Raw genomic sequence first — 72,089 nt, 5'->3', positions numbered from 1 at the left:
AATTAGTTCAATATCCAATCCTACTATTGGTAGCATTGACATCTCATACCATGCTATGATTTCTTTGGTTCTGAATTTAGAATAAACTTTTACTAAAAAATCTAGGTGGCGAATGAATACTGGTATAATTTTTCATGAGCATAACAAGCCTAAACTTTTAACTGCCATTCAAGAATATTTTATACTCAATCCTGAAAGTTCTACCTCTATGATTAATAGATGGGATGCTTTCTTGGAATTTTATTTTCCGCCTCCATAAAATTTACAATCAATTTAAATTGTGAATTTGTCCTAAACAATATTAAAAACAAAACGGCTAATTGGGCATCATTACATCTTTCTTGGTGGGGCAGAATGGACACTATCAAAATGACTATTGCTCCCAAAATCTTTTACACCCTAGCCATGCTACCTACACAATGTCCACAGAATTTTTATAAAGATGTTGTTAAACTTTTGTCAAAGATTTTATGGAACGACAAATCTCCTCGTATTTGTTATAAAAAGTTGAAAGTGCCTAAACGTAATGCTGGTATTGGTATCCCTGACTTTTTTCTGTATGATAAAGCTTTTATTTTACAACAAAGTTCTTTATGGTTTAATCAATCATTTTTAAATAATCCTCCTGCATGGTTACGTATTGAGAAATCAATAGTTAGTCCATTTCCACTGCCTACCTTGATGACTATGTGTAATATTGCTACATTTTTTCAAAAATCAGTTATAATTAAATCTACTAAAATGTTATTTAATGATCTTGATTTAATTTTTCTCTTTCCCATGAATAATACCAATGAATTATCGCTATGGTATAGTTGTGTTATTAAATTTAAAAGAAATATTAGTTTCTGGCCTTCATGGATTAAAGCTCAAAGATGTTTACTCCAAAAATACTTTTATTGCTTTTGATCAACTCCAAGCAAGATTTGGTTTACTCAAATCTGTCACTATTAAGTATCAATATTTATGCAATTCAATCTTAGATTCCTTCCCCAATGCTATTCCCTCTAATGTTACTGCTGACTTATCAATTTACATCCAGTTCCTCAATCATCTCATGGGGTTTCCATGTTATATTAAAACATTATCAGATACTTTAATAATTTAGAGATGATTTCAAATTTTTGGAACAATGAACTTTCGATTTCTCTACATATTGACACGTCGAAGGATATTTGGCTTGGTAGTATATCTGGCTGGCTACATGTTTCAATTTACCAAACCAATTCTTATATCTTATATAATTGTTTATGGACTCCATCACGTTTACACAAGGCTAAACCTCTACCCTCTGCAGATGGTTGGCATTGTAAATCACATCCAGGTACACTACAACATATACTTTTCGAATGTCCTTTGGTTTTTAGATTTTGATCTGAAATTTGGGATGTCATTAAAAAGATTTTTAACATTCATATAGATGTTTCTCATTCATTAATAATATGTAAATCTGCGATTTTATCACAAAATCTACATGATTTAGAAAGCAAACTTTTCAATTTCCTAATCTCCGCAGCGTTAACATCTATCACTTATTGCTGGAAAGACGTTTCTATATTATCTGTTCATACTTGATGATCATGGGTTATTTTTACTTGAAAAGGTGCACAATTTTCTATGAATGGGAAATAATCAGAATTCTTTTGCTTATCAATCTTTTTGGATACTTGTTGATGTATATGTATCTTCTTAATGTTGTAGTTATGACTTTAATTCTCAGTTTAAACCATATAGTTTATTCTTATTACAAAATGTAGTAGCTCTGTATATATATATATATATATATATATATATATATATATATATATATATATATTACGCTATACGTGTTATGTATGTTCCCTCCCTTCCCTGCCTTCCCCTCCCATTCTATATTTCTCTTTAATATGTATTGTTGTAATACCAATGGAAGTTTTATGATGACTATTGTAATTTTATGCATTGTCACCTTGGTATTATTTGCTTAATAATACTATTTTGTGTATTGTCTCTAAACAATGTTGTCTTCTAACAAAATTCAATAAAACATTTTGAACACGAAAGGGAGAACCAAAGTGGGCTTAGAAGGGACATCATTACAAATTTAACTGACAGACTGCTGCAGCTCTTGAAAGTTCATGGTCCACTCAGAATACCACAATTTATTCTCACATGGATGAGGAAGATGCTTGTGAATGTATTTAAATGGGACGTGTTCTAGTTTTCTGGAGCACTAACTATAACTAATGTGACAAAATTAAACACCTCATGTTATTCTTTTACTCCAGTCTCCTCCACAGGAAATGGTTTCAACCCTGCAGGTCTATTCCAGCAACGTGGCTTTATGGTATGTCTCATATTTGTCTTTATTATTATGTTAGCGCTTTCGTTTTTCATTTGTCTCTGTGTGCAGATGAACACTGCTGCTGTTGGAAGTAGATATTTTACTGACCACGTCTTGTGTTTTTTCTCCCATGGGTGAGGATGAAATTTGTGAATTTATAGGAAGTGCACTTATTTTATGTTCTGGAGCTCCAATCATAATTTAAGTGAGAAGGTCATAAGGAACAAACATTTTCTCTAAAAGATGGATAATAAAACACCACCAGAGGATCAGCATTTTTCAGAGGATGAAATCACCTTATAACTCACACGATTCCTACAATGAATATGGCACCTCTTACAAAGGATTTATTTTGTGATTAAAATAGGTTATCACCCTTTACCTATTCTCCCTATTTGTAAACCTCAAAACTAGGCATTCACTACAATGCATTTCAAAAAGACAAACTGACAGAACCGTATCACCAAAGCAGCAGCCCAACAGGTATAATTTTTGTAAACTTCCACCTAAATAGCTCCATAAAAAGCACACGATCTAGCACACAATTTTGTAAGTTTCCCTCTGAATTTGAAGTGTCGTATTACAATTGCAATAATATTCAGGGAGATGATAGTCCTGTGCAGTGATTGGCCAGGAGAGTACTTCCTGTCAGTCGGTACTACCTGGGAGTGGACTCCCCTTTGGGGTGTTCAATAGATGCACTTTTGAAAGAAGCCCAAAATCCGCACACAACTGCTGTCCAGTACTAAATAGGAAATGGAATCAGGTTTATCATGAAATACCCATTCTATCACCAAAATATGCATAATCATTAGCAGAGAGTAGTAAGAGCTAGTGGCTTGGGATGTAAGACACTTGCTAAACAGTGTTAATTACTTTCATTGATCAAACACTGAAGAGGGGTAGATCTGACAGAAACTCAATTACCAGCGTTTTAACAGTACTTGACCTTTACCTTTCCCCTTTAACTTGTTTAACATTTACTATCCTGCTGTGACTTCAACTGCACCTTTCCTTTGTGCTCTTTCACTGAGCTATACCTCAGAAAAATTACTAGTAAGGTAGGAATAATTAAATTGTTTAATTAATATATCCCAACAAAATTAGTAACTTAATAATATAAATACATATACATATACATATATACATATATATATACATATATATTAGATTTTGTTTAAAGGCTAAGGTCTAAATAAACAAAGTTCTTCTCTCTCAATACACAATACCTTGGTTGTATTACACGTATGCTTAGATTTAATAAGGAGCTAATAAAAATTATGTAATGGTCCAGCGTAATGTCAGACAAACCATATTTTACAGTTTAATTACATTCATATTTAATTTCAATAATTGAATAACGCATAAAGTTAGGTTATGGAATAAGGTTCATATTAAAATCATTTAATAAACTTGTATCTAATAAATACATTTAATCAAATATAAAGACAGGGTCAGGATTAGAGTTAGAAAAAGGTTTTTAATTATCCAGCTGTAGTTAATTTAATGCATAGCTTACATAGCAATAATTTAATTTTATACGTTGATGTGGTATAATTTAATTAGAATTGGCTTAACTAATGGGCTAGAAGGAGTACTTCAATGAGGTTTATTACATGTATGAATTTAATAAATTAATTATAGAAATTAAGAAATATGTATTCACGTTATTGCATTCCTTGCAAGAAAAGCGCATGCGCAGATCACCCTGAGAGGCGAAAAAGAGGAGGACGGCAACTCGGGGGGGGGGGGGTGGAGTTGGGGGCTGGTGAACTCCTCTCCGCTGCTGAGTTTGCGGAGATTTGCCTACTCCCCGTTCTCCGCGGAACGTGCAGTAGGCTAATCTCCTCACACTCCGTGGGCAGAACGGAGCTCTCTGCCCGCGCCTACTCTGCATTCTGTAGTAGGTAGACTCTCTTCTGACCTATCTTTGCAGACGCTAAATTAACGTTTTGTAGTTCCTTAACTGAGTCTGCTGTATATAAGTTAAATTGTATTGGAATAAGCATGCATCCTTGCTTCAGACCCCAATTTGTATGGAAATTCGGGGATACGGTGTCCCCTGACAGTTTCACTCATACCCAGGTTCTGCTGTAAATTGAGATTAACGCGTTTAAGAGATTGTCCAGGATATTCCATCTTCTAGATTTAGTTAAGTAACTGGAGCAGTCAATGTTGACTGTAGTAAATCAAAGAGTTGCACATACTAACACAATGCTGCAGTGAGACTGCCTTCTAGCTGGTGGATGGGCACCCAGGAGATTCATAACTATAAACTCAGAGGAGCATTGTCACAGTATCAACCCGCACATCACTGCGCCTTCTTCCCCGATTGGCTGCCTGTGGAGATCGTAGAGTTCTAATTAAAAACTAGAGTGTTCACCTGGCTCACAGGAGGTGCCTACACTGGGAGACTTGTTGCTGCTGGAGAGGACAGTCAGGGTGAGACTGGCACAGGTAATGGGCCCGGGTGCCAATATAAAAGTGGCCCCCGTCAGTGAACAGGGCCAGACTGGGAACAGAAACGGGCCCTAAAAACTGCTCGGCCGGCCTACCCTGGTGTGAGGGTAGGGGGGGGGGGGTGCAACAGAGCAGTTTGTGAGGGCCGGTTTTGGACGATTTTGTTCTGGGGGCCGACAATGCCAATCTCCGGTAACAAAAACGGTCCCCGGGGGCCCAAAACTGGCCCCCACCCTAGCGGCCCACCGGGGAAGCACCCGGTGCCCGCTACTGCCAGTACTGCTCTGTTAGTGAATTAGAAAGCTAAGGAAGTGACCCGTGTTTGCAAATGCGGGCTGTTTGAACTTGCAGGGGCATGCTGTAACGTGTTTTGCAAGGTTTGAGTGCATGGATTTGAGCTTGCTGCAGGCAATGTTTGTTTTAATATCAGGTAACTCAACAGTAAAATAAAAACTGCCTGGCAGACCACAAAACAGGACACAAACAGCCGAAAAACAGCCACACACTTACTTGTAATACCAGCCCGTCGAGCGCTGCCTGATTGTCCAGCAGTCCAGTCCTGAAGACAGTTTCATAATCACTCTCTTCACTGTGCAATAGGCTGATAACGTATGTGAACATGGGTCTTATCTCTGCTGCTACCAGTTCCTAAACATTTTTGCACTTTATATTAAAAATGATCCCAGTCTGTGACATTGTATAGTCAATGTTAGTTCCACTGATTTAAAATAGTTGCCTCATTGTTCTGATTAATTTACAATATTACAAGCTCAAACCTGACAGCTTTTCGGTTTGTTTGCAGGTTACATTCCATGCTTTCAAGGTGTGAATGAGTGATATTCTACTGCTGCTAAATATGTGACACTTCGAGTGACACTTCCTCATGAGTAAATCACAGCAACAACTACATTGTGTGTGCCTTTGAGCTTCCTGCTATTGTATCCACAACAAACAAACCAGCGATGCTGCTGTTAACAATGCTTGTTAGCAATATCAGAAGAGTGAGTAGTTAAAAAAAATTGATTTGAATTCAAATCTACAAAGCTTTAATTCTGTAACCATTAGACTGTAAATTAAGGATTGCTAAGGCCTTTGGAATGGTAGTGGTCTTCAGAGGACGTCGATAAGTCCTATTCTCCCATTCGCGTTGTCCTTTCCAGCTTCCTGCTCTTTTATCCACTTTCATTCTTTCTTTGTCTACATCTTTCTGAAATTGTCCATATGCATATCTCACATGTCACCTCCTCCCTTTTCATCACTGTCTTTATGCTGTCTTTCTCTGTGTTCTTCCTTGTGTTGCCCCTCCCCCACCCATAACCTTGCTCTTGTTACACACAGCCAACTCTCTCCTTTCCTGTAAGCAAATTTTCTTTTCTTTCTGACCTGTCAATATTTCAGCTGCATTTTACCTCCTTCATGCACTTTCACATCCAATGGTTATTACAAATAGCCCTTTTGTGATAACCGCTATGTGCGCTCTGCAGAGAGGCCATGGATTGGAGGAACAGTTAGTCTTAAAATCATCATGACCCACTAACAGGCAGAGAGGGAATCTCACACTGCCTGGATCTCACATCCAAGCTCCATGATTAACACCCACTCACACCCTGAACTCACTCAGGACACTAGAGGCAACTTTGTTCACAGAATGCAGTGCAAGGTGCTCAGAATGTAGGGACTGAGTCTCTCTACAATATCAGTATCTGTCGGCCCAAATCCGGCTAGCTCAGAGTTCCTCACCTGAACGCCTAACCTTCCCAGAATAACAGGGGATTTTGGCAAACCTAGAACATGACCCTCTAGACCCCAAGGGAACTCTGGAAACAGATTATCACCTGTTGTTTCTCACTTATGCATTTCCATAGTAAACAAAAGAAAGACGCAAAGAAAGTTTGAAAAGTATTTATTGAAACAACAGATGTGCTGCCAAAATGAGTTAGATACAACTAAGCAACATAATCAGCATTACTAGCAGGCTGTATGCAATAAACACACTAAAGGAGGGGGAGCACGAGAAGCAAAAAAGATTGTCCTTCTTCCCTAAACTCATATATCCAACATAAAGAACGAGCTGGTTACCATGTAATACAACCGACAGCTAATGTATATTCAGTAGTCTCTCCGAAAAAACATATTAGGTTATTAGAAGAACCCCACCCACTAACCTAGGGGCCGAATAGGATGGCGGTGAATCCGCATCCTCCGGGCTGGCGGAAGCCACCGCTGGCCTGAAGGATGCGGATTCACTGCCTTGGTTTGTGAAAACACCACCCGCCACATTACGATGGCGGTGGGATCAGCGGCGGAAGGCAAGTCTGTCCGCTGCTGATCCGTGGTGATCCGTGGTGGTTGTACGCAGATATGGTAGCGGTGTCTGCAAGACACCGCCAGCCATATCACGATGCAGGCGGAAACATGCTTTTCCACGGCGGCTTTTCTGCCGTGAAAAAGCATGTGGTCTTTTGGTTTTGGGTGCCCGATGCGAGCCCCCAGGGTTTTGGGGGTGGGGGGGGGGGCACATGGGGTGGCCCTATGGCTTTAAGCAGCACCCGCCGCTATGTAAAATATATGGGATGAGACCGCCAGGGTGGCGGTCACATCCTAATTGCAATGGAGGGACCGCTGCTGCCCCTGCGGTCGGTCCCTCCACCTCAGGGTGGCGGACGGATGCAGGTCCATCCGCCATCTTAATCGGCACCTTGGTTGGTGGCTTGCTTCATTATCGGGTTTCCACCCAGGGTGGCGAGTGCATCCTAGGTGTGGTACAATGCCTGATTACAGCGGAGCAGGATTTTTTCTGTGACAAAGTGAATTTGTGGGTGAGATTTTTAAAACTGCCTCCAGGATCCCCTTCCTATTCAGGATTAGTTTAATGAAGGGTTCCTGGGATGGGATTAAAAACAGTGGTGGGTGTGAAAAGAGAAATTAGTGGTCTCACACATCCAAGTGTATGGTCTACATGTTTCAGCCAAAAATGTGTGCTGGCTAAGTCACAGTGGCTTTCTTCAGGAGTAGTGATGTAGGGCCAGAAACGACCCTTTCAAAATTGATTGCATACTCACTAAGGCATGCATGTGTGGGGTGGTTTCATAACTATTTACACCCAATCTTTAATAGTATCTGAAAAGAAAAACTGTATAGAGACAAACATGGTACATATCGACATAGTACATTTTTAACCACTGAAGATCAGTAGATGCAGAGCTAGTGCAGCTGGCACGCATAGTGCACCATGCTCCTCATGCAACTGGATAAATACTTCCAGTTAATTGCACTAGATGTGTTCAAACCGCATGCAGTTACTCTTGAAACAGTCCAAAATTTATGTGCGAAAAGACCTCAGTCATATCATTTCAGCGAGTGCATCAAATTCACACCACTCAAGTACAATGAACAGTGATCTTACAAGGCACATAGCATTCATAGTGACCACAAGCAATATTTGTGCACTGAACTTCTGCAGAACATCCTCACAACACAATATATCTGTCTAGCTCTACTCCCACTATGTTAGCGTGGGGATTGGCAGCAGACCCCATACCAGCTGTATGTAGTTAGGTGGTCTGCATCATAGTGCCACAGCTGTGCTACCATGCTATGTCTACAACGTCAGGAGCTGTCGCTCACCGAGCAGAAAACACTACACCATGTTGTTATGTATCATAGACGACCTTGAACGAAATGTGCAGACAGAATCCAAAGAGGGGTCACTGAACATCAAAACAACATGTGCAGCGCATTTCTAAAATAATGCCACAATAATAAAAGTGTTATGTGTGGCTGAGCAAAGTAGAAGCAGCATAAAACATTTAGGGCCAGATGTAGGAGGGCAAATACCGGTCGGTAACAGCCGATTTCGGCCGTTACCGACCGGTATTTGGAGTTTGGGATGTAGGGGCATGTTAAAATACAGATTCGGTAATTTTACCGAGTCTGTATTTTGACATGTAGGTAGCACTGTAATCAGTGCTACAGCGGTTTAAGAATTCGATATTTACCAATAATGAAAACCGTTTAAAAAGCATTTTATTTGCTTTTTAAACAGTGCCATGTTGCAGACATACATGCCCTAAGGGCATGTATGTCTGCAACATGTGCACCCATGCACAATTGAGGGGTGCAACAGGGTGTCAAAGTGACACCCTGCCACCCTTCAATGTTTTCCCCAATTACTGAATCGATATTTACCGATTCGGTAATTGACATTCATTCCTATGGGCCTCCAGGCCCATAGGAATGAATGGCAATTACCTAATCGGTAAATACCGATTTGGTAATTACCGATTCATACGGATTCGGTAATTAAATCGGTAAAATTCCCTACATAACGATTGCCAGTTCTTAAATACCGAATCGGTATGATTCGGTATTTAAGAATCAATAATCTGAGATTACCTACATCTGGCCCTTCATATGTAAAACAAAGGGAGAACCAAAGTGGAGACGCATAAGATCGCTGTTCAAGAAGGCTGCCGGTTAGCAAGCTCAGCCGCATTTTCGCCCGTTTTGGCGATTAAACGACGAATTACAGTCAGAGGTCGCTGTAAATTGAGGTTGCTGCATTACTATAGTGCTTACCTGCATTGTGGGCAATTTTCGGGATCTTCGGCGCGCCGAAAGAGGTATTTTCACCTCCCTGGTTCCTGCTCCCACCGCTGCCTCAAGGTACTGCCTGATGTTTTAGTCAGGGGGGCTGAGTAATCTTCAAGAAAGGGCCTGGCTTGGGCCTAGCCACTCCCCCAGTATAGTTTAGCTGCTGCACCAGCCAATTCTTGTCTCCACAGCTTTTGCTTATACATTAAATATTTTTCTTCTATATTATTATTCTGCCTCATTTTGCTTCAAAATGGAAAATAAGAGTACTGTTAATAATAGAATAAGGCAGCACGTTTCTCCGCCTCCTTCATAATCTAAAGTAGTGGAGTCTTCTGGGCCCTCACTATCTTTAATATTGGAGGAAATTCAAGCACTTCATGTCAATAAGGACACCCTTGCATCTGAAATTAAAAATGTACGCAAAGAAATGGCTAGCCTATCAATGAAAATATCCGATAATTCCATCAAAATACAGGATAATAAGGCCAAAATGGACGCTTTCACTCCACTTGTGGAAAAAATTTCACCTATCTGCACAGCACTATTGGACTTGGAAAATCGCAATAGATAATATAGGGCCATATGTAGGTAAAAGGCATTTACCGAATCGTAAATACCGAATTTTACCGATTCGGTATTTACAATTCGGTAAATGCCATGTAGTTAATTATTCTGTAAATATTACCGAATCGGTAATATGCGGTAATTACCGAATCGGTATTTACCGATTCGGTAATTGCCATTGATTCCTATGGGCCTTGAGGCCCATAGGAATCAATGGCAATTACCGAATCGGTAAATACCGATTCAGTAATTTTACCGATTTGTCAAGGGGGACAGGGTGTCACTTTGACACCCTGTTGCACCCCTGATTTTGGCTTGTGTGCAATGTGACACACATACATGCCCTTAGGGCATGTATGTGTGCCACATGGCACAGGTGTACATGCACAGATGTGCATGTACACAGAAATTCGTTATTTACCATGCCATTGTATTTCATGGTAAATAACGAATTTCTAAGGGCCTGTGGCACTGTTTCCAGTGCCACCTACATCCCAAATTACCGATTCTGTACAATTACCGAATCGGTACTTTACCGATTCGGTAAAATTACCGATTCGGTAAATATACAGAATCGGTAATTTTCAGGCCCCCTACATCTGGAATTACGAATACCAGTCGGTAACGGCCGAAATCGGCCGTTACCGACCGGTATTTGGCCTCCTATATATGGCCCATAATCTCCACATATTTAATTTGCCTGAAGATGTTGAGGGAAATAACTGTAGATTATATTTGGAGAATTTATTGCCTAACCTTTTACAAATTAAATTTTCTGAAAAGTTTGAAATCGATAAGGCTCATAGGATTTCCTCACATAGGTACCCTCTGCACACAAAGACACGACAAATGATTTTTAAAGTCCTTCGACATCACCATTTGGTATTAATCCGAAAAGCAGCTAGGGAAATACCTTCACTGATGGTAAATGGAAACAAAATCTTTATTCATCAAGACTTTTACAAAGAAACTGTCTCAATTCGGAATGAATTCCCTGCTCTTCGTCCTCAACTACAATGTCTAGGCTATAAATATGGTCTCTTTGATCCATCAACAATGCGCATTTGGAAGGATAATTTCTCGAAATCTTTTCAACGCCCTGAAGATTTGAGAAATTTTTTAGATCACCAGTCACAGCACTCTATGGATACCAATGACTCTGCTAAGTGATTATTATCTGTTATGTTTCTGCTGACACAATACTGAAATTTCTTTATAAAAGGGCTCCAGCGGTTCTGGTCATGCTTGTTATGCGTGTGCGCGTTTTCACATTTCACATTTTTGTAATCTGTTTGTCGTTTTTTTTCCATGTTTTTTCATTTTACCTTTCCTTCTTCTTTATTTGGTGCTACCTTTTTCTCATTCTCTTGGTCTTCTTTTATTTTCCTCTTCTCCATCTTTGTTCTCTATTCTTTTATTATGGCTAACACACAGCAAATTAATGTTGTCTCACTAAATGTTAATGGTTACGCCATCCAGTTAAACGTACAAAAATTCTAGATTATCTCAATAGTTGTAAAGCAGATGTTTGTTTTATACAAGGAACTCATATAGATGATAACATTTTAGATTATATGAAGAAAAAATAGGTAGATGCTATTGTCTCTTCTGCTAATGGTAAAAAAATGGTGTAGCTATTTTATTTGCGAAAAAATTTCTGATAAGGGTGGTAGATTTATACTTGTTAAAATTAAAGTTCATGACTAATTTTAATATCTACAGCGTTCGATACAGTGTTTTGGACTAATCTTACAACGGAGGTTCTAAAGATTGGTAATGTCCCTTTAATTGTTGGAGGTGATTTAATGTTATTTCTGACCCTTACTAGATAGATTATCCCTTACTAAGTTTCATCCTTCTAAAGTTTATTTTGCCTTCAAATCATTTCTGCAAACTACTAAGTTGGTTAATTTTTGGAGATTCCTACAGAAAAATGTTTCACTTTTTTCTAAAACCCTCATAATTCCCATTCTAGAATTGATTATTTACTGGTTTCCAGACATTTAATTAGTTCAATATCCAATCCTACTATTGGTAGCATTGACATCTCATACCATGCTATGATTTCTTTGGTTCTGAATTTAGAATCAACTTTTACTAAAAAGTCTAGGTGGCGAATGAATACTGGTACAATTTTAAATGAGTATAACAAGCCTAAACTTTTAACTGCCATTCAAGAATATTTTATACTCAATCCTGAAAGTTCTACCTCTTTGATTAATAGATGGGATGCTTTCTTGGAATTTTATTTTCCGCCTCCATAAAATTTACAATCAATTTAAATTGTGAATTCGTCCTAAACTATATTAAAAACAAAACGGCTAAATGGGCATCATTACATCTTTCTTGGTGGGGCAGAATGGACACTATCAAAATGACTATTGCTCCCAAAATCTTTTACACCCTAGCCATGCTACCTACACAATGTCCACAGAATTTTTATAAAGATGTTGTTAAACTTTTGTCAAAGATTTTATGGAACGACAAATATCCTCGTATTTGTTATAAAAAGTTGAAAGTGCCTAAACGTAATGCTGGTATTGGTATCCCTGACTTTTTTCTGTATGATAAAGCTTTTATTTTACAACAAAGTTCTTTATGGATTAATCAATCATTTTTAAATAATCCTCCTGCATGGTTACGTATTGAGAAATCAATAGTTAGTCCATTTCCACTGCCTACCTTGATGGCTATGTGTAATATTGCTACATTTTTTCAAAAATCAGTTATAATTAAATCTACTAAAATGTTATTTAATGATCTTGATTTAATTTTTCTCTTTCCCATGAATAATACCAATGAATTATTGCTATGGTATAGTTGTGTTATTAAATTTAAAAGAAATATTAGTTTCTGGTCTTCATGGTTTAAAGCTGGTATTTTTTACCTCAAAGATGTTTACTCCAAAAATACTTTTATTGCTTTTGATCAACTCCAAGCAAGATTTGGTTTACTCAAATCTGTCACTATTAAGTATCAATATTTATGCAATTCAATCTTAGATTCCTTCCCCAATGCTATTCCCTCTAATGTTACTGCTGACTTATCAATTTACATCCAGTTTCTCAATCATCTCATGGGGTTTCCATGTTATATTAAAAAATTATCAGATACTTTAATAATTTAGAGATGATTTCAAATTTTTGGAACAATGAACTTTCGATTTCTCTACCTATTGACACGTCGAAGGATATTTGGCTTGGTAGTATATCTGGCTGGCTACCTGTTTCAATTTACCAAACCAATTCTTATATCTTATATAATTGTTTATGGACTCCATCACGTTTACACAAGGCTAAACCTCTACCCTCTGCAGATGGTTGGCATTGTAAATCACATCCAGGTACACTACAACATATACTTTTCGAATGTCCTTTGGTTTTTAGATTTTTTTCTGAAATTTGGGATGTCATTAAAAAGATTTTTAACATTCATATAGATGTTTCTTATTCATTAATAATATGTAAATCTGCGATTTTATCACAAAATCTACTTGATTTAGAAAGCAAACTTTTCAATTTCCTAATCTCCGCAGCGTTAACATCTATCACTTATTGCTGGAAAGACGTTTCTATATTATCTGTTCATACTTGGTGATCATGGGTTATTTTTACTTGAAAAGGTGCACAATTTTCTATGAATGGGATTAATCACAATTCTTTTGCTTATCAATCTTTTTGGATACTTGTTGATGTATATGTATCTTCTTAATGTTGTAGTTGTGACTTTAATTCTCAGTTTAAACCATATTGTTTATTCTTATTAGAAAATGTAGTAGCTCTGTATATATATATATATATATATATATATATATATATATATATATATATATATATTACGCTATTCGTGTTATATATGTCCCCTCCCTTCCCTGCCTTACCCTCCCATTCTATATTTCTCTTTAGTATGTATTGTTGTAATACCTATTGAAGTTTTATGATGACTATTGTAATTTTATGCATTGTCACCTTGGTATTATTTGCTAAATAATGTTATTTTATGTATTGTCTCTAAACAATGTTGTCTTCTAACAAAATTCAATAAAACATTTTAAACACGAAAGGGAGAACCAAAGTGGGCTTAGAAGGGACATCATTACAAATTTAACTGACAGACTGCTGCAGCTCTTGAAAGTTCATGGTCCACTCAGAATACCACAATTTATTCTCACATGGATGAGGAAGATGCTTGTGAATGTATTTAAATGGGACGTGTTCTAGTTTTCTGGAGCACTAACTATAACTAATGTGACAAAATTAAACACCTCATGTTATTCTTTTACTCCAGTCTCCTCCACAGGAAATGGTTTCAACCCTGCAGGTCTATTCCAGCAACGTGGCTTTATGGTATGTCTCATATTTGTCTTTATTATTATGTTAGCGCTTTCGTTTTTCATTTGTCTCTGTGTGCAGATGAACACTGCTGCTGTTGGAAGTAGATATTTTACTGACCACGTCTTGTGTTTTTTCTCCCATGGGTGAGGATGAAATTTGTGAATTTATAGGAAGTGCACTTATTTTATGTTCTGGAGCTCCAATCATAATTTAAGTGAGAAGGTCATAAGGAACAAACATTTTCTCTAAAAGATGGATAATAAAACACCACCAGAGGATCAGCATTTTTCAGAGGATGAAATCACCTTATAACTCACACGATTCCTACAATGAATATGGCACCTCTTACAAAGGATTTATTTTGTGATTAAAATAGGTTATCACCCTTTACCTATTCTCCCTATTTGTAAACCTCAAAACTAGGCATTCACTACAATGCATTTCAAAAAGACAAACTGACAGAACCGTATCACCAAAGCAGCAGCCCAACAGGTATAATTTTTGTAAACTTCCACCTAAATAGCTCCATAAAAAGCACACGATCTAGCACACAATTTTGTACGTTTCCCTCTGAATTTGAAGTGTCGTATTACAATTGCAATAATATTCAGGGAGATGATAGTCCTGTGCAGTGATTGGCCGGGAGAGTACTTCCTGTCAGTCGGTACTACCTGGGAGTGGACTCCCCTTTGGGGTGTTCAATAGATGCACTTTTGAAAGAAGCCCAAAATCCGCACACAACTGCTGTCCAGTACTAAATAGGAAATGGAATCAGGTTTATCATGAAATACCCATTCTATCACCAAAATATGCATAATCATTAGCAGAGAGTAGTAAGAGCTAGTGGCTTGGGATGTAAGACACTTGCTAAACAGTGTTAATTACTTTCATTGATCAAACACTGAAGAGGGGTAGATCTGACAGAAACTCAATTACCAGACGTTTTAACAGTACTTGACCTTTACCTTTCCCCTTTAACTTGTTTAACATTTACTATCCTGCGGTGACTTCAACTGCACCTTTTCTTTGTGCTCTTTCACTGAGCTATACCTCAGAAAAATTACTAGTAAGGTAGGAATAATTAAATTGTTTAATTAATATATCCCAACAAAATTAGTAACTTAATAATATAAATACATATACATGTACATATATACATATATATATATACATATATATTCAAATTTGTTTAAAGGCTAAGGTCTAAATAAACAAAGTTCTTCTCTCTAAATACACAATACCTTGGTTGTATTACACGTATGCTTAGATTTAATTAGGAGCTAATAAAAATTATGTAATGGTCCAGCGTAATGTCAGACAAACCATATTTTACAGTTTAATTACATTCATATTTAATTTCAATAATTGAACAACGCATAAAGTTAGGTTATGGAATAAGGTTCATATTAAAATAATGTAATAAACTTGCATCTAATAAATGCATTTAATCAAATATAAAGACAGGGTCAGCATTAGAGTTAGAAAAAGGTTTTTAATTATCCAGCTGTAGTTAATTTAATGCATAGTTTACATAGCAATAATTTAATTAGAATTGGCTTAACTAATGGGCTAGAAGGAGTACTTCAATAAGGTTTATTACATGTATGAATTTAATAAATTAATTAAATAAATTAAGAAATATGTATTCACGTTAAAGTTACCATTACAATATTGCATTAAAAATAAATTAGATTAATGTAAATTATTTTAAGGTTGAGGGTATTTTTAATCATATTTTAAATTAATGAAAATCCTAATGCAACTTTTCTTAGCATTATAGTAGGAATTAGTAATAATAAAACTTAACCTAATTAAATTTAAATGAAAAAATATTATTACACCCATGAAATCTGCAAGATTTTTAAGCTCACAGTTTCAAAATTTCACACACTTTTCATGAACAGGAGATTGGATTCAGCACCAAATATCTTGACACTTTCTGCTCAAACCAGACCCCTTGTCGGCATCACTCATTACTTTTAAACATGAGGTACTCCCTCACTTTGTGCTTTCAGGAAAGATAGAGGAAATTAATTTTGAATTTTGTTTTTAAAAAAAAAAACAATTTGGTACATCCTGGTTGTGAAAAACTAGAGCAAACTACGGATGTGCCAGGAAATACCATATCATTTTCGGTGCATAATTCATGGAACCTGTTGTGAAAACTACTCTTAAATCAATAAACACATAAATGTGTTTATCAACAAAAAAAATGACTCACATTATGCGAGCTATCCCTGAGCGGTTGTATGAGTGATATTTGTATCTAAGGCTTTTCAGTTGTCATAATGAGTTCTGGTGATGAGTGGTGGTTGTTCTTAAGGATTCCCTTCAAGGAAACACATGAAAGAAGAGAGTGATTGACCAAAACCTATGTGGGGTAGCAGAATGAAAAATCGAGTTTAGCGATGCGTGTTTGTGTCACCAATGACATCATCAGCATGCAACGCATTGGAAATATAACACTGTGTTACATTGAACCATTCAGACACACACACTGTGCAGAGTTGTGTGAATCTTAGTATCACATCCATTTGTATTCCCATTTGCAGGATACAAGTTCCAGATGTACAAAAAAGCAGACTGAATGGTCTATTTACGTGTGACGCAGAGTCAATAAACATACCCCTGTTGTATCTTTCTTTGCTTGCTAGACCTTGATCAAATGGAACAAAGTGCACAACCTCTGAAACTCTGCCCTTCCTCTTGTTTCATAAGTCTAGTCTGTCGTCTAAGAGCATGGGGTGTGCAATGAGATCTTTCTTCTACTTAATTGCATGCTGTCATTGCAGTGCTTCATGCCTATTGTTGCTATAGACAGGTAGTTCTCCTTGTAGGTTTGTGGCGTGTCCCCAAACTGACGTGGTATTCACACCCACTGGCAGTGGCCCTGCAACTGTACAACTATGGCCAGATGCATCCCATCATGACTGGTGATGGGAGACCAACCTTTGGGCACCTTGAGGCACAACACTAGGCTACCAGAGAGGGTCACTAGTTATCTAGTTGACTAGCCAAGTAGTATGACTGTGCTTCCAATGTTTTTAGTTTTTTTCAGAGTTAAGTGCATCTGAGTTTCTAAATTTACAAACACCAGGTAAATTAGTAATTAGAAAGGAAATTGGTAACCCTGGGTCTGATCCCCAAGTGATTCAACATTCCCCTACAGGATTTACTTTGGAGATTCTGAGTGATTTCAGGAGGAAGCAGGGCGCGTCTGTGGTGTTTCTGCGGGTCGTTGCAGTGAGGCTAGTGACTATTACCCGCCAATGGGGACTTTGGGGGCTCTGTTAACGAGGCCCTAATCTGCAGACTATCTTTCAGTAGTTGTCACCTGTCCATGCCTTTCTAAGGCTGATTACCAGTTTTTCTGAAAGGAGCCCCCCAGAACCAGCTGTAGGCATGTTACGTTTTATCCCTCCAGGGCTGAGGCAGTGACCTCAACACTAAGGACTGGTTTGCAGGATCCAGTGCAGTATGCACAAAGACACCCCCATATGTTTCATACATAAATCTATGCAGTTGCTCTATGAACTACTGTGGTTGGTAGAAACCATCATGTGTTTCTGTTATAATTCTTCCTCTCATTCATTAGTTATATTGTGTTATTTGTTTTTATTACCCTGCACCTGGTTGAACCCAATACCTCCCATATTTCCTAGCACTGTGTTGTAGTTACGTTATAAGCCATTTTTCTTTGTCCCCTGTTCCCCTGCCTCTTTAGAATCTTGTTGTGAGCGTTCTGAGTTGTTTTACAAATAAACGTTCTTTACGGGTCAGTTATTCCCAAGTCAGCTGTGAAGTGTCTGCTATACTGCTGTCTCTATCAAAATAAAGATAACGTTGCTTACCTGCTCGGAGCGTCTTGGAGACTTCATTTCTTTTACGACACATTTTTGCGACGATATTCAGGTGCTGACCAGGAGGGAGCCATATTTATGAGTTCGAGCTCCCCACCATTATAGAGTCGACCGGAGTCCAACAGCGGACACAAATAACGTCCTGACGCAGTCACGCACGGTGGCCATCTTAATGCAAATCAGAAGCATTTCCAGTCGGCACATACGGAACGAGTCACTTCTCATCGAGTATTCCTGCTGCCATACTTTTTTATCACCAGCTGTTCTCCAATTTTGACACGCACAACAAGGATGGTGGATGAGGATGATGAAGTCCTAGACCAATGACATCAACTACTTAGGGAGTAAGGGAACTTTGTGTCCTACCCTCCCCACCCAAGACGTACACGGTCTGGCTCCTACAGGGGTAGGGCAAACTCCTTACCAGACAGTGAGAACAACTTCACTGAGGAGGCTCTCGTTTCACTAAGGATGACCAAGGGACTAGACCTAGAGACTAGGCTCCTGGCTCTAGAGAAAGAGAGAGCAGAGATGGCCTAGGGCCCATCAATAGTGGCAGCAATTTAAAAAGTTTAGAAAAAGAAGGAACCTGTGAACCTAAAATCCCCATAGGAGTTATCGCTAAATTTGAGGTTGGTGATGACATCACTAAGAGGTTAACAGTCTTTGAGAGTGCTTGTGAAGCCAGAAAATCTCCCTGGGGGCACTCCTTTGGAAACTGTTATCTGGTAAACGCAGAGACAGACTCCTGACCCTTTGTGGGGCAGAAGCAGAGTCCTAGGGCCCTTATTTATGAGGCCTTGCGTCAGTTTTGCGCCGCCGATGCGTCACTTTTTGTGACGCACCAGCGGCGTACAAAATGCGCCTTGTTGCGCCATATTTAAAAAGTGACGCATCTAGGTAGATGCGTCACTTTTTAAACCCCTGCGCCACATTATACCTGTGTCAGGTATAATGTATGCAGAGGGGGCGTTCCCCCGCAAAAAGCCTCGTAAAAGCGACGCCGTGAAATCTAAGAGATTTCACTGCGTCACTTTTAGGATGCTGTTGCGTCAAAATCTTGCGCCTGCCTCACAGCAGGCGTAAGACTGATGCAGGCCCTTTCACATGGGGCTTTCCCCATGTGAAAGGACGCATTGCTTGAGTTGCGTCACTTTTGTGACACACTCCAGCAATGTGTCACTTTTACGCTTACAGATGCGTCAGAAATACTGACGTATTTGTAAGTCCTTGCGACATGATGCGCCATACATTAAATATGACACATCATTGGTGTCGCAAGGAGTGCGCAGGGAAAAGTGACGCATCGCTGTTTTCACGCAGCGATGCGTCACTTTTCATAAATGAGGCCCTAGGAACTCAAGAGGGGAACCCTGATTGAGGGATTTGGACTCACTACTAAGAAGTACAGAATTAAATTCAGGGGGGCTCAGAAAACCCAAAGTCAGTACTGGATGAAGACACTAGGTAGGTGGTTGACTGGAAGTAAAGAGCAGGATTATGAAAGACTTTACAATTTGTTTATGAAGAAACACATTTTAAGTAATTGCACAAACGAAACCTTGCATCAGCATCTGGTAGACCTAGGTCCAATTTCTCCCCAAGAACTGGGAAAAAAGGCTGACAACTGACAAGGTTAACCAAGACAACCACTGGGGGTCACCAAAAGTAAGAGATCACAAAGCTTCCTCAGGGTGAGAGAGGGCGAAAACCCCAAAGATAAAGTGCAATAGTCTTTGAAAGGCCCCCAAAATCCTGGTCAGGGGCTGGGCCCAAGAACTCTTCCCAGCCCACTAGTTGGTACAAGGAGAAAAATGTTGATCCTGCAAAGGCCTGGTGTTTCCACTGTAACAAGAAGGGACACCGAAGTGGAAATTCTGCCTGTCCCAACAAAGAAGCTCCTAGTCACCCACTGGTTTCTAATGATATGGCATATCTCCAGATGGGATCAATAGTTTGCCAAGAGCAAATCAGGGTTCACACTGCAGCTGTTTTAGTCTCCGAAGGGTAGGGAGGGTTAGCCACTTTGGCTGCCTGTCCCCCTAATTTAAAAGAAATATCTGCAGTGCCCCTCAGTGAATGGGACAGATGTACGACCAATTTTAGCATGAGCAAACGGGTTTGCGACCCGTTTGCACATGCTAAAATTGGTATGGCCATAAAATGACACAATGTTGCAAGTTGCAAATGAATTGCGACTCGCAAAAAAGTGTTTAGAGACTTGATATAAGGAAGAGGGGGTCCCTTCCAAATAGCGACTCTCTAACCCATGTATGAATGTTTTGTGACCGCACTCACAACTTACCACCCTCTTCTGGAGGGTGGTATGCAGTCACAATTTGGAAGGGGTCGCCAGGGAACCCCTTCACACTTGTGACTGTCTCTAAAAAAATTATTTATGGGCAGGCAGTGGTCCCAGGGACCACTACCTACCCTTCAAAAATGAAATGAAAACGTTTCATTTTTCTTTTTTTTTTAAACGTTTCATTTTTCTTTTTTTAAATGCATCCTGTTTTCTTTTACTGAAAAGGGGCTGCATTTTAAAAAAATGCTTTATTTAAAAGCAGTCCAAGACATGGTGGTGTGCTGAGCCCACCAGGCCACCATACCTGGGAGCGCCTGTCATTTCCAACGGGGTCGCAAATTGTGAGCGGCTCATTAATATTAATGAGCCTAGCAATTTGCGACCCCATTGGTAATTGCTACATGGCAAATTGCACCTTGAAAATTGCGGCTCGCAAAAGCGCGAAATTTGCGATCCGCAATTTTGTTGGTCGAACTTCTGGCCCTAAGATAGAAGTCCTGAGGGATACAGGTGCCAGTGTCACTATGGTGAGAGAAACACTGGTTTCCCCAGAGCAATACCTTACTGGAAAAACCTATCCAGTTACCTATGCCGACAGTGTCACCACTGACCATGCCATGGCTATGGTGATATTGGACGGGGGGGGGGTGCTGGCCTAAAACAGGTAATGGTCTCTCCAAAGCGCACAGCCCCCTGCCTGCTTGGAAATGATCTGGAGACCTCAGCATGGGCTGATATAGAAAGACAGGTTCAGCCATGCTGCAAATCCCTGAGATAGAGTGTGTGAAAACAAGAGCACAGTGCCTAGCACAGGGTGAAAAAGGAGGATTGGAGCCTGAAATGATGGCCCAACCTCCCAAGAGGGAAGGTAGGAAGACCAGTAAAACAGCTTCCACACAGCCAAAAGATCAGGACCCCTCTCCCCAGAATTAATGCAAACCCATGGACACGGGTAGCACAACTCTGCCATCCCCACGCCTTCCAGAAGTGATGCAAACCCACAGACACAGGTGGCTTGGTCCTGCCACCCCCACACCTTCCAGAAGTGATTCAAACCCATGGACACAGGTGGCTTGGTCCTGCCACCCACACACCTTCTAGAAGTGATGCAAATCCAGACACGGGTGACACAGCCCTGCCACCCCCACACCTTCTAGAAGTGATGCAAACCCACAGACACAGATGGCTTGGTCCTGCCACCCCCACACCTTCTAGAAGAGATGAAAACCCACGGACATGGGTGGCACAGCCCTGCCACCCCCACACCTTCTAGAAGTGATGCAAATCCAGACACGGGTGACACAGCCCTGCCACCCCCATGCCTTCCAGAAGTGATGCAAACCCACAGACACAGGTGGCTTGGTCCTGCCACCCCCACACCTTCCAGAAGTGATGCAAACCCACGGACACAGGTGGCACAGCCCTTCCACCCCCACACCTTCTAGAAGTGATTCAAACCCATGGACACAGGTGGCTTGGTCCTGCCACCCCCACACCTTCCAGAAGTGATTCAAACCCATGGACACAGATGGCTTGGTCCTGCCACCCCCACACCTTCCAGAAATGATGCAAACCCACAGACACAGGTGGCTTGGTCCTGCCACCCCCACACCTTCCAGAAGTGATTCAAACCCATGGACACAGGTGGCTTGGTCCTGCCACCCCCACACCTTCTAGAAGTGATGCAAATCCAGACACAGGTGACACAGCCCTGCCACCCCCACACCTTCCAGAAGTGATGCAAACCCACAGACACAGGTGGCTTGGTCCTGCCACCCCCACACCTTCTAGAAGTGATGCAAACCCACAGACACAGATGGCTTGGTCCTGCCACCCCCACACCTTCCAGAAGTGATGCAAACCCACAGACACAGGTGGCTTGGTCCTGCCACCCCCACACCTTCCAGAAGTGATTCAAACCAATGGACACAGGTGGCTTGGTCCTGCCACCCCCACACCTTCTAGAAGTGATGCAAATCCAGACACGGGTGACACAGCCCTGCCACCCCCACACCTTCTAGAAGTGATGCAAACCCACAGACACAGATGGCTTGGTCCTGCCACCCCCACACCTTCCAGAAGTGATTCAAACCCATGGACACAGGTGGCTTGGTCCTGCCACCCCCACACCTTCCAGAAGTGATGCAAACCCACAGACACAGATGGCTTGGTCCTGCCACCCCCATGCCTTCCAGAAGTGATGCAAACCCACAGACACAGGTGGCTTGGTCCTGCCACCCCCACACCTTCTAGAAGTGATGCAAACCCACGGACATGGGTGGCACAGCCCTGCCACCCCCACACCTTCTAGAAGTGATGCAAACCCACAGACACAGATGGCTTGGTCCTGCCACCCCCACACCTTCCAGAAGTGATTCAAACCCATGGACACAGGTGGCTTGGTCCTGCCACCCCCACACCTTCTAGAAGAGATAAAAACCCACGGACATGGGTGGCACAGCCCTGCCACCCCCACACCTTCTAGAAGTGATGCAAATCCAGACACGGGTGACACAGCCCTGCCACCCCCATGCCTTCCAGAAGTGATGCAAACCCACAGACACAGGTGGCTTGGTCTTGCCACCCCCACACCTTCCAGAAGTGATGCAAACCCACAGACACAGATGGCTTGGTCCTGCCACCCCCATGCCTTCCAGAAGTGATGCAAACCCACAGACACAGGTGGCTTGGTCCTGCCACCCCCACACCTTCTAGAAGTGATGCAAACCCACAGACACAGATGGCTTGGTCCTGCCACCCCCACACCTTCCAGAAGTGATGCAAACCCACAGACACAGGTGGCTTGGTCCTGCCACCCCCACACCTTCCAGAAGTGATTCAAACCCATGAACACAGGTGGCTTGGTCCTGCCACCCCCACACCTTCTAGAAGAGATGAAAACCCACGGACATGGGTGGCACAGCCCTGCCACCCCCACACCTTCTAGAAGTGATGCAAACCCACAGACACAGATGGCTTGGTCCTGCCACCCCCACACCTTCCAGAAGTGATTCAAACCCATGGACACAGGTGGCTTGGTCCTGCCACCCCCACACCTTCTAGAAGAGATAAAAACCCACAGACATGGGTGGCACAGCCCTGCCACCCCCACACCTTCTAGAAGTGATGCAAATCCAGACACGGGTGACACAGCCCTGCCACCCCCATGCCTTCCAGAAGTGATGCAAACCCACAGACACAGGTGGCTTGGTCCTGCCACCCCCACACCTTCCAGAGGGGATGCAAACCCACGGACAAGGGTGGCACAGTCCTGCTACCCCCACGCCTTCCAGAAGTGATGCAAACCGACATAGGAAGCACAGTCCTGCCACCCCCATGCTTACCTGAAGTGATGCAAACCCACAGACACAGGTGGCACAGCCCTGCCAACCCCACACCTTCTAGAAGTGATGCAAACCCAAACACGAGTGGCACAGCCTAGCCCAGAATCTTCAAACCCACAAAGGCGATGATGGGTACGGTGACCAACTGGCATGGGTGCAAATTCAGGACGGTGAGTGTAAAAATTTAGGACAAAGGGTCAAAATTCAGGACAAAAATTCAGGACAGGGGATCAAAATTCAGGACAAAACTTTGGGACAAAAGCACGTTTTACAGGCAGATCAGAGGAGGTCGTGCAATAGTATGTAAGTAATCCCATCTATATCCAAACATATTCATCCATTTGCAAACCTATCTCTCATGTATCCTTACATCCATCATTTCACTCATCCACCCCTCCATCCACACTTTCACTCATCCATCCACCCTTTCACTCTATCCATCCGTACACTCATCCATTCACTCTTCCACCCATACATCCACTCATCCATCCAGCCATTTAGCCTTTCACCCATCCAGCCATCCTTTCATTTACTCATCCATCCATCCAGTCACTCATCCATCCACCCAGTCACTCATCCTTCCTTCCACCCATCCACCTTTTCAGTCATCCATCCATCCTCCCTTTCTCTCTCCATCGACCCTTTCACTTAGCAATCCTTCCTTCCATCCATCCACCCATCCTTCTACTTATCCACTCATGAAGCCATCCATTGATCTTAACACTTATCCATCCACCCATTTAATCGCCAATCATCCACCCTTTCACTCATTATCCTTCTATTCATCCTTTCATTTATCCATTTCCCCTTTCACTAATCTATCCAGCCATCCAGCCATCCCTTCACTTACTCACCCACCTTTTCATATTAATTATGAGCTGAGCCTCTGTCTGTAGAGTTGCCGACAGAAGAGGCCCATCAAGGATTGCTTCCTGCTGTAGTTCCTGAAGCAAGGGGTGGGTGATGGGGGAGGGTTCACTTTTCCCCTTCACATAGGCAGTCTGAAAAAGTGGAAGTCATGAGTCATGCATGATTCACAGTGCCAGGCCATGAGGTGACTGTGACATTGTGTTGTTTCCAGGGCTTTAAGCAGGATGAAAAAAAGGGGGTACTCTCTAAAGGGGGCGTTCGATGTAATTAAGGGCGTGGCTTAAAACACCTAAGATAAAAATCTGTGCTAGTATAGTGTTCCGCCCGACTGGTATTATGTTATTTCTGTCCTTGCATCCAGATATATAATACAGCAAGTATCATTACACCAACACCAAGCCAGGACTATTGGCTTTGGCAATGATAGTTAGTTGCATAAAATGAAAATGCTGCAACCATGGCTTTGTTGAATATAATATTGAAAGAGCACTTTTCTAAAATAATGAGACTGAAAGAACTCCGGCCCCTTTTTTTTATCAACTTCTTTCACCAGCTTCTTTGAACAAACTGGTTTCTCGCCTGGCAGTACTGCCGTGTTTGCACATTTCTTCTGTCTGGCTGTGGCAGGAAGAGGCCACCCCGTGCTTTACCAGCCCAGACGGATCCATTGTCATTCTGTATGTGGCAATCAGCCCCACTCAGAATGACAATAGGGGTGGGGCTGCTGTTGTGCTCCAGGAGGAGTGTGAGGTGCCCCATCAGGGGGGTGAGGCCTCTCACACGGAGCAGCGCTGCTCCATGTGATGGCCAAAATTACAGACAAAAGGTGTCCGTAAAAGGAATCCTGATGGACAACGGACGTCAGGTCCTAATTAGTGACGGTCCGTGAAATTTACGGATGGTTGGTCACCCTACCAATGGTGGGGGCGTGATTGCAATCACCTCATCACTGGCCGTACCCTGCTCCTCGTGGGAGCCGTCCATCCGGGCCCTCGGGTGACGTCCCCACCAGAATGAGGCCCCCCTGGTTCACCGTCCTATCCTCTGGCCCTTTTAGTAGTGAGCCCTGGTGTTGACCCTATTATCCTCTAGGGCCGAAACGCGGTTGACATTTTTGACTCTTGCCCGCAAATGTTTATTTAAACTTTGTCTAAAACTAGAACTTTCCTCGCCTGAACATTCCCAGGAACCTTTATGTGTCAATCTGCGTCCGTATCACACTTGTCATCGTGTGCAAAGACATGTGCAGCACACACTTTGTCGTGTGCTGTCACACTCGTTTGTGGTCGCTGAGTCGATGCTTGATGCTGCAACACTTGCCAGCCAGGACGGTGTTTGGTTCGATAGAACTTTGGAAGCCACTGAAACGTGTCCGCCTGATTGAATCTCTTTCTAAATCTTAGAAAGGAGCCCAGGTACTAATGTGCATGCGCCGGGCCTCGCCTCGAGTGGCACGGTGGACGAAAAAATGATGGACTGGAATGTGACCCGCACCGATCTGAGAGCGGCTGAGCTCGAAGCAAGCCGCCACCCTCCGGCTTGATGGCTGTTTCTGATGGAAGTTTACTAGCCCTGAGGCTGCCTGCCACCCGCGGTTTCCCTTGTTGCCTCTTCTGTGACCCCCCCATCTCCCCCCCCCCCCCACACACACACACACACTGAAGACAATGTAATCTGCCAAAGTTCCCAAACTGGTTTTGTCATGAATTCAAGCGAAACCTCGCCTCCCCGGGGGTGGCTGGGGGCAGGCGTGCAGGCCAGGCCTCCCTGGGAGGGAGGGGGCACTTCAGGTGCGTCGTGGGGGGTGCCTGGGGGGGGGGGGGGCAGTTCCTGTGTGCCCAGAGCCGGTCTAATCCTGTCTGGTAGGTGTTTGTGTTTGGGAGACAGACAGGCTCTCTTATCAGTCCAAGCTCATCAGCGGCCGGGCCAGTAGCCAACAAGGGCTGGCGAGCGAGGCTCAGTAGCGGCTTCTTGGCACTCACGAGGCTTCTTTGGGGACGCGCTGGGCCCGGACTCTTGCCTCTGACGGACCCTGGGCTCCGACTGGACCTGGACTCGGACCCTGCGCTCGGACAGACAGTTCTACGGGGTCTGTGGCTGGTATCGACCTCACTACGATGAAACTCTCCCTGGCCCTGGCGGTGCTGCTGTTGGCTTGTATATCCCTCAGCTGGGCGCACCGAGGTAAGCCCCCCCCCCCCCCCCCCCCCCACACACACACATACACTGCAATGAAGAGGCAGAGTTTTTTATTTTTATTTTAAAAGTTTTATACAGCGCTAACTTGACCCGAAGGTATCAGAGCGCTTTACATACACCCTGTTTAAAAAAAAAAACTGACGGAAATTGCATTACATAGTAGATAGGCAGTAAGGAAGCAAACCGGGGATAAAGAAAACGCAGCATGAAAAATAAGGTGGTTAACACAGTTAATAGCGCTGCACGTCCCCTGTGCGGAGTCACAGCGCTGTGCAGGATCGCATGGCAGCGCTGTGATGGAGGGAAGCGCTTGTTTTGGGTGGGGTATGTAATGTGAGTTGTGCGGAACACTTATCTGGGTGAACGATGGTTCATCTGATCAAAGTGGAATATAGGACCCCGAAGACCCGACTCTGTGACCCCCAAAAATCTTTTATTTGTCAGTTTTCTCCAACTGCCCGGACCACCATCGGGTCGCAGCCCGGCGTGCCCACCCATGGGTGGGTGTGAGCCCGGGCCCTTTGCAGGAAGGGGGGAATTGTGGTCGATGGGCAGTTCTCCCCCCACCCTCATGCCACTGGCAGCCGCAGCGGGCGGGCAGCAGCAAGAGCTTAGCTCGCTATGCTATCTTTCCGAGATCTTGCGTTGCGGAGATGTGTCGGGGTGGCTGAGGTTGGTTGCGCGGTGTGGGGTTGTTTTGTGATATGTTCTGAGTCCTGTGGTTGATGCTGCCTGGTGTGGTTGTTTAGTGGTGTGTGCTTACGTGTGGCCGGTTCTTGTGAGCTGTGAAGCTGTTCCGGGCCTTGGTTGGTGCGTGGCAGGGTCTGTTGTGGTAACGCGTCACGTGGGACTGTGTGGCAACAGGCCCCCTAACACAAGTGAGGGAACCGTGCCCCCTCAGTTTCACAGTAAAACGCAAATACAACGTGGGTGAAGTGTGCGCCTCTGAGCCCCGGTGCCACTGCACCCGTGGCACCCCGGGGACCCGTGGTGAGGCACTGAGACTTGGAGGTGCTGCGTTCACGGCCATGCTGTGGTGCGTGGGGGGCACGTGTAGTGTGCGCGGGTGCGCTGTGGTGTTTGAAGGGGGTGAAGAGGAGTGGGATGGAGTCGGCAGATGTGTGCGGGTTGAACTGTGTTTTGGAGTCCGGTGTAGCTTCGATGAGTTATGTCGACGTACGGCCGTTGTTTGTTGTGCTCACAACTTCTTAGGGTTCTGTGTGATGCGCGGTGAGGCTGTGCTGAGTAGCACACGTGTGTTGTGGTGATGCGTTTCATGAGCTTGGTGTAGTGGGAAGGTGTGTGAGGTGCGTGGGTGGGTCGTGCAGTGCTGGTTGGGGGTGGGCTGAGGTCGAGGTTGGTGCTGATGTGGGAGGGGGGGGGAGTTGTCTCCCGTGGCGGGGCACTGTGGTGTGGGTTCGTGGTGGCTGCACGTCCTGGCAGCAGGTTGTGTTGTGTATCTTGTGCTCACAGTTGCGTCTTTGTTCCCCAGGGCCCAAGAACGAGAAGCGCCCGGACAAGAGACCCCCCGCGGACTGGAGGCGGCGCCCCGGGCATGGTGAGCAGAGGGTAGGGGGCACCAAACCCCCACACCCGCAGCAGGCGCAGCAACACCGGCAGCAGGCGCAGCAACACCCCTGACTCGGAGCACACACCAATCTCCCACAACCGCAGGAGGCACCCACCGCCCCACAGCAGGCGGCGCAGCATCCCCCCCTCCCCATCCCACACCTGCAGCAGGCACCAACCCCCACAGCAGGCACAGCAACCCCCCCCCCCCCCCCACACCCGCAGCAGGCACCAACCCCCAACACCCACAGCAGGCACAGCACCCCTCCACACCCACAGCAGGCACCAACCCCCACAGCAGGCACAGCACCCCCCCACACCCACAGCAGGCACCAACCCCCACAGCAGGCACAGCACCCCCCCACACCCGCAGCAGGCACAGCACCCCTCCACACCCACAGCAGGCACCAACACCCACAGCAGGCACAGCACCCCCCCCACACACACACACACCCGCAGCAGGCGCCAACACCAGGCACAGCGCCCCTCCACACCCGCAGCAGGCGCCAACACCAGGCACAGCGCCCCTCCACACCCGCAGCAGGCAATAACCCACAGCAGGCACAGCACCCCTCCACACCTGCAGCAGGAATCCATGACCACAATTATAGCGCTTCTGTTGAGGAGAGCCTTGAAATAAATATAGCGCTTCTGTTGAGAAGAGATGAGAGTGCCCTCACTCCTCGAAGGCTCGCAGTCCTTCCAGGTAGGCGCTGTCCATACCCCTGGGGTCTCCCGACCCGTCACTGCCAGGGGCGGGCAGGCCGAGGGCCTCATATTGTGCTTCATATTCTGAGCCGGCTCCTCCATCGGGTCTGATTCTGAGCCCTGCTTCTCTGTCCTTCAGGTGCCCTTGAAGACGCAAGATCCAGGACCGTGGATGGCCCCGTGGGCCCGAGGGGGGCAGGGACCTGCTCCTGCGACGTCTTACTGCGTGAGTAAAATCTACACATTCATATGTGCCCAAACTGCGCACCCCAAAACAGCGCACCCCGAGAACGGCTGTAAAACGAGTCCAGGGAACTCCTGGAGAGCTGCCCCTGCACCCTGGAAGCACCTGAACGCCGGAAGTGGGCACTGACGTCACCCCTGTAACGAACTAGTTTAAGGCGTGAACATTATCCCCTGCCAGTCTTCCCTGTCCCAGTCCTCACATCATGAGGGGGCCCACCTATGGGGGCAATTTATTTTTACTAGGGGTGGACGCAATTTGCGTAATCGCGTTACTCAAATCTCCGTGAAACAGTAAAAAAAATCTCCCCAAACACGTAGAAATTCCGTGAACATGCGGAATTGCTTACTCGCGATGCTTTTTTACTGTTTGCAATCACTGTTTGCGTGCTGTGGGGGGAATATCTTGTGAACGCGCATTTCGAGAAAGCGAACAAGCAAAACATTTTGCAAAGTCGCAGAATTTTGGGAAATTTCGCGTTCTCCACGGAACGCGAAATTACCCAAATTCCACAAGCTGAAAGGAATTTGCCGCCCAGGCCTAATTTTCACTCAGCCCTTCATCGAAACATGTTAAATCAGTATCTCCAGTTACTACTCAACACACCTTCCTTGCGTTGGTGATCACTTCCCCTCGCTTACCTCCGTCTTCCTGTCACTTAGAGGCGTTTCAGAGTAAGGTTAGGATATTTTCACCTTGTGGGTGTAGCATTCCGCTAGAACAAGCGCCAAGTCGAGTGCTTCTGGACGCTTTTTCTCCTACTGGTCCATGTGCTGAGGTGTTATGGGGAGTCTTGGGGCAAACGTACTGCATCGTTAGACTCTCTGGGGCAGATTTAAGTTTCCTGGCGTATCCCTGCAAATCAGCAGGGATGTGCCAGGAAAGATGCGTGACGCAAGTTTACCCTTGCGCCACCACAGATGCGCCGCATTTACAATGCGGTGCATCACGGCGTGTCGCATCTGCCGGCGTAAGGTTGGCGCAGTGCTGGAGTTGTGTCGCGGGCACAACGCGACTCCAGCACTGTTCCAACCCTGCCTATGTCCAAAATGGTGTGTCAAGCCTTACGCCTGCTTCAAGCAGGCGCAAGATTTTGACGCAGAGGGGTCGGAAAACTGACTGAGCGGAATCTTGTCGATTTCACTCAGCCACTTTTGCGAGACGTTCCTGCGCCGGAACACCCACATGAAACCTGACGCAGGTTTCATGTGGCGCAGGGCTTTACAAGGTGACGCATCTCCCTAGATGCCTCACGTAAATACCCCGCAGCATGGCGCTGGCTTTATCCCGCCATGGTGTCACAAAAGTGGTGCAACGGTGGCTCAAGTGGCGTATGGGGCATGTAAATCTGCCCCCCTCTCTCTCTGCCTCACACACACACTCACCCACATACATGTGAGTAAAAGGATTAGCTGGCACCAGGGCTACGTATGTTAATCTCAGTCTCACGAGACAGGACAGGTTACTATGGAAACCTCAAGAAACAGAACCTCTGCTCTTGTGTGCTGCTTGAGAGGACAAAGAGAGAAGTTGGCTGCCAGATCTCTTTGATGTCGGCGTGCCACAAACGGAGGGTACATAGTCATGATTCCACCTCGTGCCTCTTTCATCTACCACCCGTGGCTCCTGCCCCTTTATCTCATGAATCCCAAGGACGTTTACTCTTGACTCCACCTCGTGCCTCTTTCATCCACTGCCAGGCGCTCCCTTCCCCTTTATCTCATGAATTGCAAGGATGTCTACACTTGGGTCCACCTCGTGCCTCTTTCATCCTAGACTCTCCGTGATCCTTTATCGCATGAATCCAAAGGATGTCCACTCTTGAGTCTATCTTGTGCCCCTTTTATCCACCACCAGATACTCCTGCCCATTTATCTCATGAATCAAAAGAATGTCTACTCTTCAGTCCACCTCATACCTCTTTCAGCCACCACCAGACACTACAGACCGTTTATCTCATGAATCCCAAGGATGTCTACTCTTCAGTCCACCTCATGCCTCTTTCAGCCACCACCAGACACTACAGACCGTTTATCTCATGAATCCCAAGGATGTCTGCTCTCGAGTCCACCTCGTGCCTCCTTCATCCACCACCAGTCACTCCTGCCCCTTTATCTAATGAGACACAAGGATGTCTACTCTTAAATTCACCTCAGGCCTCTTTCACCCAACACAAGCGCTCCCTGTCTTTTCATCTCATTAATCCCAAGGATGTCTACTCTTGACTCCACCTTGTGCCTCTTTCTTCCACCACCAGACTCTCCTGCCCCTTCATCTCATGACTCCCAAGGATGTCTACTCTTGAGTTCACCTTCCGTCCATTTTATCCACAAACCAGACACTCCTGACCCTTTATCTCATGAATCCCAAGGATTCCTACTCTTGATTCCAACTCTTGCCTCTTTCATCCACCACCAGGTGCTCCCTGCCTCCGTATCTCATGAGTACCAGGGATGTCTACTCTTGAGTCCATCTCATGCCTCTTTCATCCACCACCAGATACTCTTGCTCCTTTATCTCATGAATCCCAAGGATTCCTACTCTTGAGTCCATCTCATGCCTCTTTCATCCACCACCAGATACTCTTGCTCCTTTATCTCATGAATCCAAATGCCATCTAGTCTAGAGTCCACCTTGTGACTCTTTCATTCAATACCAGGCACTATTGCCTCTTCCTCTCATGAATCACAAGGATATCTACTCTTGATTCCACCTCGTGCCTCTTTCATCCTAGACACTCCCTGATTCTTTATCTCATGAATCCCAAGGATGTCCGCTCTCGATTCTACCTCATGCCTCATTCATCCACCACCTGGCAGTCCTGCTCTTCTAACTCATACATCCCAAGGACGTCTGCACTTGAGTCCACCTTGTGACTCTTTTATCAACCACCAGGCACTTCTGCCCAGTTATTTCAAGAATCCCAAGGATGTTTACTCTCAAGTCCCCCTCATACTCTTTCAACCTCCGACACTCCCTGCCACTTGATCTCATGAATTCCAACAATGTCTACTCTTCAGTCCACCTCATGCCTCTTTCATCCATCCCCAGACACTGCTGCCGCCCATTTCTTTCATGAATCTCAAGTATGTATACCCGTGATTCCACCTCACTCCTCCTTCACTCCCCCAGACACTCCTTCCCCTTTATCTCATGAATCCGAAGGCTGTCTCCTTTTGATTCCACCTCGTGCCTCTTTCATCCACCACCAGAAACTCTTGCCCCTTTATCTCATGAATCCCAAGGACGTCTACCCTTGACTCCACCTCGTGCCTCTTTCATCCACCACCAGGCAGTCCCACTCCTTTATCTCATCAATCCCAAGGACTTCTCCTCTTGAGTCTACCTCGTGCCTCTTTTATCCACCACCAGCCGTTCCTTGCCACTTTATCTCATGAATTCCAAAAATGTCTACACTTGCCTCAACCTCGTGCCGCTTTCATCCATCCCCAGACACTGCTTCCCCTTTATCTCACAAATCTGAAGGCTGTCTACTATTGAGGCCACCTCATGCCTCTTTCATCCACTAACAGGTGCTCTCTGCCCATTTATCTCATGAATCCCAAGGACGTCTCCTCTTGAGTCCACCTAGTGCCTCTTTTATCCACCACCAGCCGTTCCCTGCCACTTTATCTCATGAATTCCAAAAATGTCTACACTTGCCTCCACCTCGTGCCACTTTCATCCATCCCCAGACACTTCTTCCCCTTTATCTCATGAATATGAAGGCTGTCTACTATCGAGGCCACCTCATGCCTCTTTCATCCACTACCAGGTGCTCTCTGCCCTTTTATCTCCTGAATTCCAAGGACGTCTCCTCTTGAGACCACCTTGTCCCTCTTTCATCCACCACCAGGCGCTCCCTGCCCCTTTATCTCATGAATCCCAAGGACCTCTCCTCTTGAGACCACCTCGTGCCTCTTTCATCCACCACCAGGCGCTCCCTGCCCCTTTATCTCATTCATCCCAAGGCTCTCTACTCTTGAGTCCAGCTGGTGACCCTTTCTATGTCTACATCTTATCCCAAGCACTGGAAACATTTCCAGCATAGATGTACCGTCAAGAGATCGCTGAAGATTTTAGGTTATATACACCATGTGCAGGACCCCTCTTCCTCCTTGGGATCCCTCCCCACTATAGAAAGGGTTGAATTGTTCCCTGTTGAACCCTTAGAAACACCAACCTTCCAGTGGGAGCAGAGGTAGCTTTTCATGTGGACAGAACATTGGACAGAAGTAGGAGAGGGAGGAGCCGTAGGAACCATGGACCCTTCCTGAAGGTGTTTGTAAGTGCTATAAACTGTCTTGAAGTAAATAATAGAAATTCTTACATATGACTCGTTACATTCTGAATATTGCAAACTAAGCAGTACCTACAAAAAACTGAAAGATTTGTGAAATCCTCCTGAAGAATGAAATGGGACGAGGAGGACGAGTGACTATTATGTACCAAAAATCTTCGCTATCCGAAGCCTCAGTCTTCTCTGTTCCAGTCCCACATTCCCTCAGTCCCCCCCGGCAACATTATCTACCTACCGCATCTTGTTGGGCTTTGTACTACCTGGAGGTGTAGAGAGAGGAGGTGTTCTAAACTACAAGGAGGAGCTTTGTAGAGTAAAACCAGAAGAAATACTGCCTTGAACTGTTGATGATATATGCTCGAGTAAAAATAAACTGTCTGTGGCACCTCATGGTGAAAAGACTGGGGGGGGGGGGGCAGGGCTCAGGGTAATGAAGATTTGGGGTAAGTATTCAATCAATCAATCAATCAATTACTTGTAAAGCTCGCTACTTACCCGTGAGGGTCTCAAGGCGCTGAGCGGAGGGGGTGTTGCTACTGCTGGAAGAGCCAGGTTTTGAGGAGTCTTCTCAAGGCGAGTAGGTCTTTAGTTTTCCGTATGAGGGTAGGAAGGGTGTTCCAGGTCTTGGTGGCGAGGTAGGAGCAGGATCTGCTACCGGAGGTTGTTCGTTGGATGTGGGGGACAGCAGCGAGGGCGAGGCTGGCGGAGCGGAGCTGGCGGGTGGGGGTGTAGTAGCTGAGTCTGCGGTACAGGTAGGCTGGTCCGGTTTTGTGGAGTGTTTTGTGTGCGTGGGTGAGGAGCTTGAAGGTGATCCTCTTGTCGACGGGGAGACAGTGTAGGTCTCTCAGGTGGGGGGTGATGTGGTTGCGGCGGGGGACGTTGACGATCAGCCCGGAGGAGGCGTTTTGAATGCGTAGTAGTTCTCCTAGGTGTTTTTAGCTGGGATTCCTGCATAGAGATGGGCCAGAAGTTCTTGGTCCTTGGGGTTCTTGAGGAGGGCCTTGATTTTGGCATGCTTCCAGCTTTCCGGGAATGTCGCTGTTTCGAAGGAGATGTTGATGACCTTCCGTAGTTGGGGTGCTATGGCTGCGTCTGCGTTGTTGAATATGTGGTGTGGGCACAGGTCTGATGGGGAGCATGAGTGGATGGAGTTCATGATCTTGCGTGTCTCGGTATTGGACCAGGACGTCAGGCGGTTGGCGCTGGTGGTGTTCATAGGGGAGGTGGAGTCTTGCGTAGTCGAGGCGGTCGCGGTGTTGAAGCTGTAATGGATGTCAGCGATCTTGCGGTGGAAGAAGATGGCTAGTGAGTCACACAGTTCTTGTGAGGGCGGGATGTCGTTGGTGTTGGCGCTGGGGTTGGAGAGTTCCTTTACGATGCTGAAGAGCTCCTTCCTGTTGTGTGCATTGTTATCCAGGCTGTTTTTGGAAGAGGATCTCTTGGCTAATCTGATGAGGTGGTGATGTCTGGGGGTGGCGTCCTTGTGGGCTGCGTGGTTGTCCGCAGTGCGTTCGTGGAGCCATATCTTCTCTAGATTCCGGCAGGCGCGTTTGGAGGTCTGGAGCTCGTCAGTGAACCAGGTGGCTCTTTTGCTGGCATGACTGTTGGAGGGTTTCTTGAGCGGGGCGATGGTGTTGGCGCAGTCGTTGATCCACTGTCTGAGGTTGCGGGCTGCGGCGTCTGGGTTGGTGGGGTCGATAGGTGGGTTCTGGGCGAGAGTGGTGTTCAGTTGGTCTTTGGTGACTTTGCTCCAGCAGCGGCGAGGTAGCTTCATTGTGTATCTTCTGAGGATGGTAGGGACTGTGCGCTTGAACAGACGTATGTTCTGTTCACTCGTTGGTGGGGTGGGGTTAACCAGATGGGTTCGAAGGTAGGTTGAATTATTATGATTATTATTGTTGTTTTTCTCATTTCCCAAGCACCACTTTCAACACACCTGACAATAGTATCCACATGGCGTACTAGGGACGGATGTCTGGAAGTGAAACCATCCCATGGCATTGGTAGACACTGCGCTCTGCGCACTTTGCAGGGTGTCTGCAGCTTTGCACCGTTCCGCAGCTAGACTGTCCACAGTACCTGGTGGCAGCTGCAAACTACTCCCGCTATCTCAAAAGATCACTCGAGGCTCTAGGTGGACTGGTTGCACTCTGTCACTGTCCACCCTGTCCTGTGACCTTAGCCCTCCTGGCATGGCCATCCCCTCTCATACTTCACATATCCCACCTGAGCATGGTTTCCTACCTGTCTCGCAACACGGTGGTCTGAACATCCTGACCTCTCACCTGAGCTCCCCTTACCTGGCCAACCCCTCACGTACCTTGCGTGTCCCACCTATAAAAGGTTTCCTAGCCAGTTTAAATCATGGTGGTCCACACATGGCCGACTTTAGCGCTGGTGGCGCCTGGTGCCAGAATCGTTTTGGTGCTGCCCCCACACCCCAAGACTGCCTCCTCGGATTCTCTCACTACCACCAGGCATATGTGCCATTCATAAGTTATTGCCAAACACAGCACCTCCCCATGAGGTCGGTGCCCCCTCCATAGATCAGCGCCCAGTGCAGCCGCACCTGTTGCACTGCCCTAAAACCGGTCCTGGGTCCATACATCCTGTCCTCTGACCTGATCCCTCCTGGCCAGGCTCTCACGTACCTTGCATGTACCCCCTGAACAAATGTCCCTACCAGCTCATACCTTGGTGGTCCACACAACCCGACCCCTGATCTGAGCTCTCCTTGGCTGGCCAGCCCCTCTCATACCCCACATACCCCTGCGCATGTTTTCCTGGCCAGCTCGTACCATGGAGCTCGACACATTTTGACCTTGTGCTTCCACACATACCTCCTGTGACTCTCCCGGGCACCTACTAGTGTGTGTGAGAGGATACAACCCCCTACCTTCCAGTCCTCCTCTGCGTCTTGCATTATGCTATCAGGGAACAGTGATGGATGCATGGGGAGCTCAGACAGGGGTTTTCAACTGTGCCTTTCATATTTGCCCCATTGTGCAGGTGCAATAAAAAATGCGCTCAGCCCTAGACTTCCAACTTTGCTTGCAAGAAAATACTTTTGTAAATGCTTTTGAAGATTCATTTTCTCTTTAAAAGTGCTATTTATTCCTTCGTTTTGTGTCATTGACTTCATAGGATTTCCATCTGGTGTTAGGGGGTCGTGATATTGGCAGAATTTGCCATAATTTATTTAAGCGAATTGTAAAAATACGTATTTATATCAGTCTGTCTTTATTGAAAGCTACCGCCTAGCCTTAAATACCTTCTTAGCCATAGGCACATATATGGTGTTTACTAAAGTTCAGCCAACAACTCCTCAGATGGACTTTGGAGAGCCCTACTACACTTTTTAACATATATGTCTCCAAATTCGCACCCTTGATCAGAAGTTTTGATCTAATTCCGACCTCGTACGCTGAGGATACTCAATTGGTCATGTCAACCATAGACCAGGACGTTGATCATTCGTGGATGAGCAAGCATTGTTTGAAGCTTAACTCGAGCACAACCGAGGTGGTGCTCTTAGGAAAGGTGGCCCCCCTTTGGTCACCAGCCTGGTGGGCGAGCACTTTGGGCCCCTTTCCTACTTTGGTAGTGAAAGCTAAAAACCTGGGGGTCATAATAGATGAGAAGCTGAATTTTAAATCCCAAGTTTCTAAGGTAGTGTCCTCTGCATTTTTAACCATTAGAACAGTGCGTAAAATTCTACCATTTATTCCGAAAAACACAAGAAAGACTGTTCTAACTTCCCTAGTTTTGTCCAAGTTGGAATACTGTAATGCATTGTATATGAATTTACAGTCCAATCAACTTAGAAGACTGCTGTCGGCACAGAAAGCTGCTGCCGGATTGGTGCAAGGTGCCCCTAAACATCAGTCCATTTGGGGCCGGGACACAAAAGCTGTTCTGGCTGCCAGTCGCTCAACGCGTAAACTTCAAGGCACTGCATAGCACACGAGGCACTGCACAGAGTAGGTCCACGATCTCTTTGGCATACCTTTAATCGGTACTCCTCCAGTAGACAACTGCGATCGGCTAATGCCTTCCTGATGCCCACTTCTAGAGTCAGGATAACAAACTGGGAGGGGGAAGGGGTTTCAGTCCTAGCACCATTAGGCTTTGGAACTCTCCTCCGCTTGTTCTCAGGGAGAAAGATACCTTCTCTGACAGCGTTCAGGAAAAATCTTAAAGCCTGCCTTTTCGAAATCTGAGTTCCCTGGACAGTATGCTGTCCATAAGCGCCTGGACACCTAAGGGTAGTTGTGCGCTATAGAAGTTGTGATAAAATAACATAACACTAAAGCACTCGCCCACCAGGGGCCGCTTGTTAAACTCTTTACCCCCACGTCTCTCCCGGATCACCAAGGACCACCTTCCCAGGACCCCTCCTCTTCTTAACACACCTAGGCCTTTAGGATCAGATATCGGTATCTTTGTGAGCCTGGCTGTGGTTTGCTTTACCGCTCTGCAGTCTGGTGGCCTCCACCGTCTGTGGTGTGATGTAAGTTGGTTAAGACCTTCTGGATTGAGGGTCCTTGTAAGGACAGTGTGGAGGTTGGGGTACGGTGGTCCCCGCTATCCTCTCCACCACGGCTCAAATGAGAGCAGAGTAGGAGAACGAACCAGGAGGCTGCCATGGTCCCTCTGTCACCCCCACATCTTCCTCTGGCTCTTCCTGGGCAGGTCTAGGGTTGGCATCAAGGCATCATTCCTCGTGTGGGGGCACCCTAGCCTGCCGGCAGGGGTTCACGGCAACGGAACCGGAACCCTGGCCCCCCGTGGGAGCCATGCTGATTATGGGTCCTGGATCTGTGCCCACCAATGACAGCTCACATCACTGAAGATTAACTATTCCAGGACTGCTGGCGCTCTCCTGTTAAAGTCCACAATGCTGCATTGAACCCTGCAGAGCAGATTTAAACCCCTGTGAGCTCACTCTGCCCTTGGCTTGGGCCAGAATGCACTAGGCACAGTATTCAGCACTGATATGCGTGATGAGGCGAGCTGGGGGTTTGTCAATGTTTAACTGTGTCATTTGGTGACAGTAGTGACTTGTGGCTGCCTCCCACAAGGAATCCCTCACCCTTCCCATGGCACAAGCTGCCTCTCTTGAAGGATGAAGGTAGGATGTGCACCCTGCGCCCCGAGGGCCTCTTTTCTTTTCAGTGGAGCAGGTTTCATCTGCTGCTAAGGTCTTGGCAGAGGTTGCCACCCTCCTAAGACCCTCCAGTGGGGGATGAGGCCTCTCTGGTCAGAGTCCTGGCAGCTTCGGTTGCCTCTGTGGGATTGCCAGTGGGGAGTGTGTGGCCAGCCGGTGTTTCAGGTGTTGGGAACACAAGCACACTGTCAGTTGTTCGCACCTTCACAGGCTGTGCTACTTGTCTGGTGTTTCAAGCAATGGCGGCTCCTCCACTATGGCAGAGGAGCATGGCCTCACTACTTTTAAGAAGTGTAAAGTAAAAACATAACATGATAAAAACTTTGAGTTATTATCATTTCATGCTCATGTAGCTTTGCGGGCGGGCAGGCTGCGCTGGTCTTGGAGCAGGGCAGGGGAGAATGGTTTGCCCACTCCTAAGAGCGTAGTGACTGTTTGATTGGCTCTCTCGGGCCGCCCAAACTAGTCATGCGCACTTCTCTGTTCTCCATGCACACTGCATTACAACCTGCATGAAGAACAAGCCCAGGCCCCCATTCACTTGCTGAGCGTCGAACTAGGACGCTCAAAACCTATCACAACTCTTCAACGCAGTGTTGTGATTGGTCAGGGGAGCCTGGGTGCTTACCAATCACAACGCTGCATTGCAGTGCTGTGATTGGTCAGTGGGTCCTGGCTGTGCTTCCTGTTCCTTGAGTCTGACGAGGAGAGCAGAGATGCGAGACCCGGAGAGGTACGTTAAAAAAAATATATGTATATATAGCGCACCCCCTGCATGACCCCCTGCGCCTGCCCCACCACCTGTGAGCCAAGCCGGCTGCCACTGCCCGTGATGTGTTCACACCTTCACAGGCTACTTGTCTGGAGTTTCAAGTGATGGAAACACGCACCCTGTCAGTTGTTCAAGCTTTAACAAGCTGTTCTACATTCCTGGCACTTCATAAATTAGTTCCTTCTGTTAAATCTTTACCTCTGTCACACAGACCTACCTTTCTGGAATTTCAAATAGAGGAAGTGCCGCCTGTCAGTTCCTACCACCTTGACAGCTTCACGACCAACCAACATTTCAGTCACTGAAGCACATTTTTGCCGCTCAAAGACCGCGAGACTTTGAGATCTCGCTGGAGTTCCAAGTGAGGGAAGCATCTCTCTGAGGAGACTCTTTGAGTCCTGATGGGAGTCTCTGCCAGTAAACAACCCCTAGGGAGGAAGGCCGCACCAGCCAGCGGGTTCAGAGCTGAGCTACCCCTCAGAGACTGGTGGAGAGAGTACAGGCAGCCTGTCTGACGGTTGTGCTCAGTGAGGCTTCACTGCCAGGATATTGTTGCCAGTGAGTGGGGTCTGTTCCACCCCCTCCATGAAATGAAATTTACTTCTGCCATTGACAGCTGCAAACCTTTGACCATTTTCAGCCTGCAAAATGGACAGAGAAGAATTACCCCAACCATTTACAAAATTGACAAAACTGACCAACCCAAGCACTCAAACTGTATTAAAGCAATTTAGAACTTCGAACACAAAGTTAATTGTAGTGGAAAAAAGATGTATTCAACACATGCAGTAACATGATGTTCATCTGTACAATCCATGTCTTAATAGGGGCTTGCTTCTGAAAAACAGCCGACACGTGTTTTGTCACCAAAGGGACTTTTGCAAGGCTTGTCTGATACAGGGTGCTCTATAATCATTAAAGATCTATTTCTGAAAAGTTCTTGGGAATATCCCAAATGTACACAAAAGTGTGTTCCTTCTCAGTCTAGATAATAGAACACAAAGATGGGGTAGGAATGTGTCATTCGGTGTTGCTGGAATCGCAAAACATAACATAACGTGTATTTGTAAAGCACACGTTCACCACTACGGGTATCTTGGTGCTGAATAACAGATGTTTGTTGTTACTCAACTCAATTATACTCTTTTTATCGACCTCCGATGGATGAAAGGCTGAGTAGATTGCCTAGGATTTAAACCTGTGACCATGAGGGCGAACACCACCCCCTACAGTAGACACATTAGTCCACTGAGCCACCAGACCCAGAGGAACGTATTCCAAAAAGGAGTGATGAACCATATACAGTAGTAGTGATTCCAGGTCCGATGTTTCTAATTTAATAATGTAAGCTACTTCCTCACGTACAATGACTGGTGGGTGGAGTGCATGATAAGCTCCCGTCAGGTACTCTCTTTTCCTGCATCTACGGAAGTAACTTACATTAATACATTTAGCCGATTCTGGCTACACTCAATAACACATTCCTACCGCATCTTTGCTGTTCTATTTTTATCTGTTACTTGTTGGAAATATATCTTTAATGATTGGAGAGCGCCCTGTGCTCGGCAAGCCTTGAAAAAGTCAAGTTGGTGACTAAACACGTGTTGGCTATTTTTCTAAAGCTAGCACCTATTAAGAAATTGATTGTACAGATGAACAACGTGTTACCTTGTGTGTTGAATACATCTTTTTTCACTGCAATTACCTTTGTGTTCGAACTTCTAAATTGCTTTAATACAGTTTGAGTGCTTGCGTCGACCTGTTTTGTATACCCCTGCAAGATCAGTGTTTGTAATGTAATGTAAATTGATACTTGTATAGCGCACTACTCACCCACAAGGGTCTCAAGGCGCTTGTACGAATACCGCTGTGGAACCCATCCTGGCTTTCCCAGTGAGGCGTCCACCCCTGAGCACCCCCAAGGTGGAGGCCAGCATCCTTAGCGTTGTGGGGGCCGTTGTGGAGATTAAGCAAGCTATTGCCCAGAGTTGCAGAGTGAGACTCCATGATTGGAATAGGCACCGAGGCGAGAATTATCAGGTCCGTGGAATTTTTGAGCCCAAGACCCGCCGAGGTGGGGAATTGAACCCTGGTCCCCGGCTAGACCTCTGCATCAGGGTCTGCCGCTCTAACCATTGAGCCACACTTCTCCACAGCCAGCCATAAATCCCGCCCTTTTCGATTGTAGAAGCACTTTCACGAGGAAAAAAGTTTGTTTATAAATAAATCTAACCCTTCCTATTCATTTGTATACAGTTTTTGTACGTTTCCACAATTAATATTCCTAATTTGATATTTTATATTGTCATACCTGCATTTTTGGTCGGACATTACATATTTTTGGTGTATTTCCATGAATATTGTTCTTGTCTATTTTTAATGAACTAGTACACATATAATTTAATTTTAACTCAAATAAATCTGTCATAACAAACAATTAAAATGTGAATAAAGGAACAATAGCAGAACAACATTGTTCTTATTTTTAAAGTTCAGATAACAAAAAAGTCATCAAAACATGTCATTAGAAATGTAATATAAGAATAATAGCAAAACATTTGGAGCTATTCAGTAAGGTAACCTACACTGTAAAGTTACTCAAAAGTGTAGACTTACTCATCTCTACTCCCTGAAAGAGTGCTAATTACTAATGCCACAAAAAAAAAAAGTTGACCATCCCAAGTGGCCAACCACTGGTACTGCAATACCCTCCCATACAGAATAATGGAGGTTGGGACTGAAACTAAAACCACCAGAGGAATTCATGTAAATTAATTTAAAATAGTTAAAAGTCTCAATTATATACTTTAATGTTGAAAAATGTATAACACTAAAACATTTATTATGTATTTATAACATATTTTAACAAACCTTTTACTTTAAACATTCATATAACATTAAATTGTATTAAAATATAATTAAATTACTTTTAACTCATTCCGTACATTACTTTTAATAACTTTTAGTGCATTACATAAATATTTTTTTTACTTCATTTGGGAATTTATTTTTTTAATAGTGCTGCAGTATTTTTGGCTACATACCAGTTTTAATTGCGCCGCCAGCCAACTAACCCCTTTTGTTGTGCAGGTTTTTCATTCTGGTCAGCCGCCCTTGCAGGAGATCGATTCCCGCCGGGTCGCGCTGTTTGGCCGCCATATTGGGTGAGGACGCTGAGGAGGCGAGCGGTGCAGCGCTCGGCCACTCACGACCTCAGCCCATAAAAGCCATTGGGTTTGCCTCCACCACTGGTTGGAAACCACGAGACGGCCAGTGGGACTTAGCCACTCGCCTGGACGCATTTTACTCGCGCTGCTCGCGCTGCCTTTCCGCGCTACTCGCGCATGTTTAATTCTTTATTTTAAACAAAATACCAGTTTTAATTGCGCCGCCAGCCAACTAACCCCTTTTGTTGTGCAGGTTTTTCATTCTGGTCAGCCGCCCTTGCAGGAGATCGATTCCCGCCGGGTCGCGCTGTTTGGCCGCCATATTGGGTGAGGACACTGAGGAGGCGAGCGGTGCAGCGCTCGGCCACTCACGACCTCAGCCCATAAAATGGTGCAGCCCTACAGGGAGCGCAGCGGACGGGCGCAGCGGGCACGCCGTCAGCGCGCCGAAGTCGCGCCTAAGTCCAGCCCGTCTGCGCCCGTCCGCGGCCGGACGGGCCCAGGGGCCAGCAGTCCTGTTACTCCCTTATCTTACTCAACCTCTGCCCTTAGGCGCTTACACACCTCGGCCTGTCCTCTCTCACCTGACATCTGGCCCGCATTACCTTACTTGGCATTGCAGGTATTTCAACTCCTAATCTTGCGCCGACACCATCAGTTATCGCTCCGGTTCCCCCGGAGTCGTCCATCCGGGTCTTATATTTAAACACCCGCTCAATGGTTAAGCACCAAGTTGATATTCTGCACCTTCTCATGTCTGAAAGCCCCGACGTCTTATTACTATCAGAGACTTGGCTTACCGACGACTCTCTCCCAGACATCCTGGCCACGCTACCCCCTGACTACTTTTTGCTGAACAACAACCGAGCAGGGGGCCGTACCGGGGGAGGGGTGGCGGCTGTAATACGTAAGGACCTCAAGATCATTGCTTCTGCGCCCATGACCTTACTGGATGTAGACACCCTGGTCCTTAGCCTAGGGACCGAGGTTGGTGCAGTTACTCTTGTGCTACTATACCGCCCTCCCCACTCCATGCCGTCTTTCCCCTCATCCTTTATCGATCAGCTAACCAACATTGCTACCTGCTCCCCCCGTATCATCATCATCGGGGACTTCAACTACTGGTTCCAACATGAGGACGCTGGCCCACATGCTTCCGAACTGTTCGAGGGTCTCTCAAGCCTTAACTGTACCCAACTAGTTAGGTCTGCCACCCATAAGGGTGGCCACATCCTCAACCACGTTTGGATCCACGGAGTCACGTCCTCCTGCCCATTAATAACACCTTGTGTGTGGTCGGACCATTGCCTGATCGATACCACCTTTTCAGTGGCCGGCCACATCAAGGTCCCCTTACGGGAGGGGGATATGGCTCGCAAGTGGAAGGCTGTCGATCCCTCTAAACTTCTGGCTCATCTGTCCCAAACCTATCCCCTGTTACCCAACGACACTGGTATCGACGAGCTCCACGGTTGCGTGGCAGACTGGCTTACCACAGCCAGTGACATCTTTGCTCCCTTCACTAAGTTCCCTCAATCCCGGCACAATAACTCCCACAAATGGTTTACCCCCCACCTAAAAGTTCTCCATTTAGAACTCCGCCAGTTCGAGCGCAAGTGGAGGAGAGACTACAGCCCTGCAAGCAGAGACGCATACGTGGCTGCCCGCAATGGGTATAAACTCGCTATTCTGGCTGCCAAAAAAACCTATGCCTCTGGAAAAATTCTATCTGCCCCCTGCCAGACTAAGGAAATTTTTAAAGTTCTCAATGAATTTACTTCCGACCCCAGGACGCTCCCTACTCAGGTCCCTACACAGGAAGCATGCAACGTATCGATCAAGAACACCATTCCTACTACATTTCCTGGCGCTGGACCTGTTTCCCCCCCCCACAATACTTCTTCTCTCACACAATTCCCTCTTCTTGACTCCACCTCCCTGGCTACCCTTGCCACCCGCATTAAGTCGGGATCCCCAGATGATTGCTGCCCCCCTTCCATTCTTAGGGACATCTGCCACACTCTACCTGACTGTATTCTCCCCGTGCTAAATTCTTCTCTTTCTTCTGGGACGGTGCCGGCCCCCTTCAAGGAGGCCGTGTTGGTGCCTCTTTTGAAGAAACCGGGGGCTGACCCCGCCGTTCCGGCAAATTACCGCCCCATCTCTCTCTTACCTTTCTTCTCAAAAATCCTGGAAGCCCATGTCACCACCTGTCTCTCACAGTTTATCGAGAGCTCCAACTTCCTCGAGGGCAACCAAGCTGGCTTTAGACCCGGCCATTCAACGGAGACAGTGATCCTGGCCGTGCTGGATGCCCTGAGAGACGGTGTTGACAAAGGTACTCCCCAGGCCCTGGTATTATTAGATCTGTCAGCCGCCTTCAACACGGTGGATCATAACATCCTTCTCCTCCGTGTCGAGCAGGCTGGCATCCAGGGCCCGGCTCTGGCCTGGGTCAGATCCTTCCTGACGGGCAGGTCCCAGACCCTTAGCCTGGGTACCTTCAGGGCTCCTAGAGAGCAGTCGCTCTGTGGGGTCCCCCAGGGTTCTTCTCTGTCCCCTCTTCTTTTCAACCTTTATCTTCGCCCCCTTCTACTTTCTCTGAGGCTGTGGGACGTCACCGTGTTTAACTACGCGGACGACCTGCAGCTCATCTTCTCTCTTAATTCCCCCTCTGCTATTCCTAACTTTCAGTCAGCCATGTCCCACATTCTCCAGTGGATGGGCCACAACCAGTTAAAGCTGAACCCCGGCAAGACGGAGCTCCTCCTTCCTGGTAGGAGCCCCACCTTCTGGGGGCCACACTTCTGGCCGGCGGAACTGGGCCCGTCTCCCACTCCCGTGGCTTCAGTGAAGAGCTTAGGGGTCACTATTGACTCCGCTCTATCCCTAGGGCCGCAGGTGGGGACCGTGGTCTCATCCTGCATTTACCAACTGCGCAGGATCAGGAAAGTGGCATATCTCCTGCAGGTCATCATGGCCCTCGTCCTCTCCCGCCTAGATTTCCCCAACTCGATCTACCATGGTCTGCCCAAAACATCGATGGGCAGACTACAGGTGGTCCAAAATCAGGCGGCGAGATTGGCCTTAGGGATTCCGAAGTGGCAATCTGCCAGGCCCCTTCTCGTCAAACTCCACTGGCTCCCTGTCGCCTCTAGGGCAGCCTTCAAGATCGGCTGCCTTATCTTCAAATCCCTGGCTGGCCCCTGTCCCATCTTTGTAAAATCTCTTATCCGACCCTACTGCCCGTCCCGCAACTTGAGATCTTCCTATCTTCATCTCTTGATTGTCCCCTCCTACAAGTTCTGCAGATCTGGAGGCCGGAGATTTGCTTACCTGGCCCCCAAGTTCTGGAATTCTCTCCCTCTTTCTCTTAAAATTTCTAACTCTCTGATCCTTTTTCGTAAATCTCTAAAAACTTGGCTTTTCCCTCAATCTGGTTAGTCTCTCTGTCCCCTCTATTCCCAACCAGCGCCAGGAAACCCATGGTGTCAGTGCGCTATATAAGCACCCCTTACGATACGATACGATACATTTCAAATAAATATAAAAACCTTTTTACAATAATATTTAACATAAAATATTTTTACAAACTTTTTCCAAGTATAATAAAATTGTAACTTTTTCCTATACCCCGATCGAGCAGTCTCCCTACAGTGTACGAAAAAGTTAAATATTGATTTAACTTGAAAACAATAAATAAACATATTTTTATGTTTAATTTGACATGACAAGGTCAACCGCTAAAACAGGGGTGGCACAGTTACCGCAAGGCCATATAACGCTTAAAATATAAAGAACTGGGGCACAAAAGCAAGCTGCAGAGAGAGGGGCCAAAAAAGCTAAGGATGCTGCCTACATGGAGAACCCCGTAGCTGAGTCCATACAGTGCCTACAGGAATTGGCCCCAATAAGTAAAGAAGCCAACCCACAGATAAATAAGGAAGGGGGGGGGGGTAGGGGGTGATTCACCTTCTTTTTGGAAAATCCTGGAAAATCCTATCCAAAAAACGATTAAACCGATTCATGATAGACTGGACATGATTGAATCAATATTGGGGTGTATGGAACTCTTGCTTGCATCAACACAAACAAAGGGTCACCAGGGCAGCGACCGACATGACAAGGCTACAAAAGTACCAGGACAAAATTCTGATTACAATAGTACTAATAACAAATCTAATGTTTTAGCGAGTCCCAATGCTTCCTTAGTAGGCTGTCAAGTACCCATAGCAAATAGGCAAGGGACAGCTGAGGGGAGGGCCCCTCGACTAGCTCAGCAGAGGAAGGGGGAACTATACGAAGAAGTCTGGATGTTGGTGGGGGGCCCAGTAACCACGTAGCTCAACCCTCTGTGGTACAATCCCAGCTTGTGTCTAATCCAACCACAAATCACCCGGTAATCACACAGCAAACAATAGATCTACCCCCAGACTCATCACCCTACGTGGTAATTATGGTAGGGGTACCACCGCTTGAGCAGGGGAAGCGGGAATCATATAGAGAGCTAAAAAACAAAGGCATATATTGGCTCAATAAAAGTCGCCCTTTGCCACCCTATATGAGTGCTGAGATATTGTTTGTTAGGCGGGTAAACTGGGTGGGAAGGCGGACAAAGACAGGAGAAGGGGATTGCATTATCATTAATTTTAAGGACCCACGATGTGTAGAATATATTTGTAGTTGGGTACAAAAAGAACATATGGGTCGGATTCAATCACTGCCTTTAAGGTATTTTTATGCTCCAGCACAGACTAGACAGTGGGGTTATTTAATTAACCCAAAAAAGAACAATGGACAGAACCTCCTTGCTCCACAGAATATAAGGTTAGAGAACAGATTTGAAGTATTCTCCGGGTTGTCCGACTGTGACTGACAACAAATCCAGAAAGGTGTAGAATGGGAAGGCAGCTCCTCATCAATCCCAATCCCTATAGTAAAACCATGCCATAGACCCCTGCCGATCAAAGAACCATTAATAATAAACCAGTGGAATACCCTGGATTTGTTGTCGTGGAATTTGGCAGGTTTATTAACCAAATTCGAACACAGGGAATGGCTGGAGTATATAAATAAATTTAATGTAATTTGTGTCCAAGAGACATGGGCAGTGGACCCAATTAACTTTAACCTGGAAGGCAACAAACTGTTTAGTGTCCCAGTAGTTAGATCCAATGCAGGAAGAGAGAGAGGAGGGCTTGTGGTGTGGGTCCGCCTGACTATAAAAGGTATATAAAAGGCATATGGAAGGACTTGCAGCAGAAGTCCGATTGTCTGTTGGCGGTACAGCTGAAAACTAAGGAACTTAACTTAATTATCATTAACTTTTATAATGTGGGTGGGGGTAGAGGAGAGGAATTGGAAACATTTACTAGCCACCCAGATGGAGCAAATGACAGATACTCTAGCATCACGATTTTTGATTGCAGGGGATTTTAATTGCCACCTATGCCCCAACCTAATACCTTTCACAGAGGACTGGTCTTCTTGTAACATGGAAGAGGGTGCCCACTTTGAGCTTACCACAGAAGGGGTCAAACTAAACACAATGATGCTAAATCTGGAGCTGACACACTCAATGGATTTAATACATCTAAACCTGGAAAGTGGAATCAACCCGACATTTAAAGGAAGAGAGTGTGGTTCCTACATAGATTTTGTATTGGTGTCCCCTTCACTAAAGCTAAGATTACTAGAATTCAATATCGAGTGTAGTGGTTTTAGTGATCACAATCCCGTCACACTGGTAATGGTATTAGCTAAAGGGGAGAAGGAGACGGTAACTGATCAGGTTAGGCGTTTAAAGTGGGCCAAACTGGATGGGGCAATTTTCTATAAACCACTAGTGACCAAGGGCACAGAATATTTGAACTCATATTTTAATTTGGACGTTAATGGGACCCCGGTAGTCGAGGCGTTTGAGAATTTAGCACGGCTAATTGATAGCCTTCTATATACAAAGGGGAAGGGTAAAGTAGTGTCTAACCATAAATGGTTTGATAGAGGATGCTCCTAAGCACAGAATAAGCTCAGAGCAGCGATTAAACTCAAACCTAGGGTTGGACTTATAATTATGCGCTGCAGAACATGCTATAAACAAGAAGGTAAGCGTAGGAAAAATGCTCTCCAAATGGAGACCTGGGAAGATCTGAGGGAGGTATCTGAAAAAAGGGACCTTTCAATGTTTTGGTCCATAATAAATAGACCCTGCTTTCAAGAAGGAGACAGCCCCTGTGTAGCATCGAATGTGTTGCCTGAGCAGTGGGTGGACCACTTTTCTGGGCTATACAATCGAGGCACCTATGAGGATGCGGAACAGGATATGGATAGGGTGACAAACATAGAAATGAATACTTTCTCCCTTCAGGAGATTGAGTGGGGAATTAAAGGCCTCACCCGTAATAAGGCACCAGGGCCAGACGGGATCCCGCCGGACCTATACTTAAGTAATATGGAACTGTGGGCCCTGATATTGACGAGAGTTATTAATGTCGCCATAGCATCAGGACTTCCTCGCTCTTGGTCAACGGCCATAATTGTTCCTATTTTTAAAAAAGGAAATAGGGACAACCCACAATGTTATAGGCCCATCTCTCTGAAAGATGTAACTGTAAAGGTAATGGGAAGGGCCATCTTGAATCGCCTCATGTGTTGGGAAGAAGAGAACTGTATCCTGACAGAAGTACAATATGGCTTTAGGGCAGGCAGATCTACCACTGACCAGTGTTTACATTTATATTTATTGGTCACAAAATATACAGTGGCAAGCAATGAAAAAGTGTACCTAGCCTTCATGGATCTGGCGGCAGCCTTCGATTGTGTAAATCGCTTGAAACTGTGGGCCATACTTTTGGGCTTAGTTTAGGTGTTGATGTTGGTCTCATTCACATCTTGATAACCCTCCACCATAACACAATGGCTAAAGTGAGGTATAATCAAGAAGAGGGCTTGACCGAATCCTTTAAATGTACCAGCAGGGTAAGACAAGGCTGCCTCTTAGCACCCTTTCAGTTTTCAATATATATAAATTGGCTTGATTTTTTTTTAACCAGCTTACAAGTGGACTCCCCAAGGATAGGAGACAGATCAGTGCCGGTCCTACTCTATGCAGATGACGCGGTCCTGTTGGCACGTACGCCATTGGGTCTGCAGCGTCTAATTGACGGGTTCATTGAGTTCATGAACGGCCTAGATCTATCTGCCAATTTAACTAAATCATACGTCATGGAGGTGGGCTCTAAAAGTAAGGGGAAAGATTTTAACTACAGAATAGGCTCAACGACTTTGGAAAAAGTCCAGTCTCTTTTATATTTGGGCACTTTATTTGATAAGAACTTAACTTTTAAACCCTTGATTGAGGGACAGGGAAACAAACTAGCAGCAAGCTCTGGTAGAATTATGAATTTTGGTCGCCGTTTAGGATGCTGGTACCCGGAACAAATGATGACCCGTTACAACTCCGTCTCTGTCGCGAAGGCGATATACGGAGCAGAGCTGTGTGGAATAGGGAACGTAGATAGACTGCAAAAACAGGAAAATAAATACCTGAAGAGGCTTCTTAAAGTTCCACAGGGCACATCGTCCTATATAGTACACGAGGAACTGGGCTGTAAATTTTTGGAAGACAGAGTACAAATAAGGCCCGTGGTGGCCTGGCTAAAAATATGGGTCAACCAGGAAGCCACCAATGACTCAACGAATAATTTTAGATTGCTTGGGTAGGGAAAAAGGCAGTTCAATTCCGTGGCTAAAATATGTGAAAGAGGCTTTAGAGGGGATTGGTTGCGGAACCCTATTTTCAAACCCTCAAATTATCACTAAACGGGACCAAGTGATAGTAACTGAAAAGCTCCTTAAAACCAAAGAGGCAATACGGGAATCCGATTCAAAGAAACTGCAGACAGTCCGGGCTTATCAGCAAGTGAAATTTCAAAGGGGCAGGAATCATATTTCGCTCTTGTATATAACCCACAAGATAGGTTTTTAATAACACGTTTTAGATTCGACATGATTCACCATGTGCTATCAAACCCTTTGGGGTTTACTGAGTCAGTTGAATCAAAGGGACCCTGCGGCTGCGATCACCAATCTCCGCAGGATGCCCTTCATTTTGTATTATTATGCCCATTTTATTTAATGCCCAGGCGCCGCTTTTTAAGAGGAATTTTAAAGAAAGCTAATTTTAGATCCGCGAGAGACGCGTTGGCCTTTTTAAAAGTGTCTAAAGAACCTATGACCCTATTCTGTGTTACCAATTTTTTTAGGTCTTCTGTTAGATTGAGGTCCAGTATAGAAATATGATGACTGTTATTGAATTGGGGGAGGGAAAACTGTTTTGCTCCCAACCTGTTTTTATGTAATATGTTAATTTCTGTGTTGCTGACTGTGATTTTCTTCTCCTTTATGATATTAATGGATGAAAGTTCAGCACATTTATGAATTGATTTTTTAATGTTGTACTTTTATGGTGTTAATCAAACGTCGAATAAAGTTATTCAAAGATTCAAAGACATGATTTCATATAGGGTTTTATTTTAAGACTCTACCCGATTACTTTCTCTGGAAGGGTGTTGCAGTATCAGTGGCTGGTCATGTGCGGGGTGGATTTACTCTAGCTTTGAGCTAGAGTAAATTACTTCTGTTTTGGGTCCTATTTTGGCGGTACTACGTTTAGAAGTGCAGTTTGCGAATCGCAGCAGGCTTACAATTTTTTGGGTGTGGGTACACCCCCCTCTAAACCCCTCCCTAGACCATTCCTTAACCCCTTCTTTCTCCTCTCTAAACCCCACCTACTTTGTCGAAGGTGCGGCCAATCTGCAACCACCCGCCTGCCGCTCCCCCACGTCTCTCCTGCATTTACAGCTACGGAGCGGCTGGTAAGTGGTGTAATATTTATTGCACCTGATAATATCTGACTGCAGAGTAGGAATTATCAAGTGTGATATTTAACCCCTGATTACAAGCGTTTGAGGAATCACATGTGGATTATGGCGTGTGCCACACTAAAATCCGCCTCCACTGTCATCATCTGGCATTTTCCCCTATAATTTATGAAGGTAAAACTCTGAGGGTGTGATAATTATCACACGACTTGTATTTCTGATCCCTGTGCAAACACAGGTTAGCACGGGGATCAGAATTTTACCCCAATCTCGCAATGAGGGCCTTAGTAATAAACTTACATGTGCGAGCATCTCCCCTTAGAAAAGGTAAGAGAGGTGGTGATTAACACTCGCAGGTTTGTGATTGGCATTTTGCAGTACATTAGGAGTACTATTGTAGTATTGGTAAATTTAACACAAGTAGTTTGTGGCTGCGCCCCAATGTGTTTACCATCACCAATATTGGAAAAAAAAGTCAATAACAGAACATTAATTATAGTTGTAATATAAATAAAATAAAAACAGTAACTATAACCTGTCATGTTTAACTGAATAAATAACAGTAGCAGAAGAATTTGATTAACACACCATCCACTGGTGAAAGAATACAAAAAAGATAAAATAAAATCCCATGTGCGTAGAACATCGAAACCCAGGGAACCCCTGTCTGAGGAGATGTGCTGTTGTCGGCTTACTCTGAGAAATGCGTCTCCTGCTGTCTGTGTTAAAGCTCCCGCTGATTCCTGGCGCATGCGCAGTACAGAAGGAAGCCCTGTCTGCCTGGTAGTATGGCTGCATCGAATGTTTGTTCTTCCCTAGTGAGGTGACTGATGGCGCATGCTTTACCTCCACTCTAGCAGTGATGGAAGCAGAGACCCGGAGGGACTCTTTGTCAGATAGTGCGATACACTCTTGTCAGTCTCAGCGCTCTCTGACAGTCCGGGTGTGAAAGGGCAGCGCTCAGGACTACGAGCTGCGGACCAGTGGGTGGGGTTAATCATGGGTGCTGGGCACCCCAATAAAACCTCACTAGACCCCCTGGTGCAGGCCTTTCTAGCAGATATCCTTAAACATTGAGGTACATGGACTTCATGTTGGGTATGACAATACATTGGGGTTCTAGACGCTTCCATCAGACATGAGTAGATATTGGGGTACCATGCACATCAGTCAGATGTGAACAGATAGTGCGGTGCTGGGCACTTCCATCAGCCATGTTTCTTAACTCTGGACAATATTGACTAATTACAATTAATGTATAAAATTGCCCAATATAGCAGATTTTGAAATTGCATGTTCCCCAAACTTACAGAGCTTTCTTCTGCCTCACAGGGAAACGTCGGCACAGCAAATTGTCTAAAAATAAACATATCTCCCGGAAATGCAAGAAGCAGTGCTTGAAGGAGTGGAAGAAAAGCGGCTGCCAACAACAGCCGTGCAAGATGGAAGTGGCGATGCCCTTGTCGTAAGATGTGGAAGAATGCGTGACCTACAATAGGTGCTCGATGGTGGCAGCGCCCAATGAATCCTGGGGCCTCAGTTAGCAGACTCTCACCGTCAAACTCTAAATATGGCCCTTAGTCTCTTTTCTATTTTGATGTCTCACCCACAGAGTGTGCATGCCATCACACACAATGCCCATTGTCTGTGTTGCATCTTTCACACCCCTTGTCCATGTTGCTTCTTCACTCGCAGCCCCCTGTTGTCATGTTCCTTCTTTACCTCCCACCTTCCTGCTTTCCATGTTGCTTGTTAGTCTCCCACCCCGTTGTCCTTCTTCCTTGTAAGATGTCCATGTTCCTTCTAACCCTCACACCTTCTTTGTCGATGTTGCTTCCCCAGCCCCACTGTCTGCGTTGCCATCACAGTTCAACGCACCATAACAAAAAAAAAGTGTTATGAAGTGGTCAGGACTTTAAAATAAAATTATAGCTGTGCTGCACAACAGCTTCTGTGTCTCCCAAAGGCGTGATTTATTGGCCTTGCCAATGCTTGTTATATTGGTTCCCTTCATTTGGTTTCCCTTATTGCAGGTTATTAAAAAGGCATATTCAGGTTATTATACTGGCGTGCATAGGTTATTACATCGACATAGTACATGTGCCATTCTTTTGGGTCTGTTCTCATTGAAAATGTCCTACCTTCTGATTTTTCAAAATAAAGAATTTTTTTACCCAAAACTCTGTAGATTTGTTCTTTATTTTCTGTTTTACAGGTCATTACTGGGGTCCGTCTTTGTTGATTTTTATGTAAACCTTCTCAGCAGCTGCACTGGCAATGCTAGTTAGATCTACACGTGAGACTTTTCAATTAGATCTTTTTTTCCACTTTTATATCGAAGATCCTTTTTTGCTATGAAAAAAGCTTCATTTAATATATTGCTTGGAAAGGTAGCAGTGGGGATTCGGATTTCTGGTTGCAAATAATAACAATTATTGCAAATTGCAATTACTTGAGTGTTTGGGGGCAAATTGTAACATCATTTGTATAGTTTTTAATGTAATTTCTTATCAGTGAAACAAACTAACAATCCATTTGCTAAGCAGATATACATTATCTGACGGAAGTGCAGTACCGCAGTTTGTTACTAGATGTTGCTGTCGAGACTGCAAGAAGTCCCCAGTGGAACACACAGACCGGCTGGTGGCAGGAGGTTTCACTGGCCTTCCTAGTTACACCCCAACACCACTTCCAAATTAATCTCAACATACCAGAGATCATTAACAGAGCACGCCCCAGGGTATGTCTCCTTGTCGCTACACTTACATCTCTTGTGGCATTTCCTTTTTTTCTGCCTGGGGTTCACATTCCTTCTTTCAGTAACTGAGGGTTGGAACTGAGCCTCCTGTGTGACAGCTCTCAAATATTGGCCTTGTTTTTATTTGTTGCTAAAAATTGAAAATGGCATTTTCTCACTACTTGGTAAGTGTAGTCGCGCTCTATGTTTTCCTTCTGCTGGAGTTTGTTGTTAACTTCCTGGTTGAGGCCTTGACACGCGAAGGAAAGAATGTGGAAGGGGTGGGATCGAGGCTGGTTCGCCATTGGGCGTGCAGGGACATCATTTCAACATTCCCCCCAAAACCACCAACAGGGCCCTTGGAATTCATAAACAGCAGCCAGGTCCAGAGGCATAATCTAAGGAGAAAGAAAGCATTTATTCTACTCTGTTTCTGGTGCCAAAGCCTTCAGGAGACCTTCATCCCATCATAGATCTGAAGACATCAGAACCATTCATAAAGACTCTTCCATTGGGAATGTGGTCCATCAGTCCGCGATACCTGACAGTTCCTTGAACAGATGTTCTTCCTACTCATTCTCTCATCCTTCCTATGCTTCCTTTGGACTCAGACTCCTGATGGTCACTTTCAGTTCCAGGTCCTCCTGTTCGCTCTGAAGTCAGCTCGCTGTGTATTTACGAAGGTGCGTGCTCCACAGGCTGTGATCCGGCACACAGATGGGATCCAACCTCACCTGTACCTGGTCTACTGGCTGATTCAGGCACCAGACTATCACACGATGGCTCAGGAGACTCTGAAAGTTTGATCTATTTTGAAGAATAACAGCTGGTTACTAAATTTGGAAAAAATCTCATCTGCAGCCAAGTCAAAAGCTGAAATTCACAGGAGGGCTCTTCAACTCATCGCTTGGAAAGTTTTTTCTAGTTCCTCATTAGATCTTGAAACTTCAGAATCACCTACGCTCTCTCCAGTGGTCATTATGATGGATGACAGTATGATCCAATCAGAGCCGCCATGGATGAGACATTTCTCCAGTACAAATGTTCCAGAATGGATTCACAGAGGTACATGAAGTGAAGACAACTAAGTGCCTTCCTTCAAATATTTGTACAATGTGACTCCATTCGGGAAAGCTGGTCTGGCCAAGTGCAGTCACGAGACAATGAGGTGCACACACGTGTTAATATGGAAATGGATGCATTTGTTGATAACAATAATATCTCATCCTAATTAATAGAATCATGCATTGCAAATTCTACATCAATCTCAACTCGCAAATATGTAGTCAAGCAGGCCAAGAGACCTCGGCCCGAGACTGCTGATTTATAGGTCATGGGTGTTGCTTGACCCCTCAAAACCCTCTGCCCTGTTTTTTAGGTTTCGCCTGCACAGTGCTTGCCTCCTCTCTTTCCTGGCTTCTCATTGGTTACTGTGCGTGCCATTTACCTTTCCTCTATTTCTATGAACATTAGCAGATTTTCCTGCATTTTCCAATGCTTGTTCCTTGTCTGCTTCTCTTATGTCGAAATACTGTTAACATTCGCTTCTGTGGAACTATGTTTCCATAAGGGTTTTGCCTTTTAATATTGAAGCATATTTATGTAACAATTCATCACCCGGAGAGGATAAGTGAATTGCATAAAATCACTGGATGTTTTGCGGCACCGCTGAGACCCGGGATCCCCAGCTCTTTTCGCCAAAGCTGTGTTTCTATAACTACATCATGAAAAAAACCAGATAATAACCTGGAGGCCAGTCAGAAACAGATTGTGGCTGTGGCAAGTTACTTACCTTACTTTAGGAACACCATCCCTTCATTAAACCACTTCTGTCATTATTGTGCACAGCAGATATCCATCTGTGTGTGTCTCATGAGTGTGCAAACAGCTCTGAAAAGTATTATTTCTGTTTGCAGGAGATGACAAATTGCTTCTAGGCGCTTTTATCTCCAGCAGCTCCTCTGACTGAACTTATTTCTGCATAGTTGATAACTACTTGGTATTTCTTGAAACTGTTTTGTAGTTCCTCCTTAACTTAATTACAGCGGTTAGAACTTTTTTTAGTGCAACACATTCAAAACTGTATTGTAAACCTGTCCTGCCCTGAGGCAATCAGTGGATTCAGCTGACTTCGATTATGCGTGCTTCTTTCAATATCAATGCATGATCTGATGATTATCAATGCATCTAGAGACCCGGGGCTTACTTAGGAGAGGCTAGTGCTGCCGGAGCGTCACTTTTTTACACTCCGGAGGCGCAAGCCTCGCAATCATTTTTACAAGGCGACGCTGCATTGCCTTATACTATGTCAAGGGGGCGTGCCGTGGGCGTTGCCATGGGCGTGCCGTGGGCGTTGCGGTGGGCGTTGCCATGGGCGTTGCAGTGGGTTTTCCCTTGCAGAACCCATGGATTTTGAGGCTGCCCCAGATTTACTTAATGACGTAAACCTGGGGGGATGTATGTCGTTACTACGCATGCTTTTACAACGCATGCCTTTACCACGCAACTTTTACAACGCAAGTCGTTACACCGACTTGCATTGGGGGGTGCTGGATAGTGAATAGTTTAATTTACTATTCCAACTCCAGTCCCCGTGGATAGTAGGGAAGGTTTTGGATAGTAAATTAAACCATTCCCTATCCTACAGCGCCTCCCAGCGTAAGTCGTTGTAACGATTTGCGTTGTAAAAGTTACATGTTAAAGGTAGTGCGTGGTAAAAGTTGCGTTGTAAACGCTGTTCCCCACCTGGGGCAGTAACAAAACCTTATGCCCCCCCAGAGCATGCGTAATCAGGAGAAATATTTTTATTTCTCCTCGTTTTTCCTCTTTCCATGTGTGCTGCATTCTAGGAAAACGCCTCTCATGGTTGTTTCTGTGCAGGAAGGCGTCCCTTCTACATAAAAGCAATACTGCCTGCAACTGAGGCACCCTTGCACCATGGTACACAAGGGTGCTACGTTGGCGCTAGGCAGCCAATTGTGCGCCAGCACAGGGGGAAGGAACAGGATGCACAATATTTCCAAAATACAGTGCTGCACATCAAGAAGATTTGCGGCCCTGTCCTGCTCAAACTCCTCATAAATGAGGCCCGACGGTTTTCTGTGCATGTTTTCTGGGCTGACTAAAGAGAGGCTGAGGAAACATGATACACCTGAATGTGTCCACGTTTGGACGGATGCCAAAAGCTCTGTATCACAGGATGAAGAATGTCGCCTTCCTGTCACGCAACATTTGTCACTTCAAAAGCTAACACCACTCACATTAGACAGTGGGGACCAATTATTTAGATAGCATTCATGTTGTACAATTTCACGTAATAATTTGCACGAACAGACAAGTGGAAAACTTGACTAACCAGTGCGGAAAGCCTGGGACAGTCTCTTCAAATGCAGTTTCTTTTTACTTGTTAGTCTATACCATAGGTACTCACAAACATTTTCCCAGTGGCCAAAAGATCTTGCCTGTGAAGTGACCGAAGGCCACATGGATGCCAGCAAGGTGGCGGAAGGGGCAGGGATTTGCAGGGTGGTCCCGGTAAGGTGGATGTAGCGGAAGCAAAGCATACACATCGAGTGGCTGAATTGCACAATATTAAACAAGAAAACCTTGGAATAATCCTGGCTTCCCCACTTTACCAAACTGTGTGATCCTAGGCAATTCTTTAATTTTAGTTTCCATCCTTTTTCTTCATTATCATATACAGAAAAGGACATAAAAAGACATGACTTCTGGATGTGCATTGTAAAAAAAATTCTCCTGTGTTTGATTTAATAAACTATAATGTTTTTTATGTATAATAGGAACACAGAACAAATAGTACCCTTAACAACTGACTTGCATCTTAGTTCACTATTGACATTATTGTCAGGGTGGGCGGAAGAATGAATGGTTGTAAATTCATGTTTTAAAACTTATAAAAAGAGTACTTCTCAATGCACTGATTTAATGTGATGAACTAAGGTGAAAAGGTTCTACTTGTTCATGAGATGCACCTTTTGAATTTAAAGACACCTTATCATATTTTTACACTTTTGCTGTAAGATGTCTTAAAAAATAAAGGTGTCTCTAAAGTTAGCAGGTGCAGGATAACCTATATGCTTCCTTTCTTTATCTTTAATCAAACTTTAAAATAAATGCTTGCCTGTTTATTTAACTTCTTTCTCAGTGTTAGTGCTGAGTCGAGTAAACAGCAGCCCAGAGCTGCTGCTGCCCAGGGGGTCCCATGTAAAGATCAGGAGGGGCCGCATGTGGCCCCCGGGCGGTACTTGAGTCTCACCGGTTTATAAAAACAAATGGGTGCAGACCTGTGCCGACATTAGTGGAAAATGTCCTGACACCATTGAAATCTGTGTAATCTGGCCTTTCTGCTTCCTTCATGCAGTATTTTTTCTGATGCACAAAGTGTGCAAAGGAAAAGAACACTTAGCTGCATATCGCATGATGAAGGGGTTGTTGCACAGGCACCCAGTGTCAAAAAACATAGGGCCATAATATCAAGAAAGGGCAATACATTATCGCTGCTTTTATCGGCAGGAAACTTCCACTAAAGTGGCGATAATGGGCTTGATAATATGCCCTTTTGAATTCCCATAGAAGCCCAGGTTCTGGTGTTAACCTGGGCTTCTATGGGAATTCACAAGGGCATATTATCAAGCCCATTATCGCTGCTTTAGCGGCAGTAATGTATCGCCCTTTCTTGATAATATTGCCCACAATTCAGAAGACTGTATTAATTATTACACAGTGTATGGTCCACCAATACCCTATAACAATAGGGTCAGACACTCGTAATGTTTCCTTGTTCTGCTGCTTACTCAAATAAGAACACTTTCCAATGTGCAACATATGTGTTCATTCATAAAATATTTATTTCGGTTTATAATACCATAAAAGACACAAACACATACATCCTTATCAATGGTACTAGGAATAAAAATAATGGGAATGTTCCAAACATCATATCTTAAAGGATCAAATAATTAATATGACAGTATATAAACACGAGAAGAAATTGACAAGGGACAACATTTCACTATTTGCCATCTTAATCCAAAGTATTGTAGAATAAAACTAAAATGCAAATGCATTATTAACTGGCAATTGTCGGAATTGGTACAATGTACACCCCATCTACTATAAACCTGTCTTTTAAAAACTCTTTTCTGCAATATACTATAAAATCAAAATAATAAACACATTAAAAATACATTAAAACCAGATTTACCAGTGATATCTTTAAAATTAGGAGACTCTGAGGGGCATATTATCAAGGACCGGTGTTGAAATTATTGCCGTTTTATCGTCAGGAAACTGCAGATAAAATGGCGATAATGGGCTTGATAATACACCCTTGTAAATTCCCATAGAAGTCCATGTTAACACAATGAAGTCTCAACCTTAACAGAAGTTAATTCAATATGGTCAAAATCCACTAGTCAACAAATCCAAGAGCAAAACTCATTTAATAGAACAGAATCAATGAAAAGCTCAGTCCGGTTCGGATCACCAAATACAGAGTATAATATGGGGCTGAATTCTAACATAGGTTCGCCTTCCAAAGAAAGCGGAAAGGGGCTCGCCTTACAACCAGAAGCCCCCCTCTTTTACAGGGTCCCAAACAAAGAGTTCCATACATTCCACACAGCAGGACATGGTTCACAGGCTCTAGACCAAAAGAGAAACATTTACAAATCAATACCTTGGACAGGTTTCCCATGATTCCAATTCAAGGAGCTTCTCATGAGCCATCGTTTCCCCACAGAACATTAAAGATTACATAGTATGTGACTTTCCTTGAGGCAGCTAGGTGTGACCCTGAATGTGTATATTTCATTAACTACTGTCTATAAAAGGCTTTGTCCTCTGCAGGACACATTTCATTGTTATTCTAGTGGGACATCAAAACAGAGTTTTAGTCATGTGGTGTAGTGCAAACATCACAGCAAAGATGGAAATGAAGGCCTAGTTTGCCTTCAGTTAGCCAGGCTGCAACATGCCATCACTTGAAAGTATTAATTTCAGAAAAACAGCCTTAGTCCTACACCACTGCTTTCATGTTACAGATAAAAAAGATATCACCCCTCTCCAATCTTGTTGGTCTGTCCCAGTTTTTTTCTTTGACATTCTGCTTACCATGCTCTTCACCCCATGCTTCCCTGACTCCCCCACCCTCCAGTACCAAACCACCCCGTCCTCTGGGTCACCGCAGGGAGCGGCGCATCTTGGCACCTCGCTCGACAGGTGCATACACAGAAAGGCTGAACAGACCAAAAACTCCTCCCCACTAATCTCCAGGAAGCACTTCATCACATTTGTAAATAGCTGCCAGGGTCATTTACTGCAGGAAGTTGACTGATCCGTGTAGAGGCTGTGTAAGAAATTGGGTTATTGGGTGAGGGGGTGGATGCCCAGTGCATGCAACAACATGAATCCTGGTCAGGGTGAACCACAGAAGTCACTAAACTCACCTGTGCTTAATCCTCTGGTAGCTTGGCTCAAAAGCAATCTGACCTAACTGAGAGGCAATGCGTAAAGTATTTATTCAACACTCAAACAGTAATGAAGTGAAAGCACAACATAATCAAAATCACAAACCAATGTGTGTAGGTTGGAGCCACCGTTAGCGCTGGGATGCCCTCTGGTACCCACGTGCTTTAGAAATATTTCTTCATTCATTCATTAATTTGTAAAGAAAGGGACAATGTTAATAAATAAAATTACACCAAAACATATTAAATCCAATTAATAGACTTTGAGTTATGATTTTTAGTGAAATCTAGCACTTAAAAGATCAATGCGCCAACCACGAGTATCTGATCCCGAGAGACCGGGTCAAAGTCTAAAGTTAAGGCTGACCTTGAAGGGACGTGGGTCAGATACAAAACGTGGATTAGTACCTGACGTGTCGTGGAAGCTGATGAGTCACTCAACAAAGTCTTGGGGACGCCTCTCACAATGGTGTGTAAAGCTCTGAGCAGTAAAAGCTGGATTTCCAAGCCAAGGAGGTTGTCGTCATCGATGGGGAGCCGGTCATGGTCGAGTCCTGTGAAGGTTTTTACCTTCGGAGTTAGACAAACTTATAGAAGTCGCAAATCTTCAGCAGGTCGACTCTGCAGGCAATGACCGTACAGTGCTCCATGAGGCTGGATAACCTTCCCAGGATGTCCTGCTGAATTCTTCCACAGGACCAGGAGTGTAGTAAAATGTTGATCTGAGGGACCAATATGTATATCTGGTGCCATACTTTGTGTGTGGGGGACCCTTTAGCCTACCCCCACATCTCATGCTGAAAAGTTCTTTCCTTCCCCTGTCAAGGCTCCAAGAAGCCTGGGATGACCGAAGGCTAGTGTCAGGATTCTTTGTGTGTGCTGGAGGCAAGCCCTTTGAAGTCTAACCAGGGCAGGTAACAGCTCCGGCCCCAGTCATCCTGGCAGGACGGCCCATCCTGACCTGCCCCTTTGCGTCATTGTCTGGGAAGAACACACATATTTGCAACAGGAGGGTCATTCACTGCCATGTGACCAAGGACATTTGCCACAGGCACCAAATGGTTAGGACCAGAAAATGTCCCTTCCTAAATGTGTCCAACACAACAGGAGTAATCCTGGTAAGGCAATATTGGGCGGGATCCATCAATTGTAATTGAAAATCCTCTTTAAAGGTAAATTTGGATTTTACGTCACAATTCTGAAAAATGGCACTTTCAAGAAGTTGGCAATACATGAAGAGGGACCCCTTGCACCATTAATTGTTCAAGAGTTACTGAAGCGGCGTGAAAATTCCAAGTCTACTCTTTCAAAACAACATTTGGTATTATTCAAAGAGTTATTTCGAGATCATCACACACCTGTACCTACACCTACAATTATACCAAATACATTTAGTCTGAAACATAACACATTGAAAATAATCAGTACATGAACATAATGAACAAACAAGTAACATTACTTTGTCACATCACATCAAGCATTGGACGTTAACAATGTGGGCTATCCGACTCAACTCAAAGATTTTAAAACTAAAAGGGTTACCCTCAGAGATGTGACATATAGTTTTTTTGTTTGTCCCATATCTAGTGTTCGCTAATAAATCATGAATGCCCTGATGAAGATCTTCACAACTTATTGGAATAGTTTAACCAGTGTTATTCCTGTTTACAATACTAGTATAATATGTTATTATACGTCCTTACTACAGAACGATGAAGCTTATTTAACAATGCATCATCCAATTTTGAACAGAGTCAGCAGAGTGTATTACAGGCCATGAAACAGGGAGTGTCGACGTTTTGACCCATCTTGGGCAGAGAGGGTTGATTACAACCTCCACATGCGGGTCTTTATCAGGACATTAACGAAAACCGTAGATGCTGCCTGTTGGCTAGGACAATTTAAAATGTGTAGTCAGTAATATCAGGATGGACTAAATCCAGATCATGAAGGCAGTCACCGCACGGAGGTGGTGTGGCTCACTCGACAGCTTAAAAAAGTCTATAAAATGGTTCTTCATGTGAGTTAGATGACATGCGGTCACACAGACATTTCACCTGGGGATATCTGAGTAGACCGTCATGTGGTCGATCAAGCGTTTACATCATTTCCCAAAGCATAATCGGGCTCCCAAAACAGATCATAAGAGATGGTGAGCCCATCCAGCCATGCGGTACACTGCTTGGATACTTGCCTCTGCGGGTGCCATCTCAGGGGGTCAGAAACATGTCAGAAAGGGGCAGACTGGTACAGACAAGTCAAGTGCACACCAGAGAATTGTTAGTGTTACAAGGGGCATCTCTAAAATGTCCTCTGAGTGCATTTTACAAAAATCCAACACTGGCACAGTGTGGGCTTATTATGCTGAGAAATTTGATATCAAACTTCCTGCATTCTGTAATGCCATCATGGAGCTGTGGAGTTCGTAATGATAACTTCCCAGTCCAAGTACTCACTATGGCTACACTGCACTTACAATTTCTAAGAATGGCCTTAGACATTGTAGGGATATATTGCACATGCAACTATGCCCTCAACTGTGGTATAGTGCACCCTGCCTTTGGGCATTGAGGCTTGCTAGAGGGGTGACTTACCTATGCCACAGACAGTACACAGGGATGTGTGCCATGTGGATTCTTTAGTTTTAGATGCACCAAAACACACAGTCTGTTATGCCAGTGGGTAAGTGTTTGGTGAGGGGTCTCTGAGGGTGGCACAATACATTCTGCAGCCCTTAGAGACCCTCTCTGGTCACAAGCCCCCTGGTACCAGTGGGACCTTTTACAGTGGACTAATATTGTGTGTCTGTGGTGTAACAATTGTGGAAACAAAGGTACAGTTTTTGGTAAAAACACAGGCACTGGGAACCTGATTAGCAGGGACGTAGTGCACATTCAGTCAAATGCATCAGAAATCAGGCAAAACGTGTGGGGGGGTGTCCCTTGCACAAAGGGACACTCTACTAAAAACCCCAGTAGAGTTTTCTAGCCTTTGAGGATGCATAGACAGGTGTCTCCATGTCCCTGTGGTACTCACACGGTATTGTTCATTTCTGCTCCCCCGACTGAACTCTTTACAAAGTTCACGTACATTGCAGATACCTTCTTGGCACCTGCCCTCATTTTGAAGAATTGAGGCATGGGATTGTGATTTCAACTCCTGCGAGTGTCTCACAGAAATTCTACCCGAGCGTAAACTTACCATTTGCAATTGAGAGAGGACAAAAAACTATGCTGCACTTCCCTATCAGAGTGTTCTGCATTCCGTGAGCTCTGTGGAGCACGGAGAGCAGAAAACTCCACATATTCCACGAATGGAACAGAGTTTACCATCCAGGCCTACTTTTAACATCATTTATGAAATCACTGATGACATGATCCGAGCTTAATTTCCCCACATATAGCTGTATATATTGCTTTGGCTTTACAAGCAGCATAGCTCACCTTAACAATCAACCACAGATATATAGAAAACCTTCATTCAGTACAGTGTTCAATCTGTTTACAACTGTTCAGAGGAAGCCAAAATACTAAATGCCAATTCCAAAACAAATGCCCAATTATGGACATCTTTTTTCTGTATCAAAGCCCTGACACACGTCAAACCTACATTAAGAAATGAAGTTGATATCAGTAGAGAACTGAGTACTATAAATGTTGTTTACTCTCGAGAGAGTTAATTTCATCCCACACTGTTTGCAAATAGTGAAATTCTCATGAGAAATACACTTTGGAGTATTCCAAATAATCTACCAAGAGCAGTGTACCTTTAATGCCACAGTTGTCATTTGCTAAAATTATAACCAAGAGCGGAGGATGCTAAATATCATACTACCTGCACCCTTCATACTATGGTGGAAACCTCTTTGAAACCAAAACAAGCACACATATATCGGTTAGTACCTGGTGCGCACACACACTCTTCCATGTTAAGCATAAATAATCATAGTAACACAATTCTCATTAATAACTCAAGGCTTCTTACAAAAGTTAATATCTACTATGTAGAATATTTCTCCTGTTGGAAACTTCTTTGTTATGCAGAACTAAGCAGTTGTGTGGAGCATAATAAATACAAGTAGACTATTGATTGCTCACTTAGTTACTCTTGAATGCAACTATTTATAACCTTTTGAATACCTCAACACAAATATGCTGTATTAGGGGCACAATTGTTTTGTAAACACTTACATCCATTAGCTGTACCCAAGCAGCCCAAATGTTCATAGAAAAGTAATGTGATAGTCCTCGCCACTATGTGAATTGTAAAACAAATTAGAACCCTCATTGGATGATGTCATCATTGATGTCATGAGTGATGTTATTTAAGATGTCATTAGTGATGTCATAAATGACATAATGATGTCATAGAACATGTCATGAGTGATCTCATATGTGAGTTCATAAGCAGTGCATGGCAAGGCGCAAGTTATAGTTGGCATTGCTAACTATAACTGGTGAATAGTTGTGATTTTATTTTGTTAAAAACTTTAATGTTAACACTGACAAATTCACTTAACTTTAACGTTACTTTAACCTTTGTTTTTTTCAGTGACTATATATAAATATGTATATGTTGTAAAACGTACAAACATCAATCAAAATATAAACTTTAAAATAATTGTAAAAAATAATAAACATATTAAAACAATATTGAAACAAACAATACAAACCAATTAAATTAAATATCATTTGAAAGACTAGATTTTTTTTTAAACTGTACACCATAACATAAAAATAAATCACAAAAATTCAATCTTAAAAAATTACGTTAAACTAAATTCTAAAATGAAAACAAAAGAGAGATCTATAAAAAACACCTTTAAAAAATCAAATGAAAATATACTACATACTAGAGCAAAAACTAGAGAAGGTAAAATACTTTGGAGGGGTCATATTTTCTATTACCACATTAATGTAAGCAAAAGTAGGGAAGGTGTTACCCTTTGGAGGCGTCAGATATACTATTTACTATTTCCTGTCCACCGTAAGGAAAGATGGGGAAAATGTTGGATTTTGGAGGAGGCAGATTCACCATTGCCTCTCTAATGTAGCAAACATATGGAAAGTGTAGGATTTTGGAAGAGTCAGATTTAGCAATCGCACTCCAACTCGAGCACAAGTAGGGACGGTGTTGAACTTTGGATGGAGCACATTTACTACTTTCACTCCAAAGGGGTCAGATTTACTATTCCAATGCCTAAATTCTTTGAAATAGAATATATAAATATAGACAAAAACAATATTATAACCATATTTAAAAGTATTAATGTATTCTTTAAATATATGTATTATTTAAATATAAAACAAATACAATTGAATGTAAGTAATGAAAATTGTATATTACAAATACAAAAAGGTAAAATAAAAACAATTGAAAACTATTAAAAAAACACTTTTCTCATTAATAGCGTAAGAATCATCAACACACAATTGGAATTAATAAACATAATTAAAAAATGAAAAAGCAATAATATTAACAGAACTATTAAATAAAAATGGAAATATAAAACCATTAATAAATCTAAAATAAACATAATTTAATAATTACATATACTAATCAACCAATTAATAATTAATACAAAATCTTCACATAATTTAAATAGCAGTTAATCAATTTACATAATTACCAATTGAAAGTCAGCTTACATAAAAAGTAATTAGTCAAGTGAAAACAATTTTCCTTTTTAAAAAACATCCGACCCTAATCCTCTACAAACTCAACAATCTTCTATTAAATCATTAACTTCTAATGAAATTAAAAAAAACATCCATTTAAAAACTTGTGAATTGCCTTAAAAAATTACACAAATAATATTATCATTGTAATATTTTACAATATTGAAATAAGTAACATTTACCAAACTAATTAGAATATTATGTTTAATGCTACTCAATAAAATTAATCTATAATATGAACAAGTGCATTCTTGCTGCCCATAGGATTTCCCAAGATATGTTTGACATCCCAATGTTTTTAACACAATATTTGTGACTGAGAATATTTTTTTTGTATTTTTTTGTTGGAATACCCTCAAGAGGTTGGTAGGTATGCCAAGACAGCTTCGAGACATGTTCTCTCTGCCAGGACACAATGACAGTCTAGGGAGAGGAGGAAGGGCAAAATAACACTGTGCTTCCATCACAGAAAACAAGAGTCTAGTTGTCAAGAGCAGGGTAGCAAATTTTCAAGCTACTAAATAGTTTCTGGAAGCACATTAATGTGTCTTGTTGTAGGCAGTGACATACCAGAAGGGATGAAATGCCATCCAGTGTGTATATGTTTTTTAACTTCCTCCCAATTCATCTTTATTTAGTACAAATGGAGCCACAAATTAGGCTTGTATTGTCCTTATTCAGTTGTACATCATCTATGTTTAGTTACTGTAATAAGGGAAGATACATTTGCGATATTGTTGGCAACTTAGTTTAAAGCTGGAAATGTGTTCAACATTTGTAAAGAAAGTTGTCTTTATCCTTGGTCTTCGTTATATGAATCTATGCCATGATGAGAAGAGATGAGATGAGATGAGATAAGAGCAGAAAGGACAAATAAAGTCACCAATGATGCCCTTGGATAATCTTGTGCTAACTTGAAACATGTGGATTCCTAGCTCATGCCTCTTACTTCCTTTGCCTCTCTGGGGACTCCTTACCTCCTTCCATTCCAGTGAGAGGCACAGTGAACTCCCCCACTCTAACAGCTTAAGCGGGACCACTCTGGGTTCCATGTTCTGGTAAACTGAGTCTTTCTAAAACATTCATGCATTGTTTACGGACCTGTAGATTGTAGACAAAAAGCTTAGCATTGCCAGGGAATGGAAAATTAGAAAAATTACAATCCCCAACACTCCTACAATATCATAACAATGTAAGATTCAAACAGGCAGGATATTGTATTGATGAAGAAACTATTTATTAACAAATTATACAGTTCTGTGTTTTTCTGTACAATCCACTTGTCCACTTGTATAAAGATTCATTATTCAAAATACAGCCGACACGTGTTTCGTCACATCGTGACTTTAGCAAGGCTTAAGAGGGTATGAAAGTGGTCCAAGAACATGTACATCCTAGCCCTAAAGTGTCTCTAGTAGTCCCTAGTATGTGGACAAGGGAAAAAGTTTCCCATCGAATTCTTGTAAAACTAACACAACTTTGGATTGATAGATAATGTCAGATAGTCAAATTCTTCCAAGAAATGTGTCAATAAAAACTTGGCTAAGGACCCATTGATACTGGAAAGCGTAGGGTTTCATCAAGTGTTCACCAGCAGAGTCAAAAGTAATGCAAAGACCCTTGTAATGCATCTCGCTTGTGTATTTAGTAAGAGAAACAGCTCCCTTCCTTGCCCATGTTCACTTCTCCACTGCCCTGCACAGTTGGAGTTCTATGACCTAGCTTGTAAATAGCACCTTGGGTAGTAGAGTGCACTTCAAAGCCTGTAGCACCACTTATCCTGTATGAATACTATTGTTCTCAGTAAATACACCCACAGTATACTACTATTTCCTAAGAAGTGCAAATAAAGAAACCACTACTACCCCCCTGTGATTTGTAAACATTGCCAGGGAATGCTATGGCGGAAGGGACTGGTTGGTGAGCTACATGCACAGGGAAGGAAAGAAAGAAAGAAAGAGGAAGGATGAAATAGGAGAAACAGAGAGAGAGAGGTGAAAAGGTAAAAAAGGAAAATGTATGGATCAGAGAAACAAATATAGGTAGCTATAGAGGGGACAGTAAGAATGACAGGAGGATTGAAGGGTGCAAGGAGAGGAGGAAATGTTGAAGGTTATAGTGGAGGGTGAAAGAAAGGAAGGGTTAAGAAATTAATGGATTAGAAGGTGGATTAAAGAATACATGGAAAGTTGTAAGGATGAATGGAAGAGTGAAAGAATCAATGGGCGAATGGTTGGAAGGACGGAAGAAGGGCAGATGAGTGAGATGGTGGAGAAAGGAAGAGCGAAAGGCTGATTGGGTTAAACATTGGCTCTATGGAATCATGAGGATATATTTGGGCGGATAGGTTCAACGAGTGGATGACTGAATGGAAGAAAGCATTGGTGGGTGGTTGTCTTGAAAGGTAAAGGTATTGGCAGGAGGATGGAATAATAGTTAGAAGAGTGAACAGATGGATGGATAGATGGATGAAAGGATAAATTAAACTCTTCTAATGATGGCAAGTTTGCTCACTGTGTGATTGGAGGTAGGGGGTATTTGAACTTTCAGGCTACTCCCTCGATGCCAGGCATTACTTTCTTCTTGTCTTATCTTCTTCCTTGCTTCTCTCTGCATGTCCCACTTTCCTTTCTTCATTCAGCCCTCCCCTGCTTCTATTATGCATCTGCCTTACTGCCCACTCATTCTCAGTCTTTTTCTTCCTACTTCGAGTTTTTTCTTTATCACTTTTTTTCCTCCTTTCCACACCTTCCCACCATTCCTAACTTGTTTCTTTGTAAGGCATTCTTGATTACCACTTCTCTCACGCCACTCCCTCATCCTCTTGCCCCTCCCTATCCACTTCTACTAATGCCTCCATTCTCCTGTCACTTTTCTCTCTCTTCCATCAGTTCTCTACTTCCTCCTATCTTCAAGTACTTTTTACTCACATGCTACACTAGCCACTCTTAATACTTTCCCCATCTACTTTTTATCTCTTTATTCTGCTGTTTCTTCTTTCCCCCAATTCCTGTCCTCTTCACCTTTTTTTACTCCTATGTTCCACTCTTATTCTTACTTTCACATGTTTCCATTCCCTCTCCTCCCCTCTTCTCTCCCCATCTCTTTTCCTTTGATAGCCCCATCTTCTTCCCTCATTACCTACTCTGTTTCATCCTCTCTCCATCTTTCTTCTGTCTCTTTCTATTTACTTTGCTCCTTTCTTTTGTCACTTTGTTTTGCTACTGAAGGATAAATGTCAGAATTTCCCCCTCATTATGGGCACTTATACCTATATATATTTGTTAGCACGATGTATCTATATAATTAACCTACTTGTATAATAAGTATATTGATTGGTTAGCTTTGTATGGAAAAATAAACGTATTTGTGTGTATTCCATGTTAGTTAATCAATAGAACCGAGCCGACTCCTTTGTGTGGTCTTAGCTCGACTCTAGGCCAGGAACACGTGACATTCTGTCCAGTAAGCAAAATCCCCGTCTGTGAGTTATAGAGAGGCAGCTGAGGATGGGTTGCTTCTTCTCTGTGTTAGAACCTTCAAGGTTGCTAGTGGGTGCGAGCCTGATAAGCACTTTCCTGGAGGCACCCTGCGAGCCCTCCTGAGCATTAGGCAGAAGGGAGTCAACTTCTTTGACCTTGCTATAATGAACAGAGCTATTCTGAATCTGCTTTGTGTGCCATATATGGTCTTTCCTATGAACCACCGGTAACATCTAGTATTTTTCCTTTCTTGGGTAATGGTTAGATAATGTAACAGTTTATATGTCAGCTCCTGATTATGTGCCGGCAGTCTTCTCTACGAGCCTCGAGGGGTGAGGTCGGGAGAGGCTCCACTTCGGAGTGTTTTGTATAATAAACAATTGAACTTTCTTCACTGCCAACTGACTGATTATTGGTAATTGGTATTGGGGGCTATTGGTAAGTATAGCTCAATAGTTTATTTAGTTTTTTTGGTAAATCACTACAATACCTTCTGTTCGTTCTCTGTTGCTCTATTGGCACTTGTCCCCTGCACTCTGCAGGTAAAAAAAAGACCACCCCAGAAATAAAGAATTGCTGCCCATTGGCCTTCCAAGGGATCATCCAAAAGTAGATGATCCAGTGCATTGTGGCAAATGTAGTCCTAACCTCCAACAAGATTCACGTGGCTACCATTTTCCCCCTGACCTCCTGACATCTAAATAACTTCTTGCTGACCTTACCTCTGTCAAGGCTTGGTTATGAGTTGGGCAACCACCACCTTTACTCAATGCTGCACCTTGAGGGAACACTGCAACACCTTCATCTGCCATCGGTAGTGGCAATGTTGACTTTTTGCACCCATTTGCTCACAAGGACCGTGCAAGCAGTAAAACCAGCTTCCCCACAGATCCCTGCTTCAGCACCTTGGACAGCCAGGACAACTCTGCGCCTGAACCTCTCGAGACAGATAAAATCAAACTGCCCGTGTGGCTTGGTCTTGGGACCCACATTACCTTAACTCTCATTGGGTTCCGCACAACTTATCCTCCAAGTGACTGATTGTCACTAGTGATTTTACCACTGGCCACAATGCAAAAGATTTGCACTGATTTTATTTTGCTTCTAAAATCTATAGCTCCAGCTATACTTACCTGTTTGACTTAATTTTGGTGTCTACATTTATATAAAAATCTGCTCCATTTCTATTAATTGATGTCAGATTTCTTTTGAGTCGTATCAATTACTTATCCCACCATTTGGTACTCTGAAATGCTTAACACAGCCTGAATTCTGCTAGCCACACTACCAGGACTGAGCTAAGCATTTATTAATGTGAATCCAAGGATCATCTTTGGAATATTGTGATAATATTATATGGTAAGGCAGCCCACCCACATCATATAATACTTCACTTTCCTACACTGGTATTTCAGTGGTGCGGAGCTTGAACCAGTGTTTGGCAGTACAACTTGGTCATAAGTGATTTTGAACGAGACATCTACTAAATTGACTTTAGCATCAAAAATTATTTTTGCAATTTGTTTCCTCAATTTTTCTTATTGGATTATTAGGGCCCAGTGTAGCCCCATATTCCATTAGTACATTTAAAATGTCTTAGTAATCTAGGAAATGTTTTAATGTTTTTCTAAATTTGAATAAAGTTCCAACTACTAAGTAAATGTTAGGCACAATGGAGGTTGGTCAGAATCTCAACCTGGCAGTCATCCTATCCCTGGAGGTCGTGGATCTGAGGGTGCTGTGCACAACAAAGGGCATTATCTACAAAGTGCCAGCTGAAAAGGAGGACCTGGAGAGGGTGCTCAGCTCCTATGAGAGAGAATAGAGAGGTAGGGCCATGCCTCAGAAGATGTCATGAAGAGGATCAGGATGATGCCCTGATGCAGATTGATAACTATGGAGAAGAAGATGAAGACCTCAACTCTCCACCCTTTCCAGGACCCCACTCACCAGTGGGAAGTGAGAGAAGTCACTCTAGTCGTCACCCCGCAGGGAGAGTGGTAGGACTCCTTGAGGATGAGCTTGAACAAATCTTCCTGG

The 72,089-nt window shown here is 44.1% G+C and overlaps 1 protein-coding gene across 1 annotated transcript; it reads left to right on the top strand.

Moving 5' to 3' along the window:
• The first annotated feature begins 26,466 nt into the window (after window positions 1–26,466).
• On the top strand, window positions 26,467–53,835 carry LOC147669144 (uncharacterized). The gene is made up of 4 exons (XM_086948197.1): window positions 26,467–26,840; window positions 28,348–28,413; window positions 29,272–29,358; window positions 52,997–53,835. Exons 1-4 carry the CDS (start codon window positions 26,774–26,776, stop codon window positions 53,131–53,133), a joined length of 357 nt encoding a protein of 118 aa, XP_086804323.1. The 5' UTR covers window positions 26,467–26,773; the 3' UTR covers window positions 53,134–53,835.
• The last annotated feature ends 18,254 nt before the right edge of the window (window positions 53,836–72,089 follow it).

Source organism: Lissotriton vulgaris, unplaced genomic scaffold, assembly GCF_964263255.1.
Source record: "Lissotriton vulgaris unplaced genomic scaffold, aLisVul1.2 SCAFFOLD_3085, whole genome shotgun sequence".
In the NCBI taxonomy this organism is placed as follows: domain Eukaryota; kingdom Metazoa; phylum Chordata; class Amphibia; order Caudata; family Salamandridae; genus Lissotriton; species Lissotriton vulgaris.
The sequence above is the reverse complement of the archived record's forward strand: the minus strand, read 5'-3'. Positions and strand labels throughout refer to the sequence as shown.

Excerpts from the sequence above, each read along its gene's own strand:
- LOC147669144 (XM_086948197.1), top strand. The coding sequence starts at position 26,774 with ATGAAACTCTCCCTGGCCCTGGCGGTGCTGCTGTTGGCTTGTATATCC. Across the intron at positions 26,841-28,347 it reads CCTCAGCTGGGCGCACCGAG|GGCCCAAGAACGAGAAGCGC; the intron begins GTAAGCCCCCCC and ends TTTGTTCCCCAG. Across the intron at positions 29,359-52,996 it reads CTCCTGCGACGTCTTACTGC|GGAAACGTCGGCACAGCAAA; the intron begins GTGAGTAAAATC and ends TCTGCCTCACAG.